The sequence below is a fragment of the Hydra vulgaris genome, chromosome 08 (assembly GCF_038396675.1).
Source record: "Hydra vulgaris chromosome 08, alternate assembly HydraT2T_AEP".
NCBI lineage: Eukaryota > Metazoa > Cnidaria > Hydrozoa > Anthoathecata > Hydridae > Hydra > Hydra vulgaris.
The window spans coordinates 41,588,970-41,661,058 of NC_088927.1; the positions used below are offsets into that span (position 1 = coordinate 41,588,970).

The window sequence follows — 72,089 nt, forward strand, 5'->3', positions numbered from 1 at the left end:
CAACTTTTTATTTTTGCACCAACAACAGTAGACCTACCATAATTATTAGGTATTGATAAAATAATTTATTGCAAAGATAACAATATTAAAACAAATGTAATAAACATAATTTTTGCATTTCTTCACAGATATTCTGTGGGTAATGAATTTCAATGGGCACCAAAATGCAATCATAATGGAAGAAACAAGAAAAATGCTAGTATGTACAAGTGCAAAGAAACTGACTTCAACGATGTTTGGAATTTTCGTCAGAAATTATTCAAGTCTTGTGAAAAATTTACACAAGATAACATTATTCTTCTGCATACACGATCTGAAAAATCAAAACAAACTAACAATGTCAAGACCAAGAACAGAACTTTCTCAGCACAATTCTACTTTCCAAAGGAGCAGTCCAAAATTCGTGTCTGTAAACAACTTTTTTTAAAAGCTGTACATCCGGTGAAAACAAGTCGATTGTCCGGAATAATATCCCGCCACTACACATCAGGCGAGACAGCTAAGGAGAATCGAGGTGCAAACAGAGTAGGAATAAAAAATGTTAAAAAAAAGAAGCGATAAGAAACTTTATTAGAAGTCTGCGAGCAACAGAGAGCCATTATGGGAGAAACAAAAGCGTAAGACTGTATCTGCCAACTCAACTAAAAAGTATTAATAATGTGTACAAGATTTTCAAAAAATCACTAGGTCAGCAGCAGCAGAGGGATCTGTCTATATCTTACAGAATGTTTTACCGAGTCTTTGTTGGAGAATTCAATATATCATTCAAAGCACCAGCTTCAGATACATGCACAACATGTGACAATCTCAAAAATCTCCTTAAAAATGTTAAATGAAACAAGAAAATCAATCTTATTGTTAAGCTAAGAGTACACAAACTAAGAGCAAAAGCTTTTTATAGTATTCTAAAAGAAACCAAAAATAATGTCTACACACTTGCTTAAGATTTGCAACAAGTCCAATCGCTTCCTAGATTTACTGTGCAAGAAGCCTACTACTCCAGGCAATTAAGTTTGTACAATTTCGGTTTATGTGATTTGAATAACAATTCCAATCACTCATACACTTGGTTAGAGTCTCAGTCGGGAAGAGGATCAAATGAAATAGCAAGTACCGTTTTCCACTACTTAACAACTAAGTTATCTAATTCCTTAACTTTTAATGAAGCTGTTGACACTATTCGACTTGTTAGTGATGGCTGTGGAGGTCAAAATAAAAACAATATCATGTTCGGAATGGTACAATCATGGCTGTTTAATTCGCCACAACATGTGACTAAAGTTGAGCTAATATTTCCTGTAAGGGGACACTCATTTCTACCATGCGACAGATTGTTTGGTCGCATAGAAAAGAATATTAAAGTCAACACTGACATTTTAGAACCGAGCGGTTTCCATGACATTTTCTTGAAACATTGCAATACAGTGAACACTGTTAATCGGGAGTGGTTAGTGAAAGACTGGAAAAAATCTTGTTCTTTGACATATAAAACATTGAACGGATTTCAAGAACTTAAACGCATCATTTTGCAAAAACATTTCACAAGCAAAGGAAAAGTTTATGTCACCGTTCAGTCAGAAGTGAACTACAAGAGTGATTTAGGAAAACCTATACAACTTCTTAAACGTGGAAAATCTCACACATTCAATCCATTAGTAATATCAGGAATGCGTCCAATCAGTGCACCGAAGCTCAAACACATTCATCATTTGCTTGCAGCTGTGTATGGTCCTGATTGGAAAAACATTCCGGAAACTGAAGTCTATTCAATCTTGACATCAACCGCTACAATACAAGATGAAAACGCTGCCGTTGATGAGGACTGTGACTGCGATGAAGAAGACATTGGTCTTAGAGTTTGATTTTTGTTAAAATTTCAAACAAGATTATGACAAGTTAAATTTTTAAAAACTGTTTATTCGTTTAAAAAATTTTGTTTATATTTTTTATGCTTTTTATTGTTTTGTTTTGTTTTTTGTTAAAATTTTTTTTATAAATCAATTATAACATTGCCAAATAATGTTTGTAAAAAGTTTCATGATTTTTTATGACAGTAATCTTTGGATGTTTTCTTGAACAACACATTATTTTTAATAATAAAAGTATAGTCTTAAAACTAAGCTAAACCATTTATCCCGAGCAAAACCGAGTAAAAACCGTTTGACATGCAAAACCAGATAAAAAAAAAATTTATATTCGTTTTAAATCTGATTCTGCAGATTAGGATTTACCAATATCTGTTCAAAACATTGTTTTATTAATATACATACAATAGTGTTTCAATTACAACTGCATAACAAACAGATTTTCTGAAAACAGTGTTTGCCAATTATCTCGAAATGACAAAAAAGTGAATTATCAGGATTTGCAAGTCCACTTCTCATATATATATATATATATATATATATATATATATATATATATATATATATATATATATATATATATAATTATAATTATTGTAAAATGTTGTAATTTTAGTTGAATCCCAGGTATTCGGCTGATCCAAGTTTATTACAGATTCATGATAATAAGCTCGGTATTTGCAATCATCTAAATGGTGAACAATTTAGTGCACAAGGTTTGAATATTTCATATTGCTAAGGCTCAGCATTTATTTTCTTTAATAAAAGACACTTTCTTTCATAATAGGTCACTTTCTTATGAATGCGTACATTTTTTGTGAACTAAATTCTATTCAATCTAAGTTGACAAGCCTTGAACAAAGACAGGGCAAGTAGAAGAATGTTTTTGTAATGATCCTGTTGATCAAAATATCAGCAAAATCCAGTTTTTAATTCTGTACTGCAGTATTCTGAAGTTGAAAAGTGCCCAAAGAATATGGCGATTGCATTATCACAGGTGTTAAATACAACATTTGGTCAAATTGAGCTAAGTACACAAAAAATAGTCATATTTTTTCAAACATTATTGTGCCCAAATATAGTAAGTGTACGATAAATTGTTACGAGTCTACTAATCGTTTAAAATGTTACGAGTCTACTAATTTGCTACTAGTCTACTACTTTCAAAATACTCTACTGTAAAATCCCATCTGTGGCACTTAACACTTCTGTTCATAATGCCATCAATGGTATGTTTTTATTAATTACTGAATATGAAAGTAGCCATAAACTGTTGATTTTTGAATGTGATAGTAATTATATAAAACATTTCTAATCTTTTTTAGCTGTCATGGATGATGCTTGAAAGAGGGTTGACTGCCCATGACCATATTTCAAGAGTGCTTAATAAGTTGCTAACACATGACATGCAAAAAAGATCAACAGCCCAGGCAAACTTAAGTTTTTTGATCACCTGGAAAATCTGCTTAAAAGTGAGTGAAATTTAGAGCTACTTCAAATAATTTCGATATAAAAAATATATTGATAGTAAATTTTAAATAGCAGTCTTGTGAGTTATTTGACTTACAATATTTTTTTTGACTTACAATTGTTTTGAACAATAAAACGAAGTAACAAAAGTTGTTAATCTATTATTAATAACAATTTACTAATATTTATATGCATATTTATATTGTCGATGTGATTATATGTAACAGTCTCTTAAATAAATAGTAATTATTAAGTGATTATTTTAATATATTATATTTATAGCTTCAATTTTTTCCTGGCATCACGAAAAAAGAAATTGAGTTATCACCATGATCAGTTGAAATTTGGACGATTTTAAATTGAGTTTTTTCAAAAACCACTTAATCAATTGTTATGATTTTTTTTTATAATGATGCTAATGTAATTAGTTTTCTTGGGTGTAAGTGTTGTTTTGTTTACTCCTCATTAGTTTTTCAATGTTGAGTGAAGAGTCAGAAAATCGAAAAAAAAAATGTTGAAATCTTACATAGAAAATTCATTATTCTCATATTCCATGATTTCAAAAGGCTGTAATGTTCTAAAAATAACTGTTGGATTTATTATAAAATGTTATAAGGAAAAAAAAAACTGTAAAATAAAATTGGGAAGTAGTTTTGGGTAAAGTAAAATAAAATTGGGAAGTAGAAGTAGTAGAAGTAGCAAGATTTATTTCTAAAAGGAAGGCAAAATCAATAGTCGACTCAATTCCTCCAAATTAGACTCAATCACAACAAGATTTAGCTACGAAGTTTCAATGCAATAAAGTTTATGTTCAAAGAGTATTCAAAAAAGAAAATCTGAAAGTGCATTACAAGAGAAAAGTACCAAAATGGTCGCTCGATGGAGAAATCAAGGCAATTGGATAAGCTAAAAATTTGCTTAAGTTGATTATGAAAAAAAATTTATGCATTTTTGAAGATGATGAAACTTACTATAAAAAAGATCACTCAATGTTTCCAGGTAATTAATTATTATTATCAGTCAAAACATTATAAAGCTTCTGACAAATTTAAGTACATATGAGTAAGAAAATCACTTTCTAGTTCCTTGTATGGCAGGCAATTTGCAGTTGAGGTTCTAAAAGGTCTCCTTTCATAACAATTCCATCTTTGACAACAGATCTATATGCGAGGGAATGCTTGAAAAAACAACTTCTCTCTCTAATTAAAAAGCACAAATAATCAACTTTATTTTGGCCAGATCTGGCACCGATCCACTATTCCAAAAAAGTAATTCAGTGGTATAAGAAAAAAATCAATTTTGTTATGAGCAGCGAGTTATCGAATCTTACTGGGCAATTGTGAAGGGAATATTGAGGAAAAAAGGAAAATTATTTAGATTTATGGATTAGCGCTACAAAAAAAGTGACGCAAAGAAAAATAGTGGAGATGATGGAGGGTACTTTACAAAAAATTGAACTACTTGCATGTCGTAAAGTTAAGGCTATATTTATTTTTGCTGATATAAAAATTCATTATGTAAGCATCATTATAAAAAGAAAATTATTACAATTGGTTAAGTTGTCTTTGAGAAAACTCAATCGAAAATCGTCCAAATTTCAATCGATCATAGTGATAAAAGTTGCACATTTTTCGATAACGCCAGATATTACTCTGGTGGTCGGCTGCGGAGATGTAAGAAAACAGCAGTTTCGATTGACGCGAAAGATAGACAGTGACATGAGAAGTGAAGAAGACAACGAAGATGATAACGCTCCTCGATAAAAGAAGCGAGAGACATCTTTAAATAAATATTAATACCTTGTATTTAGAATAGCATTACTATGTAAATAATATGTAATTTATAAGAGTTTATGTAATATGAATCGTAATAAATAAATTTTAAAAATATTTTTTAAATTTTGTAAAAAAAAAAATTTAAAAAAACAACTACGCATTACTACTTATCTATCATCTTTTGAGTGGTAAAGCGCTTTTTTATTTTGGTCTTTTTAGGGCTAGCCCTTAAGGGACCCTGAAATCCGCGCGGACATTTTCGTTAGGGTCCCTTAAGGGGCCCTTAAGTTTTTTTAAGGCGGGTAGATATACCGTGTATTAGGTTGTAATAATCTGATACTAGGTATCAGATTATTATAAACCTTGATGTTTGGGTTGAGGTTATCTTAGTAAAGCCACGATCGAAGTAAAAATTGTGAATTTCAAAATAGGTATCGCAGATGTAATGACTTGCAAAGCTGCTCAGTTTTATGGCTTTTTATTAAAAAATTGTGCTGGCAAATATGAAAAAGAATGTACAAGCAACAAATTTTTTGATTTCATTTTATTTCTGAAAATCCTTTTGCATTTTGATTAAATCTCTATTTGAGATATTATATTTATTCAAATTAATTAATATATTTTTTTAGACTTGAATTTTATTTATATCATTTTAAGATATTTTCATATAACCTTCATAGAAAATATAGCATATTCGAAAATAATTTATTTCTCAGAGCCAATGACACCAGGGGGGCCAGGGGACACGTGTGCTACCACTTTTTTTCTAAAAGATTTTTTTTATTTAAGAAAATTCTAGATATAGAAGACTTTTACGATTATGCCCCCCCTTCTCCCCCTACTTCGAAACCCGTGTCGTTGGCCCTGTTTCTATTTGTTTTGATAAATATTACCCTTTATAAAAATATCATTATGATGACACCTTTCCTAATGTTAGACTTTTTTTTTTTTTGAATAGAATAGTATATAGTAGTTCTATTGGTTTAAGGTTATGTTATTATATAGGTTTAAGATGGAATTATTTTATTGGTTTAAGATTCAATTAAGGCTAGCTATTTAATCCACAACATATCTAAAGCTGGGCTGTTCAACAAGCTATGCAAATTACAGTGTGTGTAGATTTATGGATTAGAATTTACAAGTTAAATGAAATTAAAACATGTACGATAAAGTGATAGGACAGTAGTTATTTTTTATTTTTGTTTTTAAGGTATTGGCTGGCTGTACTTGACAACTTGCCTTCCTGCAACGAAAATAAAAGAACCTTTAACTACAAGCTAATTTAAAATAGTTTTCATAGCACCATTTTCTAAGAATTTTCCTTTTACTTCATTTACCAATAAGAGTATTTATATTTCATAATTCCTATATATTATTTTTGGAGATTGTTTAATGTTGGTGTTTTACAAAATTTTATGTTTAAAAAATCATTTTACATATAGATTTTTAGTTTTAATTTTTGTTCAGGAATGTAATTATAATTGGAGCGAACAATTTTTGTAATATTTTTCTGCAAATATCAATTTGATATTAGGTTATTAATGTGAGAGTATCTAGATATAATTTAAAAATGGTTGGATGAGGTACATTCATACACTCACGTGACTATATCGCGAAACCAAAAGTAACCATATTACACTGGGGGAAAACAAACTCTCTTTCTTATAAGCAAAGCCAAGAAAACATTATTTAATAATAAATTTATGTCCTACAATTACTATAAAAGTTGATCAAAAGAAACAGCGAATAGATGTCTGCAAAATATAAATCTTTTAGGTGATTTTACTTTATTTTTACATAGTTTTAGATCTCTGTTTAAACAAAATGACGCTTTGCATTACTGTCTACATACTACTTTGGTTATTTTAGGATATAAAAAGTACTGATATTTTGATATTTATTTACCAATACTAAATTAACCGGCAAATTAAAAGTAACCCACCAGTAATAAAGTATGCCGAAGAATGATAAACATTACAAGATTTTAGGAAACCATTGCTTGCTACATGCACTAACATCTACAGCACAACTTATTGTATTCTACTACTTTCTTTTAAGTATTTCATTTTTAGGAAGACTTAACTGTTTATTTTTATTTTTTTATTTTGTTAGTACAACCTACTGCACAACAACTTTGAAGGATTTTTTTCAAAATACAACTCAACAAACCGCAATTGCTTTTTTAGTTAGTTTTTCCCCAACTCAATATGGCTAGTTTTAAAACAATACTTTTAATACGGAGTGACATCACGCCGACTGGATGGATAGACCATTCGCTTTGTTTTCTTATAAACAAATTCAAGTTTAGCGCAAAATGTCTATACTAATAGCTACCACTCGCAAAAGCTTATGAATTTGATTGGTCTATTAAAATTTTATTGTTATTTTTACCTTTTCCACTTACTATGACTGAGGTGTGAAAACACGCACAAACTGGTAATCGGGAGATTTTTGAACAAAAATTAACGCCGTTCGAGTATTCTGAAAATTACTCTAGTTCTGTGGTTTAACAAAAAGATTAGATTTAATTTAAATTTTTTGGACACAATAAATACAACTAAACTCAGTGGCAGGTTTAAAGGAGGAGGAGGAGGAGGAGGGGGGGGGGGTTAAGGGTAGTTGCCCCCTCCCCCTTAAGATTTTGTTAAATATTATTTTAAGGCGAGTACGAAAATATACCAATAATCTTTATATGCATAAGTTATATATATCGTGCCCGGTATCAAATATGCATATTTGATACCGATCACTTCTCAATTAATCATTTCGATACCGTGCACTTCTCAATTATATAGAAAAAAAAAAAAAACTTCGCTTGCAATAAAGAAAAAGATACTTTAAAACATTTAACTTTTATTGAAGATAATTGATATTATTTAAACTCAAAGTCTTAAAAATCAGAATATAAGAAATGGATTTGTTAAAAACATGTTTAAAAAGGCAAAGAAGTAAAACGATACTTAAATCAATCTCACTTTACGAAATTTCCTTGGTTAACATATTCATTAATTAAATCAGGGTTAATCTATAAAAACTGTTTGCTTTTCCACGTTAATAATACTAGAGGGTTGAGAAAGACTGAGCTTAAAAAAAATTAGTCACTGTACTATTAAATACATTTGCAAAACCACTGGGAAAAGATGGCGACCTAAAATCCCACCAAATTAATTTATATCATAAAAATGCAATTTTACAAGCAAACGAGTTTTAACCCGCTATGAACAGCCAGAAAAAGAAGTTCCTAATTTCATTAGCAGTGAAAGAAAAAGGCAAACAGTTGAAAATAGAAAAAGAATTACACCTATTATAGAGTCAGTAATTTTTTTAGTAAGACAAAACATTCCTCTTAGAGGTCATAGTAATGATGGAGTCTTATTAACTGATACCAGTTCAAAAACATTCATTATTAATGAAGGGAACTTAAGAGAACTTTTAAGATTTCGAATAAAAGCTCGCGATAAGATATTAGAAAATCATCTTAACAAAAATCATGCTAAAGCTACCTATATAAGTTGTACTATTCAAGAAGAAAAATAGAATGCTGCAAAGAGGAAATTATTTATAAAATATTGATAGATATTAATGTAATAAGTTTTACAGCATTATATTAGACAAAACTGCAGATGTATCATATTCACCTCAAATGACAATAATTTTGAGGTATATTTTTAATAATAAGATAAAGGAAGATTTTGTTTCATTCATAAATTGTCACACATTTTTTTATAATAAACAAAAGTCATAACAGGAGGAACATATCAATCATATTGAAGAATGTATAAAAAATTATGAAAGCACCATTATTAAACCAAAACTAACCGTTGACGATCTTGGATAAATAGTCATTAATATACTTAAGAGTTCAAATTTAAACTTGAAACACTGTGTTGGAATCGCAACTGATGGTTGTTCGGTTATGACAACCACATTCGTGGTGCTGTTAAATATATTCATCAACTAAAGGAACCAAAGTTACCTCGTATTACTAAGCATCAAATACACAGACCAAATATAAATACTTTTTCTGAAGAAGAATACTTTAGAATTTCTGCTTTATAATCCACTGTTTGATCATGTGCTTGATGATTTAAAAGATAGATATTTAAGTAAAGCGTGTACACGAAATAAATGTGAAAGAATAAATGCACCATTTTTTTCAGTGGTTGAATTAATATATTTTTAATTTTATTTTTATTTTGCTTACAACATGTTGTTGTTTCAAAAAAATATTTTATTTTTCCCATTAAACTTAGAGTAAGTTTTATAAATGACAAGAATACATTATAAATGACAAGAATACATTATAAATGACAAGAATATATTATAAATGACAAGAATACATTATAAATGACAAGAATACATCATAAATGACAAGATTATTACAAAGAATAAGAAGACATTAGAGAAAAATAATGCACAAATATTTAGAAAATTGGAAAACAAGTTAAAAAAGTTAACTGGAAAATAATTCAACGTTTTTCACAAAAAAAGTTGATTAAACGCAAATCTGTGGTGGAAGAAAGAATGGTTTTCAAGATATAAAACTAGTTAGAAAACTGGTTAACAGTTTTAAGAGTAACCCAAGACTTTCAATTAGGGTACGCGCAATAAGATGCGAATATTCTCATAGTTTTGTAGCTAAAGTTCAAAATAAACATGGTCTTCATTCTTTCAAATCACAAAAAGTGCTCACTCATTCTTAAACTCAAAAAAAAAGTGTAAGAACCGGCTGCAAAAAGCTGAATAACAATTTTATTTTTAAATACTTCAGTATTATTATTATTGAAGTATTCAGCATTATTATTACTATTGAAGATATAAACTGTACTGTTAAAGATGATCAAACTTATATCAATTAGACTCGTCAGCAAATACCTGGTGCTGTCTAATATATTGCCAAATATAGAGAGTGGCAGATAAGATACTTAAATACATAAAACATGATAAGTTTGCAGAAAAATCCTTGATTTGGCAAGCTTTTTGTATTAGTGAAAAAAATCAGCACTTTATATTTCTGAGTCCACACTATTTCTTGAAAAAGAATGTAGAAACGCCTAAGACTTGTATATTTCATTTAGAAGATTTGAAAATGTCATCAAAAAGCATCAAATAGTTTTGATTGTTATTCTGTGCGTAAGATTATGGGTACCACCAAAGCAAACTATGGAAATTTTATTAGATGCCTACAGAAATAAATGTTTTTTTATTTGAATATTTTATCTTCTTATATCAATGTATTAAAATCATTACTAAGTTCTCAATAAATATTGATAAGAACCTTTTTTTTAGAAGTTTTTTGACTTTCACATTTATTTCGTGAACACGCTTTAAGAAAAATTTAACAGTTTATAAGTTATTCTTCTTCTACAAAGCCTGGTTGTTGATATTTAGTTGCACGATATGAATAATATTGCAGATACTGTTGTCAAAATACTCATTTATTTGCATAGAAGAGCAACAGTTTTCTTCTGAACTTGAATTGTGGATTGCAAAATGGACCAGAGTTAAAAATAAAGGTTAATAACTAAGGAATTATTTTTTTTAGTTTAAATGATCTAAATTATAAGAAATTAATCTCTTAGTTTTTAGGAGATTATCTACCATCTACAGTAATAGATGGTTTGGATTATTGTCCTAATATATTGTTCCCAAGAATTAAAACAATATTTTTAACTATTGGTTGTCTACCCATTAGCATTGCATCAGTTAAAAAAAGTTTTTCTACTTTGCAAAGATATATCTACATTAAAAGTTACAATATCGAATTAATAACCAAAAAATCTTATTTTTCAACTAAAATTATTTAAACCTAGATTAAAAGATTTGCCACGATCTCGAATAAGTCAGATACATTTAATGGTTTAGCTTTAAACTATGTTCATAGGAAAAAAAAATGTGTCAACAGATAGCGTTATTGAACAGCTTTCAAAAGTTAAAAAAAGAAACATTGAATATATATTGTAATGCTGCATATAATTTTTAGATAAGTTGCTTATTTTTGTTATTACTTATTTGTTTCTATTAAAAAGATGGTTTCGGGTAAAATAATTTTTGTTGATAACAAATAATTACTAATCTTATTAAAATTAAATTCGGTAAGTTTTTCCCAAAATTATTTAACGTGTACAAGCAACTTTGACCATTTTTAACCCCCATTGTAACGCTTTTGTAACAAGTTCCATACAAGTCTTACAAAGCCAATATTCCCTTTCACACTTTTTAAATTAGTAACAAGTTTTGCGGACAATTTGATGCGTTTTCGACATAAATGTTTAGACCAATTAAAAGCCTTAAAAAAATGCAAAATTACTAAGTCATGTTATTTTATCTCTTAAAATATGGAAAATACTTTTAAAACAAAAATAACCTCACAATAAATAGTTTTATAACTAGAAACTAATTTTTCATAGTAGATTTAAAAAAATTAAAAAAATTATATTTACAAAAAGTATCCTGCAAAAAATGTTCCATCAGGTACCACCTTAATCATTGTATCAACACTTCACTAATAGTATAGAAAATGAATATGCAAAATTTAGCTGCTCATATTTGCACCTTATCAAGATCAATTACGTTCTATTTTTTAGACATCTACATTTTGCCTTGTGTCTGTTGGGGCTAGTTTATCAAAATTATTTGTTTTCATATATAAATATTTATATTCTTTATCCTATTAAATATAAATCTTGAGCTAAGTATATAAAGTAAATAGAAGTACAGTAAACAAAATTGTTCGTTGTCTATAAATCTATATGAACAGGATGTAACTTCTGTTAGATAAAACTTTGAAGATCTAAATTAATTGTTTACATGAAGTTCCTTTCGTATTGAGGTTTATTCATCTCTAATTAAAGCCAATTGCCACACGGGGACCAAATAGCGAAATCCTCAAAAGACAGGTTCAAATCTATATATAGCATCGGTCGAACCAGAGTAACTGAGTACGAAGAATAGTGAAAGTAGGAAGTAATCAACTTAAAAAGATAGCATAGAGAAATGTAGGCAATTCAGCCATTTAAAAACACAAGAACTAAAAACTCTATCATCCTTTTGGAACCCAGCAGGCATAAAAAGATGTTTTTGAAAATATGCAAAAAAAAGACGTTCAAAACGCTTATTGAACCAAAAACGTTTTTTTGGGACAAAATGCCGGTTTGGGACATTGTCTTTAAATCAACTTATTTTTATCTCAACTGTTTTAATAATAAATTTTTTTACCACGTTATGCAAATTACCACGTAATTACCGAGTAATTTGGTTACGGCGTAATTTTCTATATCTCTTCTGACCATTAAGTAAAAACAATGAAAACAAAGGAAGGTAATAAACTGTTTTTACTATGTTGAAGCACTAATGTGTAAAATAGTTTTTAAATATAAGGTCTACTACGCCTTTCTTATACATTTACGGAAAAAGCTTGTATACACATATTATATAATGCAGTACGCTTTTTTTTTTTCATTTTTAATCTAGAAGAAAAGAGATCTAGTGATAGAAATCAAGAACTTAGGGCTTTCTGCCCCTACATCTTTTCAGTTTTGTTCTTGAAAATGATAAATTGGAAGAAGATGTTGATATAAGCAATTTACAGAATCATTAAAAATCTTTGTCAGTAAGTAAAAAATACTTGAAACATCACCGCATCTTTCCAAGTTTTATTAAAAGAGAAAAAGACTGGTTTGAAAAAAGCATTTCAGTTCATGAAAATAGAGTAGACAAGAAATATCAAGTTTTTGAGTCAAGAAGATCAAGGAAGAATTTTGGGAGGCCTTCCAAAGAGTGAAAAGAGCTTGCAGAAAGGGGTAAAAGTAAAATTAAACGGAAAGTTACAGAACATCCTCAGCATCACTAGAGCACCAGCAGCTCAGCATCCTGCAGAGGCACTTAATAAGGCAGACATTCAGATTCAACTGAAAACTATTGTGTTTTCAGTTGAGACTGTGTTCCAGACAGCCTGGGTTTCACTAAAACTTGTTGTGAACAATGAAACAGTAGGTTTGAACAATAGCTCCTCCAGTACCGATTAATGTAGACCTCTTAACCTTCAGTACAGTACAGACAGAATAAAAAGAACTGTGCACAATAGAGAAAGAAAGGTTAATACTTGAAGCATCAAATCTGGAAATATTTAAAATTCAAAAGTACAATCTTAAAAGATCAACTACGATAAAGGTTATACAATGTTTGACGAAAAGGTTTTCAATGCCTTAACCAACACTACTTTATTAATGATTTGGAAAATGTGCAAAAAAGAAAGTGCAATGAAAAGGCATTGATGCTGTTAATTCTCCACTGCTGGATAAAAAAGTTTGAGTACATATTACATCTAGGCTACAGAATTGATGTAATGATTCATCAAGCTAAGAAAACTTAACACAAGGCTTCTGTGCAGAACTAAAAGAATCATTCAAGCCAGATGCGAGGAAGAACTTAGCCTCATTGTTGATCTTTCTGACCGGTATTTAGAAGCAAAAACAATGAAAATACTGCAAGAAGATCTTTTAAAGATGCTAAGGTATTCTCTGATATAATTGGAGTTAAAGTTGAGGTTATAAAAAGACTAAGGACAGTCCTAAAGGCAGTTTGTTCGGGTTTCAAACAAGACAACGTGAAATTCATATTGTTGTGCAATGAAACTGCAAATTTGAAAGTGGATAAATTTTCCTTGTATATAATACCTTAACTGTACACAAACTCCTGAAATATGGTACTCAGATTACGAAAACATTAAAACTACCCATCTGATTTTAATTAGAAGAATCACAAGAAGCTTTAAACAAGGAAATTGGCAGAGCTAGATTAAATCATAGCGCTAATTTCAAAAGTAAATGTAATGAGAAACCAGTTCAACCACCTTCTCATTAGGTCGGACCCTATAGAATCTACTACGAGCTTCAAGAAGTACAAATGGGAAACAACTATCAGCTTAAGTTCTTGCTTTCCCTAGTAGCAAGATATATTGGTGCAAATTTGATATCAATGGTGCAATATTGGATATCTTGGCTAATATCAAGATATACAATATTGCGCCAATATTGTAAATCCTGATATTGAATAAAGTATCGCCAATATTGGCATATTTTAGTTTTATTTGGTCATGTTTTTGCCTTTTTTGATCTTTATAAAGTCACAAGTAAAAATGTATGTAAAATGTCAACTATGACATTTACATACATTTTTACTATTAAATATATCAGTTACAAAAGCCAACTATGGCTTTTGTAACTGATATATTTAATGCTAAGTATAATTTATATTTGGAGTTATATTGCAGTTTATATATAGCTAAAATTGTAAATCAATATCGGCTATATATATGTCAAAATGTGGACATTTTATATTGGTGCAATATTGTCAACAATATTTAGCCTATATAGAGATCAATATTGCACCATTGTTGCTTGCTACTAGGGTTGCTTGTTACAAATTAATTGATAAATACATATATTTTTTTGCCTTAAAACTGTCTTTTCATTTTGAAAATAAGCTTTTACAAAGCATTTGGTGAAGTAAGATAAGCTTTTTAATATAAATTTTTTCTCAAGACCTCCTTATTTTGGTATTTTAAAAGAATTTTCTAACCTCCATTCCTTTTAATTGTTTTTTGGTGTGGTATTTTTTTTTAACTAAGTTTTATTAAATTTCAGTATACTAAATATTTAAGTTATAGAAAACTTAATCAAATAAATATCATTTTAAATTATAATCCTTTCTCCTCATTAGTCGTACTTTGGTAAATTTTTCTTTATAAAAAACAAGACATTTTTGGATCTTTTTTTTTTCAAAATATTTGAATTCAAAATTGCCATAAAATTTTTGCCAATTGACTCCCTCTATTTATTCTTTCTTTATTTTAAACAAATGTAAAGCCATTAAACACCAACCGTCAAATTCTCTGTCGAAAATAAGAAAAAATTTCCTAATTTTTCTGAAAACAACCTTTGCAAAAACTTAATTTGTGAAGTCATTTAATATTGTTTTCAACTAAATATAAATTTTTTTAACAAATTTTTAATAAACTCATTATTTATTAAAACATAATAAATAGTGAGTTTATTAATAAATTTTACAAAAAACGATCTTTTTTAATTATAATTTTTTCCCTTTAATTAGTCATAGTTTTGTCATTTTTACATTAAAATTAATAAAAAAAGTTTTACACATCCTATCCAAATATGTATCAAACAGTTAGTTGTATGACTGTCAAAGTAGTAAAATTCAATTTTTAACCTCAAAAATGAAATCCCTGACCCAGAAAAATCTTAAAAAAAGGTTTAATATGTAAAATCACACTAATGGGTGACTAGTTAACTGAACCATTTCATGGCATTTAACCAATAATAAGGAGATAATATGTTGCAAGATAAAAAGAAAAACTGAACAAAGTGTCGAAGCCAGTAACCTAAAAAGATTGTTTAACCAACAAAAAACGACATGTTAAATAAATAAAAAAGAAATAAACCTGCAGCCTCAGCTTAGAACATTGATAAAGTTATAGCAACAAAAAAAAAAAAATAAGTTTATTTGATTTAACAATTAAAAGATCCTGACATGTGATGCGGTTAGTTAAATCGTTTCAAATATTTAACAAGATGTTAAAAAGACAATCAATTAACTTTTCTAGTTTAGGCACAATCTGAATTCGATGCAGTCACTTGTGAGTCGATCATTATTCTTCATGACGTCAACCAATGGGTGACAACCACATGCATTGAAGAAAAGTATTGTATTAAGATTACCTAAGAGGCTTCGTTTCAATTTATTTTAACACTCAAATAAGACAAGTCCTTGATGGACTTGTTGGTCCTAAATGCCTTTTTCCAGAAACAGTAGAAGCATGCACACGACAAACTAATGCATCTGGCCATAGTGTTTATGCAGATGCAATTCAGTTAATTATGCATAGAAAAGATGCTATAACGCATATGAAAACAAAATTAAGAGTCCTCTTCTTATTTTTTGTTTGGAAATGTAAATCTCAGAGGCGTAGTTACCGTGGAGTAGTTGGAGCAAATGCTTTCAGCGCACAAGTTATTAGAAATTAATTTTTTTTGCTATTTTTTTTTGATTACCTTGGAGAAATCTTCAAGGGTCTTGCCATTTTTCCAGAGATCGCGGTCAAAAAGTTTGCTAGCAACCCCAATCCAATTTATGGATTATGAACTTAAATTGCCCAAGTTTCGTGCGAGATAAGTAATGGGATTAGAACCCAGTACACAGGAGAGCATAGTAACTTAAAGTTATTCAATCGCACTCCACTTTTTAAAAAAACTATTGATATATAAATAGGTGTCAAGTGGGGCGACGGAAGTCTTACCGGTTGTGGCGATCAAAAAAAATGCCCTTAAATTCTTCAATTTGTCTACTAGAGATAAATAGTCCAAGTCCTATTTTGCCTACTGTATCTAAAAAATATCAAACTTGCCAACTAATTGATTGAATAGCAGTGCCAATTTTTTCTTACAAAAATTGACATTTTTGATTTTCAAAAAGCCTTAAAACCTAAAATAATGAATTAACTTTAAAATCTCTAACTAAATATGGACTTAACATTATTAATTTCATAAAATCGACACGACGTCATCACAATATTCACGATTAACCAAGGTAAACTTAGCTGTTCGGAACTATCCGATATTACACGTGATCAAAATGAAACTATTCAAAGAATTATAAAAAGAATGGAATTATTAGAATCGAAAAAAGAAACTGAAATTACTGTAAACTCAATTACCAAAACTATATTATCTGAACAGGAAGCGACAAAAAAAGTGTGAAAAGAACATTATCGTTTTTGGAATTCCAGACTCAAATTATTTAAATGAACTTGAAAAAAACAACGACAACAAAAAATAATTGACGAGATATTTGAGGAAATTGGTAAAGGCAATGAAAAACCTATTAAAATAATAAGATTAAAAAACAAAAAAAACTCCGCCCATTATTGCAGTGTTTCCTGAAAACAGCGAACGCAAAAAAGTTTTACTTGCCACTAGGGAAATATGCAAAAACATAAAATATACAAATGTCTTCATTAATCCAGATATGACACTCGCCGAAAGGCATATTGATTCTCAACTAAGAAAAGTAAGAAATAAGAAAAACTAAATACTTCTAGAAAATGAACAAAACTCACCCTTTTGATGGTGCATTAGGCGTTACGAAGTCATCAAACTTAATTTTAGTAAACAAAAAATATAAAAAAACTATAAAAAATTGGATTAATTTTCAAACCATTAAAAAAATTACTGAAACTAAATCTGTCAAAGCTATATACACAAATGTAGACTCCTTGTTAAATAAACGCCATGAGCTCAAACAAATTGTAAACAATCTGAAACCAGAAGTTATTTTTTTAACAGAAACTCTGCCTAAAAATAAAAAAATTGAAGTTAATGATCCGAGTTTGCTATTGAAAATTACTTACTACATACAAATCACAACAATAGTTCTTGCCGAAGAGGTTTAGCAATATTTATACATATCAAACTAAAGTCATCCCTAATAAACCTAGATATATTTCCATTAGAATCGCTCAGTTGTGAAATTACAACGAAAACTTCTAAGTTATTGTTAAGTTTATATTACAGATCACCAAACAGCAACGATGAAAACACTAACTGCATAAATCAACACATTGCCAAACTTTCAAAAAAATATCCAAATATACTTATTATTGGAGATTTTAACTACGCAGATATCAGCTGGAAAAATCCAAAACAACCTATTTCAAATTCCTTTAAATCAATTAAGTTTACTGAAAAAATTCGCGATTCTTTTTTAACCCAACTTACTTCAAAAGCAATACACATCAGAAAAAATCAAAGTCCTTCTACAATTGACCTCTTGTTTACTTCTGATGAAAACATGATTTTAACTCATTTAGCACCCATTGGCAAAAGTCATCATCAACTACTCTACTTTACTGTGTCGATTGAATCTATTATAAACATACCACAATACCATACAAAACATTTATACACAAAAGGGAACTATGACAAAATTAATGAAGACCTTGCAAGTATTAAACTCTGTCCAACATCCAACTCAGACCAACTATGGAGTATCTTTTTCAATAATCTTAAAACTAGTATCAACAATAATATACCAAAATCTAACTTTAAAATTATAAAAAGCTAAAAATGGATTGACTTTCAAATAATCAATTAACTTAAACTTAAATGAGACAAATATCGTCAATATATATTAAACAAAAATGAAGAAACATATAATGAGTACCACATTTCACGAAACAAAACAAAAGCAGCGTGCAGAAAAGAAATTATTGAATTTGAAAAAAAAACTGGCTGGAGACATAGACCAAAATCCAAAAGCATTTTACTCGTATGTCAAATCAAAAAGAAAAAACAAAGAAGCGTTCTCTGACATCCAATACAATAATATTGTTGCAACTACTGATCTAGATAAAGCTCATCTACTCAATAGTTTTTTTGCAAATACTTTTTTAAACAAAAAAATAACACCAACACCACCATTTGACCTAACATATAAAAAATGTAAATCTACTAACTAACAATATTGATCTAAGTCCAGAAAATATTGAAACATACCTCCAAAGTCTAAACTCATCTAAATCAAAAGCCCTGATATCTTACACCCAATAATATTTAAGAAAACTTGCTTTTTTTTGCTTTGTTAAAAATAGTAGATAAATGTCTAAACATTTATTTACTATTTTTAACAAAGTGTTTGAGATTGGATTAATACCCCAAATATGGAAAGACGCAACAATTGCACCCATATTCAAAAAAGGAGACAGATCAAAAGCACTTAATTATAGACCTATCAGTATAACATGTACTTTAATAAAAATCTTTGAAAAAAATTATAAAAATCATATTATGACACACCTCATTAACAATAACTTATTAAGTCCACACCAATATGGATTTCGTTCAAATCATTCCTGCTTAACTAACCTTTTAACTGTAGTTAATTATTGGACATCATCACTTGATAATAATATTTCCATCGACAACATTTATCTCGATTTTGAAAAATCCTTTGACAAAGTTCTAAACTTATAGCTTATGGTATAAATGGATCAATACTATAATTGGATTAAAAACTTTTTGAAAAACCGTAGACAAAGAGTTGTTGTTAATGGTAATTATTCAAACTGGGTACCCGGTAAAAGTGGAGTTCCCCATGGCTCCGTCCTTTCAGCATTACTTTTTATTACATATGTCACCGATATCCCTGAAGTAATCAAATCAAAAGCTGCTCTTTTTGCTGACAATACCAAAATATTCCGTTCTATTGAAAACACTCAATCTGCGCAAGAATTACAAAATGACATCGACGCTCTTGTTACATGGTCTCAAAAATAGAAAATGAAATTTAACATTGGTAAATGTTCTGTAATGCACTTAGGAAACAACAACAAATCCCATACTTGTAATATGCATGATTCAAAAAAAATATGAGTAAATATTAAACCCACAAATTGCGAACGAGATTTAGGTAACCATACAGATTCGAACTTAATATTTTCCAAACACACAACTTTCAAGTCAACAAAACCACACAAATAATAGAAATAATAAAAAGAACATTTACATCATATCCAGACTTATTATCCTTTAAAAAACTATTTACAGTTCTAGTCCGCCCTTACTTAGAAAACTGTGGATCAATCTGTAACCCTGGACTTCTCAAAGACAAAGGGCAAATAGAAAGTGTGTTAAGAAGAGCTTCGAAACGAATCAATGGATTATTTGATCTACCGCATGAACAAAGATTTTTGGCGTTAAATATGACAACTGTAAAATACAGGCTACTTCGTGCAGACCTAATCAACGTCTTTAAATGGTGCACAAATAACAATAGTGATAGAAGTCTTTTTGAAATAGATAGCCAATTTATTACTCGTGTTCATGTATATAAACTAAAAATACAATCTTCACGATTAAACTTTTTTTCTCTAAGAATAATAAATAAATGGAACTTTCTTCCTAATAACATTGTATTAGCGTTATCTCTAAAAACATTTATTCTGCTTCAAGACAGTCATCTAAAAAATGAATGGCTTCTCCAAGGCTAATCCAGATTTTATTTTCTATTAGTTATACAAACTCTGTAATTGTCAAGTATTATTTAACTAGGTTGACAGGCAGTTTATGCCTACACAATTTGTTGTAAAACCCTTATGTTAAATAGTAGAGTAGAATATAAAACCTTCAATAAGTTATATGAGGAAGTTAAATGAAAAGCAAATGATATGGACTTTTAGGAAAAATTAAAGAAAAAATCTTAACTTTCAAATGGAACCAGAAAATTTAAATACTAATGCCAATACCTTGGTCTAACAAATTTATAGAAAAAAAATTTAGTGTTACTAATTATATGGTGCAGATATCACGCAAACTGCTGCTGAAAAATGGTGTTTTATCTTTCCCTGAAACAAAAACCGGAAAGGAAATGTCTCATTTGTACTTAAGTGCATTTACTGTATGCTAAGTTTAAAATCAGTTATCCTGATATAAAAACTTGTTTTTCTCACTGTTGCTCAAATCGTTCAAAATGGTGCATTACAGTGTGAGCATCTGGTTAATGATTAGTGCAGTTGAATTATCCAAGATTTATCATGAACTTATTGATATATTTCTAGTAGGGCTAACAAGAATTGCATGTTACATTGTTGCCCTTTGTGTCCAGAAGATTCTATATTAAGAAATTATCTTGAAAATGAGGTCTACTTTCAAGAAGATATTGATGAAGATTATGGTTATTGTATAGATTACAAACAATGGAAGACAACTGACCGATCTGCGCCAGTAATTCTAACAGAAATCACGTAGCTTAAATTAATACTTTAATAAATAAGTTACAAAAACTTACTGTTCATTCTTACAAAAATTTTTGCAAAACATTCATACATTGCTAATTTTTTATAGAAATTAAAAAATGAGTTAAGAAGTACTGAGGTCATTTTCCTTTGTGATTTTTTAGAAAATTATGAGTTTGTTGTACAAGACGAAGTTCAAATTTTTCACTGGAGCAAAATTCAAGCAACAATGCATCCTACAGTAGTATACTATAATGTGAATAATGCCTTTAAATGTGATTCAATATGTTTTATCTTAGATAATTTACTGCATGATAATTTCATGATAATTTGCTTTAATAATCTCATCAGTTTTTCAAACTGATGAGTTTATTAAAGATTGCTTGCCTAATATAAGCATTGAAATGTTTGCATGTTTGATTTATAATAACAACCCATAGGTTGGAATAGTGGAGGATATTGATGTTGAAATTAAAGACTTTCAAGTTAGATTCATGCATCTATTTTACTCTTCAAGGTCATATTGCCAACCTTATAGAGATGGTGTGTGCTGGGTTCCATTAACAAACTTATTTTTAACGGTTAATATTCCAACAATTGTCACAGGAAGACAATACAAAATCAGTGAAATTGATTATCAAAGCATTAAAGAAAGCTGAGTAAACTTTAAGCCAGAGAACTAATTTTTTATGAAACTGTTAAAGATTGTTAATTCTTATTTTAATTCTTTTTATTACAATTTCATTATTTCCATGGTTTATTTTTTTAGGGTTTTGACTTTTAGTATTTCAATATTTTTAGGGTTTAGAAATATAAAACTTTAAATGCAAATAAATCTGATTTAAAAAGGATTACCCTTGCAGTTCTTTTGTTTTATGGCATTTGTTATATATAAAACATTAGAAAAAAAATTTATAATCATGTCTTTCAGGCATCTCAAGATAAACAACTTTTGTACGGGCTTCAAAAAACTTACAAAAAACTTTACATTATTTTGAAACTGAATTTTCATATAGAAGCTTTAATTTCTTAGTGTTTTAGCTATTATTTTCGAGTTCCTCTCCCTAAAATAATGTCCTAAATAGAAAATCCTTCATTAAGCATAAAGGTTGTATAAAGTAAAGGTCTTTAATGTAAAATGCAAACAAGTTTATATATTAGAACTGCATTTGAGATTCTAAAATCTTTTTAAAACAATGCAAAAATTAGTGTATATAATTTTTTTTCATTATTAAATAACAATTTTTTAAAATTTTTTTTATAAAACTTTCAATGCAAATAAATCAGATTCAAAAAAGAAAATCCCTGCAATTTTTTGCAATATGGAGTTTTGTTATATATAAAACCATAGGAAAAAATTTCAGAGTCATATCTTTTAGGCATCTGAAAATATACTTTTTTTTGTATGGGGCATCAAAAATCTTATAAAAAGTGTTTTTTAGTGTTTTAGGTATCATTTTGAGTTCTTCTCTCTAAAAAAAAGTTAGATACAAATTTTCAACACTATTGAGCAAGTACTTCATAAGTTAAAGCTAATTGTGTTATGTAATTAGCTTAAAATGAAAACGGCGCTGCAAAATATAATCAAAAAAGAGATTGGGGCTGAGTATCGATATCTTTGAAACCGTAAGAAGTCAGACACTAAAATTTGGAGTGAAGTTTTCTTTCATTAATATGAGTTTGTATTCCAAAAATTATCAAAATCTGAAATGATATGGTGCCGAAAATGTTTTTTTCAGGTTGATTTGACATGGAATGACCCTGGTACTACTGTGAATAAAATGAATAAACAGCTAGACAAAAGTATTTTAGGAATTATAATTAGTATATTTAAACGACTATTTGAATATGTTACATTATATAAGTAATAAACTGAAGTGTGCACAAATTTTTTATTTTTACAGATTTAAATGTTTTATATTAATAGTTTTTCATACAAATGTTGGTGTATATCTTAAAAAACTGTGTTTCTCTCATTTATATTCATTAATATTCATTTATATGTTGCATGTTCAAAAATAAAAACAATTTGTAGTTTGTTTTTCAAAGTTGATAAACATCTGATACAAGGTGTCAGATATACTTTGTGTGTTATAGCAATCTGATACAAGGTGTCAGATTATTAAAAACCTCAATGTTTGTGTTAAGGTTATCTAAGTAAAGCCATGATTCAAGCAGGGATGCGGAGTCCCAAAAGGACTCCGGATTTATATGTCACAAAAAGATTACTTTAAGCATTGTGAATTTCAAAATAGGTATCACAGATGTAATGATTGCTCAGTTTTATGGGTTTTTATTAAAATATTTGTGCTGGCAAACATAAAAACAAATGTACATTGTTTCATTTTATTTCTGAAAATCCTTATGCATTTTGATTATATCTTGATTTCAGAAATTATATTTGTTCAAATTAATTAAATATATTTTTTAGACTTTGATTTTATTTATATCATTTTAAGATATTTTCATATAACCTTCATAAAAAAGATAAGACATTCAATATATGGAAATAATTTATTTCTATTAGTTTTTATAAATATTATCTGTTATACAAATATAAATAGGGTGACACTTTTCCTAATGTTATGCTTTTTATTTTCTTTAATAAATTAAGATGAAGATGCATATAGTTTCTCTATTGGTTTAAGGTTAAGTTATTATATTGGTTTAAGAATTAATTGTTCTATTGGTTTAAGATTAAGTTAAGGTTAGCTATTTAATCCACAACATATCTAAAGCTAGGCTGTTCAACAAGCTAATCAAATTACAGTGTGTGTAGATTTATGAAATAGAATTTAAAAATTGAATGAAAATAGAACGTATATGATAAATTGATAGGACAGTAGTAACTTTTTATTTTTGTTCTTTAGGTGTTGGCAGGCTGTACTTGACAACTTACTTTCCTGCAACGAAATCAAAAGAACCTTCAACTACAAACCAATTAAAATAATTTTTAAAGCAGCATTTTATTAAAAGAATTTTCCCTTTATTTTATTTACTAATTAGATTACTTATATTTCATTATTTCCTTAAATTATTTATGGAGATTTTTGGATTTTAATTTTGGTGTTTTACAAAACTTTAGGTTTAAAAAATTATTTTACATACAGATTTTGAAGTACAATTATAATTGGAATGTCCAATTCTTATAATATTTTTTCTGTAAATATCAATTTGATATTATGTTCTCAATGGGAAAGTATAATTTTAACATATAATTAAAAAAATGGTAGGATGAGGTACATAAACATACGCTTTGTTTTCCTATAAATAAAATTCAAGTTTAGCGCAAAATGTCTGTACCGATAGAAACCACTCGCAAAAACTTTAGATATTGATTGGTTTATTCTACTTACTATTACTGTAAGTGTAAAAACACGCGCAAACTGACAATCGAAGATTTTTGAACAAAAATTAACGCCCTGATAGCTGCAACATATATATAACAACAATATAACAAATATAGCTGAAACGTATAGATAACAACAAGCATATAATCAGTTTGTTAATATGCAAAAGTACTGAAGCAACTAACATCATCCTGGAAAGTTCCTGGTCAAAATAACGTTTTTAAGAAAGGTAATAAATCTATAACTAAATAGGATGGAGGCAGGGGGGAAGGGGTAGATAGAGGAAAAATAAAATTCAAATAGGTGGTGGAGATCTAAAACTTCGATATTTTTACCAAATATTGAGGTATGAAAAAATCGATTATTTAAATCGATTACTTCTTGGGTGCTGAAACAGTTGTTTTCCTCCTATTTTTAAATCGCAAAGACGCATTTTTTACTTGCCGTTGGAATAATTATACTAGAAACACTGTAACACTATTTAAAAGTACTTTCAGCTTCGTAAAATAAAATACACCTCTTTGAATTAATATAAGTCACGGACACTTTTTGACTATTTTGTTCTAGTGGGCACGTAATTAAAAAGACATTTTTTAAACGTTTAAAAGATGTTAAAAAACGTCTTTATTGCGTCACGTGCCCATTGGGTTAAAATGGTTAAAAACGTCAATTTCTAAAGTTAGCTTAAAATAGAATTTGCAGAAAATACTCTATTTCTAAAAGTATTAGACAAGAAATTAATTATCAAGAATTAATAGAATATATGTTTTTATTGTAGGTTAGCTTAGAGAAAAAAAATAAGCTTGGTTTTAAAAAGAAAAATGGAAAATCAACAGGCAAAAAATGATGTTTTAAAAACATTTGGTAAAATATCAGCATTTTTTAAAACAGAAAAAAAATTATTATTTCAAGACAATCATTCTCAAGACAATAATGAGAGACGAATATTACTGATGCTTCTACACTGAAAATCGCTTTTTTAGTGCCTTTCACATACCTTTCTTGTGGCGTCATCTGGTAAAGATATTTTGGACGAATCAGAAGCGTTACAATTGACATTTTGATTAATTGAGATTTGATTCTATAAGCCAAATTACTAAAGTACTTTTAATTCACACCGCAGCGTCACCTAGCTTTTCCGACATTATTGAAGCACGCTTCACTTTTTTAATTTTACCGATGGCGACAGCTACAGCAAAACGAGGTTTTTCAAACGGAAGTTAATAAAAACACATAAGAAAGAGCATATCACAACATTGTCTTAACTCTTTGACCACTATATTGATTGAGAAAACAAAAACTTGCCAACTTAATCTGGGTAAATTGATTGATCGATTTTCAAAAGAAAAAGCAAAAAAAAAAATTCAATCTATGTGCCAGAAATTAGAAATGCCTATAAGTTGTGAATAAACTTAGTTTTAAATAAATTTTTTATTAAGTAGATTAAAATCATAAAGGTTATAAACATATGGAGAAGTGAAACAAAAGTTACTTTGTTCATAATAAAAGAATGTAAACATAAACGGAAACACCAAATCAGATTGGAAATCATAGTGAACTCATGGTTTTTTTCCAAAGAAAGACGTTAAATGATAATTTGAATAAGAATTACTAACCTTATACTTTACTTTTATTTTCCTATTACATTATTAACACTTTGGTATCTTCAAATTGGACATTAGAAACATATGAGACTTTTCTATTCCATATCGTGTATAACCTCTTTGATTTAAGCACAAAATTTTTTTACTTTTTTTCAACTAACTTCAAGAAAAGAGGGGGCGCAGCACTTTTACATGCCCCAAGCACTAGATACGTAGCCACACAACTTTTTTTTCATATATTTTGCTTTTCATACAATAATATAAAAAAAATTATTCCATAAAAAAAAGAAAATATATATTTATAAAAACAGACAGGGGCTTAAAGAAGATATCGATAACCAGAGTCACTACAATCATTTCATTGAGCCCCTATGTGAGCTTTAACAAGTGCAAAGAAAATAAAGTTATTATATTAAAATAAAAAAAATAAAAAAACTCCGTTAAAATCTTTAAAAAAATAACAAAGCTCCTTAAAGAAAAAAAAAAAAAAAGTAAAGAAAAAAAGACAATAATAGGAATAAATCCCTTTGAATATCAAAAAATTAGGTTAAAAAACGATAGTGTATATTAAAAAAGCAATAGTGTATAAGTTAAGTTTCAAAGCTGTCATTTGATTTCAAAATTTCTTTTTTTATATAAAACTTAAATGAACTTACTGTTTTCACCATATTGATGTGGTTATTTTAAAACCTGTTCCATATCTTAGGCCCTCGATATGTTATACTATATTCTTTGTATTTAGTTAGTTTACGAGGTAGTCTGTATGTGAGTCTCTCGTTCGATCTCAGAGAATAAGCTATTGTTTTGATTTATTTTAAATTTTGTTTCAAATTTTTTCAGTGTGAGATTTTTTAAAAGGTAATACATAAAGATCATGTATTAAAATCTATTTATCTCGTATACATTCATCATCTTCATTTCCCTCATAAATGGCTTTGCATGCTCAAATTTGTTTTTCCCGTATGTAATTCTGCAAGCATTTTTTTGTACACTAAATATCCTTTTAAGTTTAGAGGGTTGTGTGCTTACCCACACAGTCTAAAATATACTTTGAGTATTAATTAAAGGACTAACTCTATACATTATACTAATAGCTTTTTTAATTTTTGATTCAATGTATTTTATGTGGGAAAGCCAAGATAACTTTTTATCTAAATAGACTCTTTGGTCTTTAAACATTCTTGTTTTTAAATTTGTTTACTATTTATAGAAAGAAATGGTAATTTAAGTGGCAGGTTTTCTTCCTGCGTTTTTTTATAAAATAATGTGTATTGAGTTTTGACTGACAAACTATCACACTTTGTTTTGAAAACCATTTGACCTAAACATGAACGCAAGATGGCAAAGCAAACTATCAATATTTAGATCAAATTTATTTAGATCATTTAGATTTATTTATATTTTATATTTTTTTAGCTTTACTTAAACTTCTAACTACTCATTTTGTTCTGTTTACTTTTTAAAATAAGATAACATATGATATGAGCCAAGAACAGCCATGCCAATCAGTACTCCTGGGTGTAGGTAAAATAAACTTCTATTAAGAGAATATTTATTACGGGTGGTAAAGAAGTTCAGTTGTAAAAAACTGTGACTTACTAGTTAGATTGCTTGCCTTAGAAACAATACCATTAAACTTGGGCCCGAACTTGGCCCAAGGCATTGAACTTGGATTATATTTTGGGTTCATCGATGATTTTAGAAGGTTGTGGTGTTCCTATTTATAAGTATGATAGAATAAGGATTTTTTTTTTGTTGGCTAGTTACTTCTAAATAAAACTAATAAAATGTCTTTATTCAACCAGACTTTCTTAGTAACATAGTTCATACATCCCACGCCACCCCACATCCACTATTCGTAACAGCTATTTTTATTGTTATTCATTACTATTTAAACTAAAATAAAAAAACAAGGTGCAACTTTTTTAGTTGTTGTTTATATATATATATAGTTGTGGCCAAAAGTCTGTTGTATGCTCAAATATAACTGTATTTTGCGTCATTTTGCTGTTTTAAGCTTGTTGAAAGCCTAGAAATGAACCAAAAAGCTGTTTGTTTTATTGATTGAATTTATTGAGATTACCTTTTATTTTAAAAAATGAAATAGTTTCATTTCTTATTTGTTTACGTTGTGTTCTTTGTTTACTTTAGATCAAAACTTTTATACCAAAAATGGGATTTTCACATAAAAATTGTGGTCAGATTGTTACATTAGCTAACTCGGGTTCAACACAAGCAGCTGTGGCACAACATCTTATTGTTTCCCAGCAAGTTGTTTTATTGACGATGAAAAGTTGGCGAGAGACAGGTGATGTGAAATCAAAATGTCAAACCGGACACTCTAAGGTTACATTTCCTGCTTCAGCCGAGCGATAAAACAACACGTGTTAAAGAATCCAATGATATCATCCTTTGCCATAGCAACTCAACTGCCACACAGAGTTAGTGCAAGAACCATTCGATGACATTTAAGTTACACTTTTAATCTAAAAGCGTACCAAACTGCACGAAAATCGCTGTTATCGAAGAAGAACGTTCGTGATAGATTAATTTTTTGCAGGAAATTCAAACATTACACTAGTGAAATGTGAAATGAAGTAATGTTTAGTGATGAAAGTAACAGAAGTTGTTTTCTGCAGCACCAAGATATATTCGCCGTCCTGCCAATAAAAGATTTGATTCAAAGTTTTGCATACGAACTGTTAAACATTCACCATACTTTATGGTATGGGGCAGCTTCTCAGCGTCTGGCCGAGGCTCCCTCTACTTTCTTCCACAAAATACCACATGAGTGCACAGAAATATATTACCATACTGGATGAAAAGCTTTTAACAGTTATGCAAATTCACAACTGCAAACTGTTTATGCATGACGGTGCTCCCTTTCATCAAGCTTAGTAAAAAACATCAAGCTTAGTAAAAAATCATCAGCTTTAGTAAAAAACTGGCTTCGGGATCATGGGGTTAGGGTTCTAGGTCCATGGCCGGGGCAGAGCTCAGACCTTAAACCCCATCGAAAACTTATGGCATATAATGAAACTAAAGATTGACAAAGAGAAACTATCAAATTTAGATGATCTTCGTGCCATCATTACATGTGTGTGGTGCACAGACATAACTGTTGATGTTTGTAAAAATCTCGTAAATTCTATGCCTGCGAGAGTCGCCGAAGTAATTAAGAATAAGGGACAGTGCAACAGATATTAGTGAGATGTAAAATTGAACTATATTACTGTTATGTAATTTTAAATAACGTCTTCATAAACTGTGAGATGTGTTAGAGACACTGTGTCCGTTTAAACTTTGAATTTGTTGAAAAAACATGAATACAACAGACTTTTGGTCACAACTGTATATATATAATTTTAATAAAAAAAGAAAAAATGACATATAAAAATCAACCAAGTTATATAACAAAGTGCTACTAGCTTTTTTGTTTATGTTTTTTTACAATTAATATAAACGAAAACAAATATTGATACTTTTGCAGTTTTATCTGATATTTGAGATGAAAAACATTTAGTAAAATATATAGCAGTTTGATAACTTATTACATGTAGCTCCTGATAAAGAATCCAATGAATGAACAGCAACCAACCTTGTATTTTGAAGGTATTAAGAAACGTATTTTTCTTTTAGTGATGTTCTAGTCTTTTAATGGATTAGAAGTTGTTGAAAAGAGTTAAAAGTTCAGTTCACTGATTCTTATTACAAAATTGAATTTTCTGTACTTATTAAATTACATAGGAGTTTTCTACATAGTTTAAATTATTTTATGATAAAGTACAGCTGTTACAATTTTTTTTTTTAATTTGTTTATTAAACTAATCGTTGCTGCTGTGGCAATTACTTTTTCGATTAATTTGAATTTACTTAACAATTTTTTTTTTAAATCTATGGAAAAACAGTTTTCTTATATGGATCTTATCAGAATAATGTTAAAACTTATAGCAATTAGTAGATTACTACATAATGATTGGTAGATAAACTAACTTGTTAATCTACCAATGATTAAGAAAATATACTTAATGATTGGTAGATTAACTAACCCAACCTATTATTAAGATTGAATATTATCTGTCTTATAAAACGGTTTATTTTTTTACGGTTTTATGTTAGGTCTGCTTTTTTTTTAAGTAGTTTTTCCATAAAACCATAGAAATTTTTGACAATAAATGTATTAGTATTTATTAGTTTAAGCAGCTATTGCGTAGAATCAAGGGACCGTAATTTCAATGCCTTCTCGGGTCATATTATTTGCCACACTGGTAAGGAAGGAGGAAGAGCATTTTACAAACTTCCTTGTAAAATGCTCTTCCACCGCGTTTACTGACAAAACAGTTAGGGCTTTTACGAGCATCTTACTAAGTTGACATAGTACATCTAAGGACGTTAAAGGCTCACTGACCAGGGTATATTATTAGTTTACATTGTTTAATAAGCATTCGACGTCTTGAAGCCTCAAATTTCAAAAGTCTTTTTGGGACGCTTTCCGTACGTCTTTAAAAATTGTTGTATTAAATTTATCTGGGTTCATTAAAAAAACGGTCTGAACGTTCCAAGTGGGTGTTTTTTAAACGTAAAAAATCCTCGTTAAAAATTTTGAAAAACAAATGAAAGTTAAAAAAAGTTATTTAAAAGCAATAAACATAATTCTTTTATTGTTTATTTATACTTATTTAAAACTAATCATACAATTTTAAATAATTCAACTTTTTTTAACACAAAAAGTTTAAACTTTCGAATATACATTTGTTAATAGTGAAATTTACTTTATAAAATTATTTAATATTAATTATGCCAATTAAAATTATGTTATAATATACAGCTATTTACATATACAATTATGTCAAATAATTCTTTAATTCATTAACTATGTGACTATTTGGTCGGTTTACTGGTTGTCTCTATTTTTCGGTCTTGTCTTTTTCCTGGCAGCCTTGACTGAAACAATTTGCCTAACTTATCAACAAACTCTGTGATTTTTGTATCTAAATTATAAAGGTAAATACAACTGTAAAAAAATATAAAACAATATAAATAATATAAAATTATAATAATAAAAGTTTATAGTAATCATTTCAAATTTAGAGAAATATTTACAGTAAAATTCAAAACAGGAATTATAGTAAAAAAACTTTCAAAATAATATCACTTTAAACTAAAAGCCTAACTTGCACTAACTTTTTAATATTAAATCTACCTTTGCTAACATATGGATCAAAGCAACCACTCCATCTGAAATATTCACAGTTTGTTGTTGCAAAAGAAAGCATTACAAAGTTGAATAAGATTAAAGTTAGAAATATGGCACCTGTCATTTTAGAAAACTAAATTTAGACCTCTTAACTGTTTGTAACAATGAGGTATTAAAATTGTTTTTATATATGGTATCCAAATTATAATAATTAATTGGTATACTGGTACTGGGTACAACAAAAGTTTGTAAAATAACATTAAAATAAAACAACCAATGGCAGTGTGTTTACTTTGTATATTTTATACTGCATAACTTAACCTCGTGAAAGCTCCACGTGCTGTATATCATGTATATATTATAAACTTAAAAAAATTTATTAATAAGGGATTCAATATGTTTACTTTTATAAGTTGAAAATTTTTATATTCGTCATTTGGTATTATATACTCTGTTATGTGCATTAAAACTAATTTTCTTGAAATTAATTAAGCAATTTATTAAAGACATGTACTTGTAGTAACAGAAAAGTTTAAATTCTATTTCCAAAGTGATCAGTAGTCATGGATTGGTAACATGATTTTTTAGTGTGTTTTATTATCTTAATGATTTATTACTCGCATGTGTTTTTTAGCTTACAAGTAAAAAAGTCTAAAACAAAAATAAAAAAATTTAAAGTATATGCATTCTTAATAATGTCATGTGATTGGCAAGTCACCGAATTTTGATTTAAATATTTATTTAACATTATATATATATATATATATATATATATATATATATATATATATATATATATATATATATATATATATATATATACACAAAATATTTACCAACACAACGTTGATAATCAAATACTTAAATAACAAAATCTATATTTTTCTTTTTCATTTTTGGAAAATTTGTCGATTATATCATCAATAGATATAATAATACGCCTGTGAACATGCAGCGAGCCAAACCCATTAATCATTTGAGTATTAGGTTTTAGAAAGTATTTAACATTGACAAACTAAAAAGAAAACGTCTAACAATATGGTCTCTAGGGCTTTACTTTCTAAAACCTGCCATTTTTAAAAGCAGCAAAAACGCTTAATACCCAGAAGTAAAATTCGTCAGAAAATTTTTTTCATAAAAATTGATGAGCCATTCATTTATTAATTTATGCTTCATAAATTTAAATTGTAAGGTTTTTTGTTAGTTAAAGGTTAATCTGGTGTGTTTTATAAATGTTAGGAATACGTCAGTCTTAAAAGACTTATAACAAACATGTAAAACAAAAATTTGAAACAGTTCTAGCCAAATCTAGAAAAAGAAAACAAGAATAATTATTTATAGAAAACAAATACATTATGAAATGTACCGAACCATGAAATATCAATCTTGTAACTATTTTAAAACCAATAATTTGACATTGTTTATGCGCGATTGAAATATATGAAGGAAATAAGTTTTTTAAACTCAATTTTAGTTTAGTTCAAATATATGAAATACAAAAGATTCTTTTAATTTTTTAGATTTTACAATGCAAAATGTTCATTGAATTATCAAAGACAATTATAAGAAAGTTGTTTTCACTATTAAACAACACTAAGCTAAATTTTCATTCTCGATATTCGAATTTATAAGAAATTACAAGTAATTATTAATCACTTCTTTAAATATTTAAAAATGCATTTATTTAATTGATTTTTAGTATATTAAATAATTTATATGGATATAAAAAAAATTTCACAAGAAACAATTTTTCAAAAAAAATAACAATTGTTTAAAGTATTTTCAATAGTTTATTCGATAAAAAAATTATTACTTGACAAAAAAAAATTATTGAAAATTATTACTTGAAGGAAAAAAACAATTAAAAAATACTTTCATAAAATATTAGGGAGCAAACAAGGAATTTTTTATATGGGGATTGTTACGGAAAGATTTTTTTTGCTTTTTTTTTTTGAAATTTTTTCGTGGAAATTGTTGCCCTGGTGTTGTTGCCCAACAGGGCAATAGTGGAAATTGGGCTACTGTTGGGACAAGGAGGAGGAGGAAAGGGGGAAGAGAGCTCTGAAGCTGAGAGGGAGGAGGATGAGCAGGAAGGTGGAGGTTAAATGGTTTGGTACGTTGAATGAGGGCTCTAGGACCGGTAAAGGAAGATAGCTATCTGATGCGATGGAGAGGAGGAAGTTAGACATACTGTGTGTGCAGGAGACCAGGTGGAATGGCAGCAAGACCAGTAGCATTAGTGGTGGCTTCAAACTCTTTTATCATGGTGTCGACAGGAAGAGAAATGGAGTAGGGGTAATTCTGAAAGAGGAGTTTAGTAAGAGTGTAGTGGAGGTAAAGAGAGTAAGTGACAGAGTGATCAGTGTAAAGTTAGAAACTGATGGGGTGATGATGAATGTCATCAGTGCTTATGCTCCTCAGGTAGGGTGCGATACGGAGGAGAAAGAAGAATTCTGGAAGGAGTTAGATAAAGTTGTTCTGCAGGTTCCTATAGAAGAGAGAACGATTCTTGGAGCAGATTTTAATGGACATGTTGGTGAAGGGAACAGTGGTGATGAGGAGGTGATAGGTAGGTATGGGGTTAAAGAAAGGAATACAGAAAGACAAATGGTGGTAGATTTTGCTAAAAGGATAAAGATGGCTGTAGTTAACACTTATTTTAAGAAAAAGGAAGAGCACAGTGTGACGTATAAGAGTGGGGGAAGAGGTACACAGGTTGACTATATCCTCTGTAGGAGAAGAAACCTGAAAGAGGTTAGTGATTGCAAGTTGGTACCAGGAGAAAGTGTAGCTAAACAGCATAGGATGGTGATATATAGGATGGTTTTGGAGGTAAAGAAGAAGAAAAAAAGTGAGAGCAGAACCTAAGATCAGTTGGTGGAAGTTAAAGGATGATGACTGTTGTGTAAAGTTCAGGGATGAGGTGAGACAGGCACTGGGTGGTGGTGTTCTGGATACCTGGGATGAGACGTCAAATACAGTGAGGGATGTGGCTAGGAAGATACTTGGTGTGACATCAGGACAGACGAAGATAGACAAGGAGATGTGGTGGTAGAATGAGGAAGTTCAGGAAAGTTTAAGAGGAAAGCGGTTGGGTAAAAAGAATTGGCGTTTTCAGCAAGATGAAGAAAGTAGACAGAAGTACAAGGAGATGTGTGGCAAGACAAAGAGAGCAGTGGCAAAAGCTAAAGAAAAGGCATATAGTAATCTGTATGAGAAGTTGAACACTAAGAAAGGGGAAAAAGGTCTGTACAGATTGGCCAGACAGAGAAACCGTGATGGGTAGGATGTGCAGCAGGTTAGGATGGTTAAGGATAAAAATGGAAATGTGTTGTCTAGTGAGGAGAGTGTCTTGGAAGGTGGAAGGAGTATTTTGAGGAACTGATGAATCAAGAGAATAATAGGGAAGGAAGGTTAGAAAAGACAGAGGTTTTAAATTAGGAGGTTCCCCAGGTGAGCAAGGAGGAAGTAGGGGCTGCAGTTCTGAGAATGAAGTTTGGTAAGGCAATTGGACCGGATGATATTCCAGTGGAGGCATGGAAATGTTCGGAAGAGATAGCAGTGGAGTTTTTGACAGGGTTATTTAACAGAATCTTGGAAGGTCAGAAAATGCCTAAGGAGTGGAGACACAGCATAATGGTGTCAATTTTTAAGAATAAGGGCGACGTTCAGAGCTGTAGTAATTACAGGGGAATAAAGTTGATCAGCCTGAAATCTGGGAAAGAGTAGTGGAAGCTCGGCTTAGAGAAAAAGTAGAGATCTGTGAGCAGCAGTATGGTTTCATGCCAGCTAAGTGCACCACAGATGCTATGTTTGCTCTGAGAGTGTTAATGAAGAAGTATAGAGAAAGAACAGAAGGAGTTACATGGTGTGGCTTGAAGAAAGCTTATGATAGAGTTTCCAAGACAGGAGCTGAGGTATTGTATGAGGAGGTCAGGAGTAGCGGAAAGGTATGTGAGGGTGGTGCAGGATATGTATGAGAACAGTGTGACAGCAGTGAGATGTGCAGTAGGAATAACAGACAGGTTTAAAGTGAAGGTAGGACTACATCAGAGATCAGCCCTGAGTCCCTTCCTGTTCGCAATTGTAATGGAAAAACTGATGGACGAAGTTAGACAGAAGTTCCCTCGGACTATGATGTTTGCTGATGACATTGTGATCTGTAGTGAGAGTAGGGAGCAAGTGGAGGTAAACTTGGAAAGATAGAGGTATGCTTTGGAAAGCAGGGGAATGAAAGTGAGTAGAAGTAAAACAGAGTGCATGTGAGTGAATGAGAGGGCAGACGGTGGACAGGTCCAGTTACAAGGAGTTGATTTGGTGAAGGTCGACGAGTTTACCTACTTAGGGTCGAGGGTACAGAGTAATGGAGGAAGTGAAATAGAGGTAAAGAGAGTGCAGGTAGGGTGGTGTGGATGGCACAAAGTGTCTGGTGTGATCTGTGATAAAAGGATGTCGGCTAGAATGAAGGGTAAGATCTATAGGACGGTGTTGAGACCTGCTATGTTGTATGGACTGGAGATAGTGGCACTGACAAAGAGACAAGTGAAGAAGATGGAGGTGTCTGAGATTTGGAGTGACGATGAAGAATAGGAACAGAAATGAATTTATTAGAGGATCAGCGTGTTTTGGAGATAAAGTTAGAGAATCGACCTTGAGATGGTTTGGACATGTACAGAGGAGACAGGAGAGCTATATTGGCAGGAAGGTTTTGGGGATGGAACTTCCAGGTAAGAGGAGGAGAGGTAGACCTAAGAGGAGGTTTATGGATGCAGTGGTGGAGGTTATGAGAGTAGCTGGTGTGTCAGTGGAGGACACTCATGAAAGGGCTAGATGGAGGAGTTTGATCCGCTATGGCGATCCCTAAACGGGAAATGCCGAAAGAAAAGAAGATTATTTATTATTGCGTTTTTTTGATTTGTCATAAAAATAAATAAATAAATTATTCACTTAATGAATCATATTGTGAAAAACAATCCCAATGGTACATTTGCAATTAAGCATACAATAATATATGGCTATCTAATAGTTATAATTGAACACAGCAAAGACAGAACAGAAAGCAATTGCTTGGATCGCGGCAGCTTTTTCGAGTTTAATACCGTTTGTCTTTTATAAAAATAGGCTTTGACCCATCAATAAATTTCAAATTCCTTAAACAAAATTTCAGTATAACAAGTACTTTGACCATGTAAAATCTCCAAACCTCTGAAAGTGAGGGGCTAATATGAGTATTTATTATACCTTAATTCAATTACAACAACTTCATTTAACATATAAACACACCCGGGTTTGAAGTTTGCACTATGTCTGAAAGTTATTTATCTTAAACATCAAAAATTCTTGTAATATAGCAACGATATAACAACAACAGGTTACAACAACAATGTTAGCATATAAAAAATCGACAAGTGATGACAGTTTATTCAATTTCTTTATATAAAAAATTTCTTTCCATTAAAGATTATGATTCTCTAATGCATTTGTAACAATCTTCTAAATCAGTTTGTTGTAAAAACAACGTTTTAAAGGTAGAAAAGTCTCCATTGTCTGGTAAAATCATTGCAAGTTTAACATCATCAACCGGCTTTGTTGCAAGCTGAAAAAAAAAGCAACAACAAAAAAAAAAAACGAATAATAAAAGATGGCCACTTTTAAATGTAGTAAAAACCTGCTTTCATTCCTTTTTTTTTTTTATTGGTTCCCATTCTTTGTTAGTTTTTATTGCTTCTTTTCTTGAATTCTCCTTCAGTATTACTGTAACATATTTTGCATGCATTGAACCGTAACACGTGTAAATACTTTGTAAGATTTAATTTAATTTTCTTAACAGTTAACAGTAATATTTTTCCAATTTTTGGCTTATGTTTTTTTTTTTTCCGATTATGTCATAAACCAATGATTTAGCAAAAAAAAACTTTCATTCCAGAAGCTTGCTAATCATTTGTTTCACAAGGTCGAGACAAAAGTCAAATTTAGATGCTTTAAAAACTTTTTCCATTAATTCTGCTGATTATCATTTCTTTTTAATGTTGTTGCAACTGTTTGATCAAATTTATCTTGTTGCATAAAGTTAAAATTTTTAGTAAAGGAGTTTACTAGATTTTGTTGAAAAGTTATAAAATATTTTCGATTAATTAAATACAGTTCAATTAAAAAGAGTTCAATGAAGAGTATTCGAAATTTCTGCACTAGTGCTGAAGATTTTTTATTAACTGAGTTACGTCGGTAATGTGCAGAAGAGAAATAAACAACTATGTTGGTTGCGTAATTCTTTTTTACTTTTTAAGTTCTGTTGACCAGTCCCAACAAACACCAAGCTTATTAAGTCGCATCAACATTATAATTTATAAAATGTAGTGTCTTAAGCATCGATTGTCCCTTACTCGATGTAAGGGACAATTCTAAGAATAAAATGATGAACTTAGAATAATTTTTTCTTAAGAAAATTATTCTAATTTTTTCATATTTTTTTCTGTTTTTATCAAATAATTTTTTAAAAGTAAGGGGAGTTCATTATTGTCAGGAACTTTATAGTAACTCTGAATATGAGAAAAAAACTTAAAAAAGACAAGAAGAAACGCTAAGTTTTGAACAGTAGAATGACTCAAGTATGAATATTTTTACCATTCCCAATTTGAGCAATAAACAGAGCGCAAGTGTAAACAAAGAAAGTTAGAAATATTTTTATATTAGACTATTTTTATTCTTTGATTATTGCTATGGATACTGAAAGAGTAGTTACTAAGGGAATGCTATGGGAATTGATCAATTCAATCTGACACAATTTTAAAGTGCTTTAAAACTTTTAGATGCTTCCAAGAAAAAATTTACTTCTTGGAAAAAGATGTTGAAGACCATAAACGTGGCCTAAATTTTAACGGTGAGACAAAAATAAGCAAAGTTAACAAAAAAAAATGGACGAAATTTAAACTTCGTTAGTCGGAATAAAATCTTTACAAAGAATATTAGTCAGTAAATCGACCGAGAATAAAAGAAAAACAGTCGACTTGGAAGATCGCAATCGCCGAAACAATTTGCGAATTGTGGGTGTTGAAGAGACATGCGATGATGTTTTAAAAAAATGAGATGAGACATACAATGATGTTTTAAAAAAATTAGATGAGACATTCAATGACGTTTAAAAAAACTCAATGAAACAAACGATTTTTAAAAAAAACTAAAAGCGCTTATTAAAGAGGACCTTCAAATAAATGAGCCAATAATAATAGAAAGAGCCCATCGCGTTGGAAAATTTGAAAACAAGCCGAGGACAATTATTTGCAAATTATTAAAATGGCAGGAATAAGAAAACGTTTTGGCTAAGGCAAAAAATCTTAAGGGGAGAAATATTTTTATGATTCAAAACTTTAGTAAAGAAACTATGAAAATCCGCAAAGAATTATTTGCACAAGCAAAAATGCATCAAAGTCAAGGAAAACATGCGAACGTAGTATACAAACGCGTGGTCGTAAGAGAAATGCCGAGCAATGCGACGACAAACAAAGATAACTAAAAACAAATTTATTTTTATTGTTTTTTTTTTTTTTTTTTTTTATTATAGGGGAAAGGCGCCTATGATGGCATAGCGCCTATGATGGCATACCGGTCATATTTCCATTAAAATTGGTTTTGTTAAAAAAATGATTAGACCTACATGACTACACTGACTTTACATTAGTTTTAGTGAAAAAACGTCCCTTGTGCACAAGTATTGTTTTTATAATCAACAAAAATCGATTTTGAGATGTGCTGTTGTAGTTTTATTTCCTTCATATATTTAAGATTGTAATTTTACTATTAACTGTGTAGAAATGAAATTTTAATGCATTTTATATTCAAGTTTTGTGCATTTAGTGGAATAGTTACTTTAATTTTATCGTTTGAACAAAGCAGACACAGCTTGTTTTAATGAAAATGATGACTTTTTCCCATGATGGCATACTGACGAGTTGGGGGTGTTGAAATATTGACGAGTTGGGAAAACCTTTTTTTTTTATAAGAAAAACTTATTTTTAAGTAAAGTTAAAATAAAGCGATGCTCCAAAATTTTTTTTTGGTCCAAAAAATACGTAAAACGCAATAAATCCTATGCGCATGCGCAAAATTTTACAATGCTCGTGTGTAGCATGAAATGGTAAATTAGGATGGTTTGGAGTAATTTCTGGCTTTTCTGAGGGAAGACTCCCCTATGCCATCATAGGAGCAGTGGTTGCCTATGATGGCATACTTGTGCTTTTTTTTACAATAAGAATAACTTATAAAAAAAATAAAACTGATAAAAACTCCCAGGGTTATTATTGTTCTAGATGTAACAAAGAATGTATCCATATCAAAACTTTTATTATTGGTCTTTAGGATACTGAATAATGAAGCTTCAAAGTTAAGTATGCCATCATAGGCCTATATACATATATTTGCTGTTTATATAATAAGAAAATATAATTACAAAGAAACATTTACATACAAAAAAAGTTGATTTATAAAAAACAGGCAGGGGCTCAAAGAAGATATGGATGACTAAATTCACCACAATCTTTTCACAGAGCCCCTATGTGGGCTTTACAAGTTTAAAATAGAATAAGATTGTTAAAAATACTGTGTACAATTCCAATATAATAAAAAGATAAAAAACTTTCATAAATATTTACATTTAAAGAAATAAAGTAAATAGTATCAATATAATTTTTAAACATAGTCATTGTTAAAAATTATATCGATTTTAATATATAAAAAAAAAAATGACATTGTTTTAAATATAAAAAAAAAAAAAGAAAAAAAAGAAAAAAAAAGAGACAATCAAACAAATAAAAAAAACAACTAAGAATAATGGAATTCGATATTCATTTAGAAAAATTTCAAAATTATTTATAAATTTATAAATTTTAAAAATTTCATTTTTTATTAGAAACTTAAAGGAGTTTAATGATTTTATCGTATTTAAATGTTTAATTTTTTGAAATGTGTTCCATAGTTTCGGTCCACGGTATGCTATTCCATATTCAGAATACTTGCTCCTAATTCTAGGCAATTTATAAGTATTCCATTGATTTATTCTAAGAGAGTAATTATTGTTAACATTTTTCGTAAATTTATTATTAAAGGTTTTTGGAATCAGGCTGTTATTATATTTATACATAAAGATTAAGTGTTGGTAAATATTAACTTCATATATACTCATCATTTGCATGTCTTTCATTAGTGGTTTTGCATGGTAATGTTTTTTTTTTCTTATATATATGTCTGCATGCATGTTTTTGTAAAGAAAATATTTTTTTAAGTTTTGTTGATTGAGTACTAACCCATGTAATATTGGAATAGTAAATAAAATGTATTAGGCCAAAATATACTAGTTTCAGACTTTCTGATGTTACCTATGGGCGAATACGGTACATCAAACCGATTGCTTTACTAATTTTTGATTGGATATAATTTATGTTAGGAAGCCATGATAAATTTTCATCAATAAAAATTCCTAAGAATTTTTTTGACTCATTTTTTCCGATTAGTTTATCATCTAAAATTAAATCTAGTAATTTTAAGGGAAGGTTTTCCTGTTGTGATTTTTTATCGAATAGAGTAGGGGAAAGGCGCCTATGATGGCATACTTAACTTCGAAGCATCATTATTCAGTATCCTGAAGACCAATAATAAAAGTTTTGAAATGGATACATTACTTGTTACATCTAGAACAATAATTACCCTGGGAGTTTTTATCAGTTTTATTTTTTTTATAGGTTATTCTTATTGTAAAAAAAAGCACCAGTATGCCATCATAGGTAACCACTGCTCCTATAATGGCATAGGGGAGGATGGGGCTAGTTAGGATCGAGGGTAACTTAATGATTTCATTTAACCTTAGAGTCTTCCCTCAGAAAAGCCAGAAATGACTCCAAACCATCCTAATTTACCAATTCATGCTACACACGAGCATTGTAAAATTTTGCGCATGCGCATAGGATTTATTGCGTTTTACGTATTTTTTGGACCAAAAAAAAATTTTGGAGCATCGCTTTATTTTAACTTTACTTAAAAATAAGTTTTTCTTATAAAAAAAAAAGGTTTTCCCAACTCGTCAATATTTCAACACTCCCAACTCGTCAGTATGCCATCAATGGTAAAAGTCATCATTTTCATTAAAACAAGCTGTATCTGCTTTGTTCAAAAGATAAAATTAAAGTAACTATTCCACTAAATGCACAAAACTTGAATATAAAATGCATGAAAATTTCATTTCTACACAGTTAATAGTAAAATCACAATCTTAAATATATGAAGGAAATAAAACTACAACAGCACATCCCAAAATCAATTTTTGTTGATTATAAAAACAATACTTGTGCACAAGGGACGTTATTTCACTAAAACTAATGTAAAGTCAGTATAGTCATGTAGGTCTAATCATTTTTTTACCAAAATCAATTTTAATGGAAATATGACCGGTATGCCATCATAGGCGCTATGCCATCATAGACGCCTTTCCCCTATACTTTGTTTTATCTACATTGAGTGACAGTTTATTAGCCTTAAACCATTCATTGACATTCCTTAATTCATAATTCATGTCAGAGTAAAGTTGCCTAATGTCACTATTTGATAAGAAAAGATTTGTGTCGTCAGCAAACATTATCGCGTTAAGTTTTGCTGAAGCATTATGCAAGTCGTTTAAATAGATCAAGAACAGCAAGGGACCAAGAATTGACCCTTGTTGAACTCCACACATAATTTTTAGTTCACCTGATCAAATGCTTTTGATAGGTCAATAAATAATCCTACAGTAAAGTTATTGTTTTCAAATCCTTTAGTAATTTGGTCTACTATTTTCAATTATTGCGTGTTCAGTTGAATGGTTTTTTCGAAAACCAAACTGTTTTGTGTAAAATAAATTATTTTCATTAAAATGGTTATAAATTCTATTATAGATTACACGTTCGAATATTTTGGAAAATACAGAAAGTACTGATACAGGTCTATAATTAGAGATTTCTGATTGATCGTTGTTTTTGTAAATTGGGCATACTTTTGCCAACTTTAGTGCTTCAGGGAAAATACCTTCATTAATTGAAAGTTTTATAATATGGATCAAAGGTCTGGAAATGTAATTTTTGTTTAAAATAACTATATTACTAGAAGCGTCATCAAAGCCAGGTGATTTATTTTTTTTAAGAAAAGAAAAGGCTGTTTCATATTCTTTAAGAGAAAAGTCGCTATCGTTAAGTATTACGTCATTTAACGATTTAAGATATAATTGAAATGAGTTGGGTATGGCTATAATTTTTTTAGCAAGGTTCGGGCCAATGTTTGTGAAGTACTTATTTAACTCATTCGAGATTTTTAAAGGACAATAAATATCAGCTTCATTGATATTTATTCTTTGAGGCAGTAAAGCCGTAGTTATTTTGTTTCTCCCCATTATATTATTAATTACATATCATGTTTTTTTACATCGAATTTGTTTTTTGTTAGTTCTTTACTATAATAGTTTTTTTAGCTTTCATGAGAAGATTTTCGTAAAACCGTTTATATTTTTTGTATATTTTTTCATTATCTTCACTTCAGTTTTTCAAAAATTTATTGTATTGTTTTTTTTTTTTTTTTGAACATTTTATTAGAGTTTTATTCATCCAAGGATTTAGTATTGTTTTTTTTAGTTATTTTTTATTTCATATGGGCACGTTTCGTTATATATATCAAGAAATGTTTGTAGAAAAATATTAAAAGCTTTATCTGTATTAACACATTTAAAAACCTGATTCCACGTCTCTTGCTTTAATTTATTAGAAAGATTATTCTCAATAATTGTTGATAAGTTGCGTTTTTTTAGAGTTATAGTTTTAGAATCCCCTTTGGATGTGATATTTAAAAGATTTATTTTAATGTATATTGGGAAGTGATCACTAATGTCAGTTTTAAAAATACCTGTCTCAAATGACGTTTCTATATAATTATTAATAAAAATATTGTTTTTGGAAATTTTTTATAAGTCAGAGCGTTCAAATTTATGTCACCAGCAATAAACAAACTTTTTTTTTCTTTATTTGTTTTTAGGACCGTATTTTTAATAAATTCTTCAAAACATTCAATTTTACCACTCGGCGGTCGGTATACACACCCAATTACAATGTTTTTGTTTTTGTCACTAATTATTTCAATGAATAGACTTTCATAATTAAGACTTGTAATTAGAATTAGAATCGAGTTTATTTTCATGCCAAGTCTCTGTTAGGGATATGGCATCAAACTTGTAATTTATAATATTTAAAAATTCTTTAAACTTGTCAAAGTTTTGACAAGTTTAAAGCTTAAACTAAATACTATTCTAACCAGCTGGATAAAAATAAGTTTGATATCAAGAAAATTTGGACTTTGTAAATGAAGTAACTGGAAGAGAGAAAAAGAAACTCTCTTGTTTACCAAAAAAAAGTAACTATTAACAACAAAACTACAACAAGTGAAAAAAATGTATAAAAAATATTTGAAAGGGTAATTTTTTTTTAATAGAACTTATGATTACATGACATTAAATACGCTTTTATACAAAAATTAAATTGGATTTCAGAGATACTGCTCTACTAAACATGCTATTATTGAACTTTCCAATAAAATATCTATGTCCTTTAATAAAGGGGAACAAGTTCTAGGAGTATTTATTGATCTCTCTGAGGCATTCTATACTGTTGATCGCGGAATTTTACTTTCAAAGTTAAAGCACTATAGCATTAAAGGCCTACGTATAAGTGGGCTAAAAGTTATCTTTTTAATAGAAAACAGTTTGTTGTCCCGGAGGAGTCAGGAGCTCTCGATATTGTTTGCGGAGTCCCACAGGGATCAATCTTGAGACTTTTATTATTTTTAATATATGTTAATGATATGAAAATGTTCAATAAACTCAATATAAACTATGTTGAACTTTATAACATTTTCATATTTGGTAAAAAAATCATAAAAATATCCACATATAGGGTGTTTTTGTGAAAGTTGTTTTTAGAAAGATTCGTCGATTTTTTCATAATTTAGTGAATGTTACCGTAGGGTAAACTGTCTTTTCTGAAACAAATTATTAGTCAAACGGTTTTTTATAACAAACAATATATTATATAAAATATTTTATAGTGTATACTATACAATACTGATATCTTTATTATAATTTTCATGTAATTATAAAATAATTGTATAAAAATTTAATCTATAATTTGTTCAATTAAGTTATATTTAGCATTGATTTTGTTCATAAAACCTCTACTGACTACTTTTGCTATAATATATTCTTCTAGATTCTCATGGGAATATGTTTTTGCAAAAGTCTCTGTAATGTATATGAAACATTAAAAACAATCTCGGTATTGAGAAGTTTTAAACAAATTATTATATTCTTATAGTTGTGTAAAAAAACCCTGCTTTATACAACGTTCAATCTATTTGGAATGGCATGGACAATCTGGAACAATCATAGGCTTGTGGAAATATTTTCTGATTTCATGGGTTGTGAGGCTTATGGTAAAAAGTGGTCCGTATACTGAATCTTTCCACTCAACTATATTGGTAAATTTACCAGCATTAGTATTTACGCATGGGGTTTTGCAACTTCTTAGTGAAATATCTCCACACTGGGTATTATTATTTCCTTCACCTCTAATCCCTAGCACTTTTTCATTCTGAACTTTTGCTCCTCTTAATCTTTGGAACACAAAAGAGTCTGATTAATGCATTCACCAAAAACAAATCATGCAGATCTCTTTACAGTTTTCATTAATTTTGTAACAACCTCAATTTTTTTAAATAATTTAGTTCTTTCAATTGGAATAAAGTATCCTGAGGTCCATCAAACCAGGAATATTTAACCTTTATTTGAAGCCAGTAAGAAAAATACTAATCAATTATAAATTCAATAACTAAATGTAGATTTCTTAAGTTTTTTTATAATATATTGTTTGTTATAACAAATTTGTTTGACGTATAATTAGTTTTAGAGAAGACAACGCACCATACGGTAATATTCACTGGCTAAAATATGAAAATATTGACTGATTTTTCTAAAAAGATTTTTTACAAAAACACCATCATCAACACCAGGCCATCCAAGATGGAAAAAAGGAGGGGGACTGCTTTTTGATTTAGTAAATCCATACTCTAGCAAGATCGGGGGAGGGGGAGAGGTAAAGGCGATGTTTCGGTATAAAACTATAAAATCTTTTAGTTTTTTAGAATATTAGTCTTACACTGTGTTAATCTATGCAACTATAATATTACGTCATATAATATAATAACAGTCTGATATTTTTTTTGCACTAAAATTTTAGTTTATTATTCCATAAATAGTATTCTATTGATTTATTCTTAGAAAACACCTTTTGTTTTGATAATGTAATTTATTTTGTTTCCCCAAAATATATCATAATTTACGATATAATGATAAACAGGGCCGCCGTGAGCCGTCACGCTATCTGGGACAGCAACCCTGGTTGGCGCCCTTATTTATCGAAATTTCCCTATATTTTAGATAAAGGACTTTTTTTTTTAGGTACCAGTTTTTCCTATGGCGTACCTTGCATGTCTGCCGCCCGGGACAAACTGTCCCTTCCACCCCCGTGGGCACTGATGATAAACACAATTTATTTATATTTTGCATGAACATTTTTCTAAAATATAAGTTTGTTATTAAAGTATTTCGAAATTAAAAATGGTTACACGCACTCATATATATATATATATATATATATATATATATATATATATATATATATATATATATATATATATATATATATATATATATATATATATATATATATATTCCACAAATGTGTAAAAATTTACAGTATTTAAGACATTTGCTACTTCCTGTTATTTAATTTTTGGTATAAATTGAAGTTTTAATAATTTGATCATTCATTTCTGATGAGTCTTTATTGATGAAACATAGTGTTAAATGAAAATAACTTTTGTTAAGTGATTTTCTACTACTTTATAGTAGCTCTGTTTCTTTAGGAACATTGAGCACTCCGTTTTGTAGAATACATTTTAAAATTGTTTAAATACATATACACAAATATATATATATATGATTACAAAGAGTTTATATGTTGTTTAGACCAACCTTTTAATAATATTTATTTAAATCTTTCCAGCTTAATAGGGGACAATTAATACCAGTTTTATTTATTCTTAGAGGTTGTAGTAACTTTTGTTTCTTCAAAGTATAACATAATTCATTACATATTGATAAGTACAAATTATTTATATTTTACATGAATATGTTTCAAAAACTTAAGCACAAAGGTGACGTAAATAAGGTAGAAAATTGACAGGATAAGTAATCGCAGTTACTTATCATATTCTACTACATTTAATTAGTTTTTGTCCATTGGAAGTGCCTCATATAACTTTTCAAGTATAAATAAATGGCTGAACTTCGTGTTTTTTTCACAGCTGAACTTATGTTTATTATTAAAGTCTTGTTTAATCTTAATAAAAAAAACATTGGTTGGTAGTATTTTACTTTTAACTCTTATCTTACATTAATTATTTAACTTTAGGTTTCAGCTTTGCAAGTTCAGATAGAAACATTTTATATTTGCTTTCTATGTTCTCCATGCACAAAAAGAATGTTTTGTCTTTGATCCTCGTTGTGGGAACTGTAAACAATGTTTTCAATCAAGCTAATGTTTCTTTCTGGTCAGACATTGATCAGACGAAGCTTGCTAACTAGCTAAATGAAATGCTTGTATGAATTAAACGCCAAGAAATAACTTGAATAAAACCATTCTTAAACAAAATTGGATTATTTTTAGAATAACCTTCTTCAGAAATCTCTAATGACTTATAAGTTTGAAATATTAGGAATATTCTCAATGATTAAAAAGTTTACTTCTGCTTTCAGAAGTAAACTTTTTAATCATTGAGAATATTCCTAATATTTCAAACTTATAAGTCATAAGAGATTTTCATCTTTTTTTTTTTATATTTTTGTTCTTCACTTCATGATTTAAAATATAAACGTTTAAGATACCAAAATAAAAGAAAAAAATTACACTTAAAAAGTAAAGGATAAATATAAAGAACGCGGACACTCTAAGAAGACCTTAAGGTCTTGTCACAGAGAACCGCTGTTGAAACTTAGACATTTCTTTTGTTATAGCTTTAAGTTGCTTGCTTAAAGGCGCTTGCAACGAAGTTACATAGCCTTCCAAGCGACTGTCTCATGCAACTTTTAATTTCTTTCAATAATGCATATTACATATAAATAAAACTATTTGTTATTACAGGATACTTGTAAAAAGTTTCATGTTCTAAGGCATTAGTTACAAATTACTGTCTACAAAAGATTTTTGCTCAGGAAACCGTTTGAACTATTGTACAGCACCATCTTTTAGAACTTAAATGCATGTGCTTCATATTTTTACTTCAAAATTGTTTTAAAAGCCCAAGTACTATTTATCTCTGCAATATTGTAGTAATATTATAACATAATCTTATATATGTAACCAGTAATTTTAAAACAACTTTAGAAGGTTAATAATACTTATAGCCATATTGCTTCCTTAACCACTGTGGACTAGAGTGACCTCCAGGTAGAGTTGTTCCCCAGGTCTGATTTTTTTTTCAATAGCTAGATATAAATTAATAGACACCATTTATTACATTTAGAACTTCTGGGGTGTTGGAATTTTTAAAACAAAATTAAGACAAAAAAATCAAAAAATAGCTATTACTTATCACTGTGGACTTGAGTGACCACCAGATTAAAATATTCCCTAGGTCTGATTTTTTTTTCAATATTTGTTATACATTAGAAGACACTATTTATAACATTTAAAACTTCTGGGGTGTTCAAAAAAAGTAAAAAAATAGGTGTAACTATACAAACAAAAGCACAAAGTAAAAAACCTTTATGTTAACTAGTTATACTATAAGTTTAAATACTATAAATAATATACTTTACAATATATACTTGAATTTATAAACATTAAATTAAATTATATAATTATTCAGTTTATTTAATGTTTTTTGATGCAAACTCGACAACACTGGATTTTAGCCGTTTTGCATAATCTATATGGTTAACTCTTCGTTTGTATCTATTCCGTGTTTTTTTGTCTGAAGATAAGGAAGTATATAACATACTGCTATGTAAACTTTCCATCAGCAGTGTTGATTTTATCCACTGTTACCATACCAAATGCTTCTGTTTGAAGGCATTTAAACTTTCTAAGACAGTTTACTATTGGTAATAAGTCATATTTTCTATTGTTTATAATATCTCTTTCAAGTATATCCCCCAACTTCAGGAACTTGCTTACATTGTTTCCGCCAAGCCCTATGCTTTGGTATCCTCGAAACATGACGTAGTTTGATTGTAACCACTTCTCAAACAAAGGCCATACACTAACTAGAAGTACTGCAAGTTTACTTACTATTTAAGTTTACTCAGGAACAAGAACCAACTCCTTAAGAAGAGTTTCAGGACCTTCCTCTTTGTACAAAAGTCTTGGATTTATAACATTTTTAAAGTGTGACATTTTTAACTTCTTCTTTCCGTCAAGGATAAAGTTGTTGTAATGATCATCCAATGACCTAAGTTTTCGTTTGATACCAGGCTCAAAAGTGCAGGATCCTTCACAATATAAACAACTGTATTTCCCAGCATGACTACAAATTATAAACACTGAATTTGCACATTTAAGATCAAATGCAACGTAAAACTTTACAACGTTTAAATTCAGGGGCTCAATAAGCTTCCAAAGATTATCAAATAAGCTTCCAAATAAGCTTCAAATAGGCTTCCAAAGATTATCTTTAGCTTTAGAAACCCCCTCAACATTTGCTATAAGAAAGGATCTTTTTACTCTAGCAACATCTAGCTCTGAATCTGAAGAAGTTTTTTCCAGGGGATTTAAAACATTTACATTATTTTTAAGGAATCCCTGACCTGAATCCATAGCTATTCTCAATATGGAGTCATGTGGATCTATTCCTTTTTATTGTAATGACGTGCTGTATAAATGTAGATGTATCTTTTACATGAACCAATGTTCTCGTAATGGCTTCTTCTCCATCCATAAAATCTACTTCTTTAGAAGTGTAAAATTCATCTATATGGTTATGGAGAGTTTCAATCTTTTCAAAGATGTTTACTTCAATGCAGGTTTGAGTTCCCATACTAGATCTATATTTGGAACAAAAATTCTTTGTTTGATTTTTTGAAAGCTCAAGAGATTTAACCAACTCCATAACAGTACTAAAGGACACCTGTTTCAACTCAATTGGGTTAGTTTTTTTGTCAGGAGTCCCAACCACAATGTTCAAAGGAGACCCTTAAGTAGCCAACTGAACTTCTGTCCTCTACAAATATTTTCAGCTTCCATCTTGTGCTTAAGTATACCTGGCAACATAGATTAATAAAATATGATTATTATTTGGAATTTTAAAATATGTATTTATATTAAAAGAACAGCCTAATATACTTGCCTGAGGCTATCCGTTCTAAATATATATGTCCAAGCTGTTCTGCTGCTTCAATGAGATTGCTCACAGCTCTGCTCTCTGTACAGATATGAGCTACTCCTTGCACTAAATATTTTTGTTTGAAAACAAATGAACAAAATTTTTAACTAATTAAATATTTTATTAAGTACAATAAATTTTGTTATGTGAAGCATTATATATATGAAAAAATAAAACAACAATAATAATAAAATTCTAATCTATAAAACCAAAGCATGTTGAACATAGTCTGGAAGACTTTGCATTTCAGAATCATTAGAAGCATTGATTTCATCAACAATGTCTTTGACATTTGATGATCTTCTATAGATGCAATCTATTAATCTAAAACAATGGAAAAAATATTGATCAGTAAGTGATATTGTTTTAGCATACTAAATGGTATTTTACTATACACTATGTAAGTTTAACTATATATACTATATAATTAAATTTTAAGCTTACACTATAAATAGTAAATAATTAGTTAATAAATAAATAGTAATTAGTTGTTTATCTTATACAACCTTATATACGTGTTTTGTATAACTAATATTTATATACTACAATGTAGTATATATGTTGTATATATGTAGTATGTATGTAGTATGTATGTAGTCTATGCATACACATTATACTCAAATACTTCCATGCATGTCATACTTCAACTAAGTATATGTATATACATATACTTATAGTGCTGTATATATAATATATAAAGTTATATACATCTTAAGTCTACGCATACAATAGAAAAACTGAAAGTTTTTTTATTAACACATGTATTATTTTTTAACACATGTATATGTAATAATAACATGTACTAAGTAAATGTAGTAATAACATGTATTAAAAAAAATCTGTTCTATATTATATATTAAGAAACTGTGTGATTGTAAATATAACAAAGTATTAACTAGAAAGTAATAATAATTATTATACATAAAAAAACAGATTAACATGAATTTTCCTTGGATATCTTCACTATCCAGTTCCCTAGGTACTCCACCTTGTTCTTGTCGAGATCATAGAGGTTTCTGTGGCAATTGTTACAAATAACCTTGGGACGGTTGGTTACATCTAAACTATACTGACTTCAGACGAAAGTTTTTATCTTTATTTCAATTGCTGGAGTGATCTTTTGAATTTTAGATGACTTTTTAACGAACTGTGTAAGACAAACATCACACGTTTTATGTAAACAGTCCGCCATTGTATACACAATTTAATAATTTCGCGGACTTTCAACCAAGGTTTCACCTAATTTATTAAGATTTTTATGGCGAAAAATAAAAATGTTTGAGCAAATTTTTTTTGACTTTGTCCAATCACTTAGAAGTTTTTAATGTCATAAATGGTGTCTACTAATGTTTACCCAACTATTGAAAAAGAAAAATCAGACCTGGGGAACAACTTAACCTGGCAGTCACTCTGGTCCACAGAGTACCATTCTCAGTTGGTACAACACCAAGAAGTTCATCTTTAATCTCAAACTCTTTACTAGATACATATATTAGTAGTCTCTCTTCATTAGCTGTCTGTCTATTATCTTCCTCAATATGCATTATAATTTTATAATCAAGATGTATAACACCAACGTTTCTTTCTGACAAATTCTATGCTTACTATTCTTAGCTTAACTTATTCTATTCTTAGCTGAATAACATTTACTCCAAGATAATTTACTACACTAACAATAAAAAAATTCGATATTAAAAAAATTCATCAAAGAAATGGATATCTATTTCATCCTTAAAGCATACATTAGGATTCAGTTGCCTTATTTTACTAATTTTCACATTATTCCCTCTTTAATATTATATACAGTTCAATATAATTAACTTTAATACCATGAATTATTGATTTGTTGCTCTTCTGTACTCGATTTTTGTATTCTTTCTTTTTGTTGCATTAAACAACTTTCCTTGAAAAGCTTGCTCTGTATTATTTTTGCAAATGGTCATATTTCTGTTAGTTTTAACATAAGTTTAAGTAAAAAGTTAAAACTCTGCAAACAGTTATTCTTTGTAAAAATAAGTAAATATGTTAATTCAATTTAATAAATCTTTGAAAACTATATTTGGCAATTAATATCTTTAATATCGCCTAAGAATGACTAACCTTTTTTTTTGTACAGCAAAAGTATTGCGTGCCATTGATTTATGGTGGATCAACTTGTTCTTATAACCGTTTGCAACAGTGTTAAACAAATGCTCTACTATAATGTAAATGACATTTTTTTGGCTTTCAGAAATACTTTTCTATCTGAAGGTCCTTACTGTTGCAAAAACTTTTGTATTTTTCGTTAAGAGATTTAAACATTTCCATAATGCTTCTCTCAGAAATCAAATAGTTACTGAAACCTGAAAACTTCCAAATATTTACAATTTGTTGGAGTAAGAAGAAGTTTCCTGTGTTTGGATTAAAAATCTCCTCCTTTCTTTTGCAGACAACATTGTCTTATGCTTATGACCATAAAATTTTTAGTTAATTAGGTTTGAATTTTTTTATTTCTAGCTGTAATCAGATCCAATATAATACCAAAAAAAACAACATGATTAGATGGTAATTGGTTTAAAGGCAGAATTTTCATGTCTTTCAATCAGGTATGGCATCATTACCAATCTATATCCAAAAAGATCTTAAAATTTTTCTCAAAAATGGAGAGAATTTGTTAAATCTGAAACACATTGTTCAACACACCCAGAGAGAGTATAGTGAAAACTTGGCTAAACTTAGAATAACTGCCAAATATGCTGGATTTACATTTAATGAGAAGAAGTGGTATTTTCAACTGAAAAATATTACCTTTAAAATTTTAAAAAAAGATCTTTACAATCTTTTATGCAAATCATTGATGAGAATTTCTCTTTTACTATAGTGACTGATACTTCGTATTTTGCCATATTGGCCACGCTTAACCATGATGGAAGGCCTGTTGCTTCCCATTCAAAAGTGGAGAAAGAAGCTCAAGCAATATTTGAAGCCATAAATCATTGACGACTCTTTGGGTTGACATTTCATTCTTATCACAATGCTCTGTAGCATTTATGTATGATCATAAATCAAACCGTAAAATAAAGAATGATAAGATCATCCGTTGGAGAATAGCTTCGCCTCCAAATTCCTAAGATTATCATTGTCGTCCAGGGAAATGAAACAGTAATTCAGATACATTTACTCTCATGCTGCAATTTGCCATTCTGGAATTACTAGATTCCAATATTTTATTTAATTAAGAAATCTACCTAATCAGTGGAAGATCTAAGACAAACATGCAGAGATTGTAACATATGTAATAAAATAAAACCAAAGTACTATCATCCAAATGCTATGCACCTAATTAAAGCAACTAATAATTTAAAGGTATATCCAAAGATTTTAAAAGTTCATTACTTTTTATAACCCCTGAACAATATATGTTTATCGTGTTAGATACTCTGAATCCGTTGAATACTTTTGAATACTCGTGTTTTCCTTTTTCCTATCTTGTATAAGATTTGACTACTCGGACAATAATTAACTGTTTAGCTAATCTATTTTCTATGCTTGATATGCCTTGCTATGTTCATTTGGATTGTGAATCACCTTTATTTTTTTCTGAATTAAAACAGTGCTTATTTATAAAAGGTATTGAAACTAGCTTGACAACCCATTATAACGAAGCTGGAAATAGACAACTATAAAGTTATAATAGTATTGTATGGAAGTCAATATTAGTCAATCTTAAATCTTAAAATCTACTGTTATCATCCGGGGAAAGAGTTTTACCTGATGCACTTTATGCTTCAAGATCTTTATTGTGTACCTTTACTAATTTTTGTCTAGTCGATCGTTGTCAGGTTCTTTTATTCCTTCATGGGTAATTAGCCCTATATTAAATGAATATATATATATGCAAATATATATATATATATATATATATATATATATATATATATATATATATATATATATATATATATATATATACAAATATATATATATATATATATATATATATATATATATATATATATATATATATATATATATATTTATATATATATATATATATATATATATATATATATATTTATATATATATATTTTTGAGGTCAGGTCAGATTAATATGCAACTGGTAACATGTAACCCAGTATAAACTGTCTCGTATCCTTCCGCTTTGTAGGACACGTTTTTTTAGGCGCAATTCTAGAATAAAACTATATAATTGAATATATAGAATTTGAGGCATTCAGGCATAATAAAAAACTATGGCTATACAAATGAGTTACGTTATATTTTGTATCCATATAAAAAATTCTTTTAATATAAATATGATTTTCCTTAATCGCTTATTTGTCTCTCGTTAAAAGTACTTAACCGGGTCCCTCTTCTGGAAAATCGTACCTGCTGCTCAGGTGCCACAGCGTCCCTGATATATATATATATATATATATATATATATATATATATATATATATATATATATATATATATACATATATATATATATATATATATATATATATATATATATATATATATATACGTATATATATATATATACATATATATATATATATATATATATATATATATATATATATATATATATATATATATATATATATATATATATATATATACATATACATTTATCTACCCAATAAAAATGCTATAGCGGAATTTCAGTGGACCTATATTGGCATTTTGGACGGACCACTTTAGTTTTGCCCATCGGTTACTTAGTGGACTAACAGTGGCAGCCGCCAAACGTGGCTTTCCGATAATTAACCACCATTAAAATGTCGGAAAGTTATCAGCTTGCTTTTAGGGCTGTAAATCCTGGCTTGTGTTCGTGAACGGCTCGACAAGAGCTCGTTTATGTTCGGCTCGAATGGTAAACGAGCCGGGCTTGAACAAAAAATTAGGCTCGTTTATTAAACGAGCCGAGCTTGAACATCATAGGCTCGTTCATATAGGCTCGATTAAAGCTCGAATATATATGTGGGATCTTATTTCATTATGTTGTTTATTTGCATGTTTAATAGACTGTAGGATTGTTTATGTTGTTTGTTGATTTGGACTTGCATTATTTACAGACGAGCCTTTAACGAACAACTTTTTTTTTACTAAACGAGCTTTAAACTAACAGGTTACAATAATTATTTCGAGTTTTAAACTAGTCGAGCTCGAGCAACATGTAAAACGAGCCGAGCCCAAACAATACTAATCCTTAACGAGCCGAGCTCGAACAAAGAATCTCATGTTCGAAACAAGCTCGAGCCGAGCCTGATCACTCTTTAAACGAGCATGCCAAATATATGCCAAGCCGAGCCCTGGCAAGCTTGGCTCGTTCGGCTCGATTTACAGGCCTACTTGCTATTAATAGTGGCTGCCACTTATGGTCCGCTAGGTAAACGATAAACGAAACTCCAATAAACCGCTAAAAAATGGTCCATTGCAAATCTAGTAAAACAATGTTTGCTGGGTATGCTTAAACTTTTTTCAGGTATAAACTCTTGATTTTGATCTTACGGCGTTTAGTTACTTTTTTAAGTATAAACTTTAATTCTGATCTTACAACATTTGTTGTAATATTTAACTATTTTTAATATAGATATTATCTAATATAGTTATTATTTAATATAGTATTTTTTTAATATAGTTTCTAATAAAATGTTTGAAAAAAAAGATCTTGCAGAGTTTTGGGGAGTTTATTTCATTCCCGAAACTTATTATAGCTAATTATAATATTCAATTATATAGTTTTATTCTAGAAATAAAATTTAGAAACCTTTTTTTTTTATGTTCAAGACAATTTGGCAGTCTTCCCTGCCAATCAAGACATCCTAAGTGCAAAAAACTTTATCAAAAATAACAACAACAAAAAAAACTTTATCAAAATAACAATGATATTAATAAGAATAACAAGGAAATTAATTTAGTTATATATTTGAAATTTAATTTAAGTAAACTTTTAATCATTTAATTTATTTCAATCAAAAAGTTTAACATTTTAAAAGTAGATTTTAATTGTCTAAGTATTTGAGTTGATCGGCTTACTGGTATTCTTTATGTTTCCGACTTTTCTATTTCCTTGTAACTTTGATTGAAACCGCTTCCCTAGCTTATTAACAAACTCTGTAATTTTTTTGTCTAAATTATAAAATTAAAACAACAATATGAAGAACCAAGTTAAAAAAATCTGTTTAAGAAATTATTAAAATGTAACTACAAAATAGGAATTAACAGTTAAAAAATTGTAAATACTATTTGCCAAATTCGCGCGAGCATGTTTAACATTGAATATACCTGTGCCAACATCTGGTTCCAAGCAACCACTCCATCTAAAATATTCACAGTTTGTTGCTGCAAATGAAAACATTACAAAGTTGAGTAAAAAAGCAGTTAAAAGTATGGTTCTTGTCATATTAGGTCACTAAATTTAAAGCTCTTATTTATTCGTAAAAGTTAGATATTTAAAACATTTTTTATATATGCTATCTAAACTATTAGCAATTGATTAATAAAGTGCACTGAATAAATAAATGTTAAAACAAATTAAAAGAAAATATATATATATATATATATATATATATATATATATATATATATATATATATATATATATATATATATATATATATATATATATATATATATATAACAGCCAATGGCTGTTATTTGCTTTTATATATATTATGCATCATATTTTAATCTTATCAAATCCACACATTTAGCATGTATTGATTTGATGAGGTTAAATTATGTCATGTATTATAAATTGCAACATATTTATTTATTAGGATTTCAATGAGTTTAAGTTTGTATGTTGTATTTGGAGGTATTCTATACTCGGTTATTTGTAATAAAATTTATTCTCATGCAGCTTAGTAAATAGTGTTTTAAAGACAGGCACTTTATAGAAAAGGGGAAGGAGGGGCGAGGTAAAAAGTTGTTTAAAAAACCTTTGAACTTCTAATAAATCATTTTCTTATTGTTTGATGAGTTTAGAAGTAAAAAAATTATAAATTTAGTATTTGTTTATTGGTTATTCGTCATTAAGTTTGTTTAGTTTTGAAATAAATTAGCTATTACAAATAGGTGTACAAAATCACGTTGGTAATGTTTTAAAAACCAAAAGATACTTGAAATTAAAAAACATATATATAGAGATTTGTGTTCATCTATATTTTTAATTCATTATTGATTTGCTATAAAAAAGTTTTTTAAAAAAGTTTTTGATAGCATTCAAAATTCGCTTCTTTTTTCGTTTTTCCCCAAGTTCTTTAGCCTAAACATTTAAATTGTTTTTATAAATCTAGTCATAGTAAGGCAGTGCCGTGGCTACTGGGCTGAAGACCCCACCTCAAAAACCTGTCATTAGGGGCCCAAATTTTTAAATGAACCCCCTAAAGCTTGCTGGGCCGCCGATGGGTGCGTGTGGGGTAGCCTAGCCACGGCTCTGTAGTCAAAAATGAATATTAACTTCTAGCAAAAGTAAAATGACGGTAAGCAAAGGAAAAAAATGTATTCGCAATGCAATATGGTATCTTTGCTCCTTATAACCCCAAAATACAGACTTATCACATTTAAAACGGCAAAGACTGTAACTACCCAGTTATAAAAGCCGTCAGAAGCGTCTTTTTTTACATAAACATTGATAAACCTTAGTAAGCAGTTGATTATTCTACATAATTTGAAATAAGTAACAAGATTTTTTGTAAGTCAAAGGTTAGTCTGGTGTATTTTATAAAAAATAGCGAAATGTCAAAATAACAAAAGTTGGAGACTTTAAGTAACATTATTATTTAAAAAAATCAAACATGTTACAAAAAGTAAAAAACCGTCAACCAAAACCAAAATTTTGAATCCAATATCTTTTAGCGCGTTACGTCACGTTTGGGCATTCTACAATTTATAATATTAGTAAAAGTTTGTTATTATTTGTGCTGTTGTTGCTTATGATTTTTATTGTTGTTATTAATTGTTATAATTGTTGTTTTCATATTTTTTTTATTTTTTTTAATTTATTAAAGATAATCATTATTTTTTTATAATTAATTTAATTTACACTTGCTTTCACTTATAAATATTAATGTTGAATTTTTTTGTTTGTTTGTTTATTTTGTTTAGGTGTCACTCCTTATTAATGTCACAGTCAGATCACTCACTTATTAATATTACTGTTGAATTTTTTTGTTTGTTTGTTTATTTTGTTTAGGTGTCACTCCAATGACTAGTTTTTAACTATATGAGTGACACCTAACCTAATTTTTTAAAATCATAAAAATTTGTAATTTTCAATTTTTGGTTAAATAAATGGATAAATAAAAAAAGTTCAGGGCAAAAAGAGCTTGATGTATTTAACACTTTTTAAGTTTTAATATTTGTTTTGTATATTACTTTGTTTAAATTTTGATTTTGAAATATAATATAGGTATATAAAGATCATGGTTGTATCTTGTTCTGCATATAATTGCACTCGAAAATGTACTGAAGGGGTTTCTTTTCATGTGTAAGTAGCTACAAATCATTCTTTGCTAAGATCCTACGTTATATTTTGAATATAAACAGCATATTACTTTATTATACCTATTTTTGCTGGTAGTATTCCGAAAGATCTGGAATTGAGGAGAAAATGGATACAAGTTATGCGGAGGGACGGTTTTACTTCAAGTAAACAGTCTAAACTTTGTGGTAAACATTTCACTGGTATGTCATGGAGTGACACTCCATACACTTCCTTCCTATCACTCTATAGACTTCCTTCAATTTACTCCATAGATTTCCTACATATCAGGAAGTCTATGGATTTCACAAAAGAAACTACAAAAAGATGCAATTTCTTCAATATTTGATTTCCTAACACTTTAAAAAAAATATATTTATCCTAGTAAACCACCAAAAAACAGACAAAGTATTATTTCAAATAATACCACCAATGATTCAATACAGTAAGTCTAATGTAACTAATTATTTTGCAATGGCATAAATTCATTAAAATTTTTAAGTTTACTTTTTGTAACATATATATTATTTACCTATATATGTTTTTAGGAACATTAATGTTGATAATTTTATCATTAATATTAGCAATAATATCACCAATTATTCAATACAGTAAGTCTAATGTAAATACTTTACAATGGCATACTTTACAATTACTTTTACAATTTCATATATTGATTTAAATGTTTGAGTTTACTTTTTGTGACATAACACCTTTTTTTTTTTTAAGAACATTGTTGAAAAGTGTTAAATCAATCCTAACACCAATGGTAAACGGTATATTAGTGTATTTGGTGAAAACGATATGGTAACACTAGAAGTTAGTAAAAAGTTTTTAAATATAACTATAAGTAATTGCTTGTTGCTAAACACAAGACAATTAAAATGCTTCAGCAATCCAAGTGTCGTCTAATAAAAAGGATTAAAGACTTACATTTATTTCTTCGTCATCTTAAATCAAAAAGTATGAACCATATGATGAATCAAAATCACGAATCATAATTTCTGAAGAAATATCAACTACACTAATGGTATGATATATATTTTTAATAGGAATAGTTTATATGTTTGACATCTATATGAATTTTTAAATTTATTTTTCTATTTAATTATTTAAATATTTGTTACTTTTTTAAGTTATACCTTTGGGATTATTTTGTTTTAGTCAACCTAATGTTGAAATATGGTTTTAATTTAATAAGTTTTTATGATTAAAAATTTACTTCATAAATCATTAGATAAAAGTGAGGGGAAAATTTAGTTCATCACAATTACGGTAGGCCATGAGGGCCACTACAGCCGAGGAGGCTACTTTTTGTGGTTACAGCCCTCTCTCAACTATATAACTCTGAAACACGAACCTCGCCGAACAAGGCCGCTGCACGGAGAAACACGTTGAGCGTGGTACTCTCAGTGACGTGGTGGGAATGGAACTCGGAACTTCTCGCTTATGAGGCGAATGCTCTACCACTACACTACTACCGAGTTAATTATTGTATTTGTCGTAACAGTGATAATTTTTGTTATGATTGTAATGCTATTGTGATAATTTGTTGTATGATTCTTCTTTTAGTTGTGACTATTTTTTCAAGAGTGTGTGTTTGCGCTGTTGTGTATCATTTACATAAAATCATTTTAGCTTTATACTATACTATCATCTATTTCTTGATACCCCAAATCAAAAATGCTCTATTTTACTTAATTGGGTTATCAAGTGTAAATATGATGTTGTAACAAATAATATATGAGTTTATTTAACCTATTTAATTACAGGTAACTATGTCTAAGTCTACAAAACAGTTATTTTATTAGATTTTACAAGAAAAGTTAAAAAGCATTACCCACCAGAATTACGAAGCTTTGCTTTAACATTCAACTTTTATTCTGCTGAAGCATTTAGTTATGTAAGGAAAACATTTAATAATGCACTTCCTCATCAACGAACTGTACAAAAATGTTATGAAAGTGTTGATTGTTCCTCTGGATTTTGTAAAGAAGCTTTTGTTACTTTTCATAGCAAATAAAAGAGGTTCAAAAAATTGGTCAACATGTTGTGTGTTCATTGATGTTAGATGAAATGGCTATTAGAAAAAAAATTGAATGGACAGGCCACAAATTTTCTGGTCATATTGATTTTGGTTAAAAATTATTATTGCTAAATATTTAAAGATACAATTGCACCACAAAGCTGACTTGCTCAACGATTTACGACATAATGAACGTATACAAAGTGAATTAACAAAGCAAATTTTTTCTTCGAATCTATAAAAAGTTATTTTGTATATTAATGTAATGCATAATAAAGCACATAAAATTGTATCAACTGTTACAGTTTCTATTCTAAGAAATATAAGAATTAAAATTATTAATTAAAAATAAGAATTAAAAAAAATAAAAAAAAGAATTAAAATATGATACAAATAATAAATTTAATAATATTAAAAAAATAATAATAATAATGATAATAAGGTTTACTGAGAATTTTTACATTTAACCTAAAGTTTTTTATTCTTAAAGTTTTATTTCGTTTGTATCACGTTTCATTTTGCCCAAAAGTGACGTCACGCGCTAAAAGATGTTGGTTTTAAAATACTTAACTTACGGCGTGTCTATCAGTTTATATGGTCGAAGGTATAGATATATAAAAAATAAATATTGTAAGCATAAAGTCTAAAACATAGAAAGTATCCAAAAAACATTCGTATATAATTTCGATATAAAATGATATAAATATAATAAGATTATTATTAAGATTATTGCTATTGTTGTATTCAACAATAGCATAATATGAAACTCCAAAAAATATATGGTTATATAAACTCCAAAAAATATATGGTTATACTATTCCAAACAAAATATTTTACTATATCTTGTATATTTTTGCAACTTGTTATATGTATCAGTATGTATTGATTTATCGAACTGTTTCAGATGTTATACTTTTTTTAAAAGAAAAGAAAAAGGTTGAAATTATTTATACGTATAGGGAGATCTTTAAAAAGGGGAGATCTTAAAAAAGTAGGAGAGGGGGGGGAGGGAAATGACGTATCTGTTTTTTGCCGAGTAAGGCTTTGAAGTTTAAAATCTTTTTAAAATAGAAAAAAAAAGGAGAGATCCTCGTTGCCGACTGCTTTTTACAAATCCAATTTTGCCAACTCAAGGGTCCAAATTTGCTACTCTGTAACACATATTATATAACAAAAATATATTAACAGTATAGATTTTTGACTTAAAATGGTTAAAATAAAATTATATATGAATCAATGTCTATTTTGTGAAAAAAAAAAAGGTAAACAGCTGTTTTTTTCAAGGTTATGTACAAGATTATATACTGTCTTAATTTATAAGTGTATTTACTTGTTTTCAGCGATTCTGCGCATAAAGAACTATGACGTACTATTAAATATTTATCAGCAGAATTTAACCAGCAAAAGCTATGTATGCGGAAAATGTCATTCTTAATTAAAACAATAAGCAGCATTAATTCACGAGCTTTAAGAAGTAGACAACTTAAGAAATTTCTCTATAAAAATGACTCTAAAAATGGTGGTCTGCTTTATTATACTGAGGCAAGATGGCTTACTAAAGGTAATATTCTGAAAAAAACTTTTGAGTTGAGACGAATGATAAGATTATTCACTAGATCTTGAAGAAAGAAATTTCAATTTCATCCAAACTTTACAATATACTTAACAAAGAACTCCTAGTAGAAGGTTAATTCAAATGAAAAAATATAAACCTTATTTTAGCTTTTTGTTATATTTTTTTGATTGGTGGATTCTGACCGTCTAGTTAGGGGGAGATTTTTAAATTATAAGATTTGTAAGCAGGCAAGAGCACTTTAAAAATAATTTCATTTTATTTTTAAAGTCTGCTTATTAAACCTAATTTACTTCCTTCTTTTTCTAACAAGACGGTGAATTAAATATATAGAAATAAGAAAAACTATTTTCAAAATCTATAAGGGGATTGACCGCTCCAACGTCCTCTTCCCTAAGGATCTGCCCTTGTGCTGACAAAATTAAACTGTTTACAGTGCCATTTTTTGTTGAATTTAAAAATGTACCCGAAAATTTCCAAATGGAGCTAATTGATGTTCAATGCAGTGATATTTTGAGAGAAGTGTATAATCAACAAAATTTGAATGTACAAAAGTCTTGACCAAGTAGAGCAAGTATAGCAACTTAGTTGACAACGCAAAAATGATGGGTGTCTTGTTTAGTTGCACATACTTGTGAATGAAATTTGCGAAATCTAGAACTAAATCTGTGCCGAAACTTGCAGAATACGTGATTACTAAAAAAACCGTTATTTGGTATGTACCTAGTAGCTATCTAGTACAACTGTGCGTGGTATTTTTTTGCGAGACTAGATTTAACAAACTAAAAAAAATCAAGATTTTTAAATGAAATATTTAAAAACCTCCGGTTTCCAGTTTATAGCTAAAAAGCCAACTTTGGCCCTCATCATTCACCACCCTCACCATTGGTTTACAAATTATTATAATAACGATTTTAATAACTATTTTTTGCGTATCAATTAATAACTAATTATGTAATTTTGGGAATTACCACTTCCGTATGTAAACTTGAAGTTAACAAATGCTGAACATTAGTTTTATTAGTAGAAATACCTTCGACCTAAAAAAAAATAGTTACTTTTTGACCAAAAAAACAAAACCTAAAATAAATTATAAATTTTTACAGCATAATTGAAACTTTATTTAGTCTACTCTTGCATTTCAGGGACTATTTCATAGCTTTAAGCTCTGGTTAATTGATTCAAGAAAATTAAAAAAAAAAAGGTCGGAGTTCATAGTTCAAGGAGTCCCTATTTTTTGATAAGACCTTGATATCTTTATATTTATATATTTTTTGATAAGACTTGATATAAATATATTTTCTGATAAGACTTCAAATCAATAGGACTTCGCATCCATGATCGAATGATTCAAACAATTATATATAAATACCGATAAACAAAATTTTTTTTATATAATTTGCGTTAGGGAGGTTTGACAACTCCTACGCCTACCCCTCCCCACCTGTCTCGGGATGGTTCTGTTTAAGTCTGTTCCAAACTACAATAAATAGAATTTTACGACAAATACGCAAGAACTAACTATGCCTACTATTTGTAAGACATCATTATTTTTTTAAGAAGTGAATAGAGAAAATAGGAAAGTGCAATACGAAATATTTTTATGTATTAAAAAAAAATAGAAACAAAATACTATACCACTTTAAAAAATTGATAAAATACAGTAAACATTTAATTTGATATACAAAAGCAAAAATTAAACCATAAATGCAAATAAACAAACCAAAAAACATAAAAGTACACTATGTATTTTTTATACACTAATGTATTTTAAAATATTAACTAACTCAAAACAATAAAAAATCATTTTAGTTTAACCATAAAGTTAAGCACAACATTACAAGGTCTTCGATAAACCCTAACATTGCCATAGATACCGAATTCGATTTATATTAACCAATTAAAATGTAACCAAATAAAATGTTAATCAATTAAAATCTATTATTCAATTTCTATTATCTTAAAAATTAAATATCAGATTATATTGAAAAAAAGACGTTCAGAAACAATTACACACACTGATGTGAATAAAAAAATCTTCATACTAAAATATATCCTTGAAATAAAAACTTTTTTGGAAAAAATGTACAAAACAAGACATTAAATAATAAATAGTTAAGTAATAATCAATTTCATATAAAAAGTATCTACAACCAGTGACGGATCGAGGATTTTTTGTGTTTGAGATAACTTTCTGACATTGAGCAAACTCCAAACATTTGTATGTTTATACTTCGAACATAAGCTTACAGTATGACATAAGCATACAGTTTTGCAAAGCATTAAATAATGATGCTTTGTAAAAAAGGAGGCTGGGAACGAAAAAGCTCTTGAATTTCATCAAAAACTTGAAGGGCAACAAGTTGATAAAATATTTTTTGTACTATTTTCAACAAGACTTATATTCATCGATAAATTTTAAGTTTAATGGTATCATCTCTCAACGTTTAAAAGTTATGATTATATAAAGTTTGTAAATCTCTGCGCTACCGTTGCTCAAGTCAAACCAAAGGTTTAAACTTTATATGGCCATAATTTTTGAACGCCGAGAGATAATACTATGAAAGTTAAAATTTGTCGATGAATATAAGTCTGGTTGAGAATAGTACAAAAATATTTTACCAACTTGTTGCCCCTCACGTTTTTTGTTGTGGTGGGGGAGGGGGCGTTAGGGATAATGTTATAGAAATTTTTTGTTCCCAGCCTCCAATCACCTCAATTTTTAGCAAAGCATCATTATTTGACATAAGTATGCAAAATGCAAATCTCAAACACCAAAGTATCCTGGATCCATCACTGTCTCCAACCTAATAAAAGGTCCTAAAACAGCAAATTAAAAGGATTAACAGTTTTGTATCTTGAAATTTTTGTACGAGGTACAAAAATTGTGTACGTAATTATTTTTAAATGTTAATGCATTTAAAATAATTATGTAAATATGCAAATAAAAATTTAAATGTTAATGCATTTAAAAACTCATTTTCATACACAAAACATAATAGTAAGAATAAAAAAAATACTAGATAAAAATAATTTTTGCAACACTATGATCGCGTTGAGGTAACCAACAGAACCGTCCGTTTAGGGAATGATAAATCTATAAATAAATAGTAAATGTGGAATAATTTAAAAAGAATAAAAAATAGGATTTCCAGAAAAGTTGCGAGATTTTTTCTGGAGTGTTTAAACACGACTTTCTCCACGTAGTTTTTTCTCGATTACTTTTGATTCCGTTTTTTCCTCGATTTTGAATCTTTTGTACACAAAATTTATTAATTTTTTTTTTTTTTACCAAAAGAAATCGAGAAAAAATTCCATCTGAGTCGAAAAAAATCGGAGTTTCGATAATGTTTTGTTTTAAAACAAAAAGTTAAAATCAAGTTAATTCTCAAACATTGTTCTAGTATTTATTTTTTTAAAATTATCTACTTAATTATTATATACTTAATTATATTTTATTTTCTTGCTACTTAAACATTCATTTTTTCACAATTCTTTCACGAACAGCTTTTATCTGATAAATGGTTTGAATTCTGTCGATGGCTAGTTCAAACTTCAAAATTTCTTCAGATTTCACACAAGTTGCTTTATATTCTTTTAACTGATAGGTGAAGGTCTTGATTTTTTTTGGCTATACGGCTATTGATTGATTTTGATTTAGTGCTTCATGAGTTTTGGTGAAAAAGGATATTGATTATGACGGTTTCCCTTGTTTGCTTTTAGCGCAATCATCTAATTTTGGGCAGAGATTATTTTCTTCTGTTGCAAATATTTGGTCAAAAATTTTTGCAGCAGAAACTTAAATATTATTTTTCGAAGCGAGAAAAAATGTGTGGTTTTTATTTATAAAAAAAATCGAATACCAATATAATGATTATAAAATATTCGTATCTGGAGATTAATGCCTCTGCAAATTTAGAACTGATGTCAGCTTCTAAAAACTTCAATTTGCTAACTAACGTTTCCATAACAATGTCACACTCCAAAATTGTTGTATTTTATTGATTTCCTATAAATCTGACCGGGATTTTAACAAACCCAAGTCAATGTCATTTAACATGTTTAGGTAGTTTAGCTCCTCGAGAGTATTTTAAACACCTTCTAAGCTAAAAAAAAAAAACGCATCCAAAAATATTTTTATCATCTCAAAAACACTGTCCCGTCTGGTGCGGTTGTTGAGCAGCAGTCCTTAATCATGCGGAGATGCGTAAATTTTGTGAACTTTATATCGAAACGATGAATATTTCAAGAACTTAATTAGTATTCAAAGTTTCTATAGACTTTTTTAAATATTTTTTTCATATTCAATCTTTTTCCTCCGAATAATTGATAAGTAATTCTCGTTCAGCCTCTCAAGTTATAATATCTTCTACTTCTATTGCAACACGATTCGTCAACTGTAAATCCTCAGATATTTATTTTTAGTTCATTTAAATTATATAATTCAGCTTTTAATTAACTAATGTTTAATTACATTTGCCTTTTAGATAAATTAATTAGATATTTTAATTTTTTGTATTTGTTTGTTTTTAAAATTAAATTACGCTATAAAATTCTCTGCCAACGGTGACGTTACATTATGTCGTCATTAAATTTTTTTTTAAGAACACTTTCATTCTCAAAACAACAACTTAGAGTTATTGTAAAAGCAACATAGGAAAAAAAGAGAAGAACCTTATTATTTTACGAGTAAAAAAATGGTTTTTTCCATAAACTTTGTCGGAGTTCCATAGAAGTTTCTCAATTTTTCTTGATCTTCTAAACTCCGACGGAGTCGGAGTTCCGAATGGATCCATTGATTGTATATTTTTTGGTTTAATTTTTTCGGTTTTTTGTTTAACATCAAAAAAAAAGGGAAGATAAAATAAATGTAAAATTTCATAAATTTAAAATTTGTTAGTCAAGGTTCGTGTTTCAGAGTTTTAGTGTTGAAAGTGGGTTGCAAACTCAATCAAAAGCAACCTCTTCGAATGTAGTGACCTTCTCGGCTTTGGGAAGGTTAATTTACATTAAATTAAATAAAATAAACAGATTCTTTAAAATTAATATTAAAAATACTAATACTTAATTAAAATATTTTCTTGCTTTTTTACAATCAAAAATTGATATTAATATAAAGTCTTCTTACAATAGAGATGTACCCAATTCATTTTCGACATGTGTGTACTAAAGACGCTATTGCTCTAAAGTGTGTTTTATAGTATTCCCAGTTTCAGTTACTTCATTAGCTTCAGTTACTTCATTAACTTCAGTTACTAGTATTGTGTTGAAAATTCGAATTAGTATGCATATAGAATTGAAAATAGGCTATAGAAGTAAATAAATTTACTTAGTGAAACTTAAATTTGCTTTATTTAAGTTTTAAATAGTTGATCTCATTTCTTGCTTTAATATGGGGACTAACTAAAAAAAAAATTTGTCTTGTTTTTTATATTCGCGGCATTAAAGTTGATATAAATCTAATTTGAACAACACATTTTGGAGTTAAAAATTTCAGAACAAAAATTTATTTCATAAATACTTTTATGATTATTCTGAAATAAAGTTTAGTCAAACCTATATACAAGCTGGTGTCACTCACCACTATATCATGCAAGGTGACGGAGAGAATTATCATACATAGGATATGGATACTGTGCACAATCTAATATTTAATCTCAACTTTTTTTACTTATCTTATTGAATACTAAAACATTTTAAGGGAAGCAGTTTGTCGTGGACAGTTTATTGACACATAACGACATCTTCATAAGATTTATGCCTATTACATTTGAGACAAGCAATTAAACTGGATCAGCGGTTAGCTAGCTGATAGACAACATTGAAAAGTATTTAGAGATTAAACGTCCAAGTGTAAAAGGGTAGCAAGAAACCCCCCTCAAGGACCCGTTCGTGCTTCAGGGGTATTTGTATTCTTCTGGCTAACTAGACTGCATTTATAGCCATACCAGACTGCATATTTTAAATATAAGCCGATAATAAAGAGAGCATAGGAGTTATCGATGTCGATCAAGTTTTTTCTGATTATGAAAAACTCAATTTGGACATCAGCAGCGCTTTAAACTGGTCACACAACGAGCATGTAATTTTCAACTCCAAGAATCGCAAAAATATGCAAGTTTGATGTTGCAAAAACTTAATATCACTTTAATGGCTAAAATGACGGTAACGGAAACAAATTAGCGTTTAGTATAATTGATACGCCTACAATAGACAATGTTTATGATGCTACTTTGGCTGCAGAATATCAATCGTCAGCATAAGAAAGCCTGGCGTTGTTTTCCTTCTTATTTTCCTTCTTATATATATATATGTATATATATATATATATATATATATATATATATATATATATATATATATATATACATATATATATATATATATATATATATATATATATATATATATATATATATATATATATATATATATATATATATATGTGATACATTAGGGTAATATGAGCATACTAAAAGGTTTCTAAGATGCAAGCTGTGAAGTAAAGTTGTTTTGTTTATATTAGCTAGAAATCCGTTCCATTTTTGTTTGAAAGAAAATTCATAAGAAAATTTAGTTTTGACTTTATTTAAAGATATCATTTTTGTGTAATATGAGCATCCTTAAATTACGCAGAAAGGAAACAAGTCACAGACGTGTTTCCTTTTTACAGTAAACGTTATTATTTTAGCTTACTAATGTTTACCGCAGAAAGGAAACAAGTCTCAGACGTGTTTCCTTTTTGCGGTAAACGCAAAATTCAAACTGATGCCATGCCTATAAAAATTATGGCAGTTTTATCCTTTTTAGCTGTAAATGGTGTACCTACCCATTTAGATCTGATTTATGTTATAAATTGAATTTTTGTGGACTTGTTCCCTTTCCACAGTTAGCAGTTTATATATATATATATATATATATATATATATATATATATATATATATATATATATATATATATATATATAATTTTTTTATTTAGGTGACCCAAAAAGTTGGATGATTAAGTATTCATTTTGTTTTATTAACATTGTAAGAACTTATTTATTTCAAACCACTCACAAATTTTTTATTAACTCAATAATCAATTTTTTTTTTTCAATAAAAAGATGATACAATCGAGGTCATTTACAAATAGTTAAATCTAATCTTAAGTAAATACCATGAAATAGCATTAATATTACAAATAATAATGATAACAATAATGATGATAAATTATAAGTATAATAAGAAAATTATATGATAATAAACCAATATCAATTTTAAAACAACAATTGAATATAATGGATAGACAGGAAAGTTATAAACAGTTAGGTATATCATAATCATATTTTGAAACAACATCGTTGTGTATTTATGAGATAAAAAGAGATTAGTTTCATAGGCAAACATAACGACCGTTAAATTTAAGGCTTTCGGAAGATCTTTAATGTAAATAAAAATGAGGAAAGATTCTAGAAGAGAGTCCTAAGGACCTCACAAGTTACATCCAATAAATTAAATAAAGATACAATTGAATTACTATCAACGAACTGTTTACGGTTGCTTAAATAATTTTTAAGTAGGGTGAAACCTTACTTTTGATTCCATAATACTCTATTTTTTCAATTAGAATTATTTAATCAATTCTATCGAAAGTTTTTGATAAGATTATGAAAACTCCCATCGTATATTAGGATTTTTCAAAAGGTTCAGTATTACTGCGGGTAACATGGAGTATTGCGTATTCTATAAAAACTTCTCCTGACATTAGTAATTCGTGTTCTGTTGGATTATCTATTGATTATTTCATTATTATATGTTAGATATGTTACTAAATGTTATATATGTTAAAAAATGCAATATAATTATATTGCGTGTTTTCTTGAGTTATATATTAACAAATATATTTACGGAAAATTTATCACTATATATTTACTTATATCTGTAATCAAATTACTAATATTAGTAAGTTATATACGTATAAATTTATTATATTAAGGTATATTCATATAATTATATAAAATATCAATTTTATTGAAATTTCAATTAAATTTTTAAAATTTGTAATAAATTATTTCAAATATTAAAAATTTAAAAACTTGCAATTATTAATTGCATTATTAATTGCTAATTATGTCAGCAATCGAAGTAATAGCCACCAACGCTTTTAAAGCGGCAGCAGATCTAAAGTATTTAAATGCTACTCTCATGAAAAGTTACCAGAACGATATTGCTCTTATGATCAAGGCAGCTCTACTTGTTGCACTAGCAGAATAGAAACGATCTAGTGAATTAAGAGAAAAAGCCCTGAAAGACAAAATTGATTTACTGGTAAAACAAATTAATGAGTTGAAAGAAATAAAATCAACAGCTACACCATCATTTGCATCTTTGCTTAAGGACAAATCGGATGAGAGCAAGCAGCAACGGCAGCAGTTAAGTACTTTTATCGCTGCTCAAAATAAAAATATTCGAAGTCGCGAGTTAAATTTCATTGTAGTCGGTCTTAATAAGTCTAGTACTGTAGACGATAAAAAGCTTGTTGAGGATTTTTTTTGTAGCAACAGGATTGGAGGATGCTACTGCTATCGCACGTGTTAACCGCCTCAAATCGAGCAAAAGCAAAACAAAATTGTCAAACTTGAACATTATCCAGGTTTTGTTATCAAATCTTTCATCTCGAGCGGAAATACTAAAAAATGCGCACACCACAAACAAGAGATATACAAGGGTGTCTACGTACGCGAAGACAGAACGCCAGAGCAACAAACCGAGTTTAACACCATACGCATCCAACTCAAAAAGCTTAACGACAAACTTGCCGCTGCTAACATTCTCGGTAATCCGTTTCGGAATGTTATACATCAAAGAACAGGTCGCATCTGTTGCATCGATGTCATCAAATCAACGTCCAATCAGTGCTACGTATTTTTATCCCCAGCCAGAGCTCTGTCAGACTACGCTAACCACACAGCCGTTCCTAACTCAGAAATCTCCACTGCCAACTAGACGTCCTAGACCAATAACTAAAGCAAATATAAAACCGACACAACCCGACGCTTCTACAGTCTCACCTAGCCATCTAAGTTACTGAGCAAACAACCCATGTTCACTCAACAATGAAAAACGCCAATAGCTCTTTGCTAGACTATCAGCTCTACATATATTCAGCCGGCCACACGTCTATTTTTTGCGGAAACTTGCGAAACCAGAGGGGCGGTCGAGTTGCAATTTACACAAAAGACGATATCATAGTCAGCAAAGTTAGTTCTACTCAACTTAACTCAACATCAATTGAGCAAATCTGGCGAAAAATAAAATTTGGTCAAGAATCATTGCTCCTCGGCTGCTTATATCGTCCACACGACGAAAATGATCAAGTTCTTACTCAGTGTATCACATCAATTACTACTGCTCAACAGATACTGCCTAATATAAACTGCTCTGCAATGATACTGTATAACGACTTCAATTTTAGCCATACGTCTTATGAGTCTATCGAAGTTAACGGCGGAATTGCAACTGTTGCTCACGTGAGAAGTAAGCGTCAAGGCGACATCAGGTTCCAGAAGTGTCTTGATGAATGTCACTTAACTCAGCTTATCACATTCCCAACCTACCGTTGTAGTCAACACGTCGAGCCTACTAGCACACTCGATCTTATTATAACAAATGAGCCAGACCGTGTAATCTTCATTAAACAAGGCGATTCTCTTGGTGACACTCCAATGGACCAAGCACACTGCTTCATCGAAGGTCAATTTGCTGTTGCATGCCTCAACAACTCGCCTACTTTGCCGCTAAAACCTCGACTCATTTGGAGTAGAGCAAACTACGTAGCAATATCAGCACATATTGCAGCTGTTGAATGGGAAACAGTATTCACCGGACTAAATGCAAACGATGGGTACCAACTTCTAGCAAACGTGTATAATGAAGCCACTAACCTACACATTCCATCAACTACCACTCTCTTTACAGAAAAACAGGAGCAATGGGTAACACCAGAACTTATTGAGGCAGTCAAAGCTAAACGCACCTCTTGGCCCAAATACATTAATGAAGGTCGAGATACGCACAAATTTTTCGAAATATCGCATCGCACTGCCTGCAAAAAAGTTAAAAAATGGTCAAAGCTGGTAGGCAAAAGTACGAAGAGCTACTCGTCAGAGATTCCGAAAGCAACCCTAAACGCTTACATGCATATGTAAGAAGCGAGCAGAGCGTCAGTAACAACATTACATTGCTTGAAAAAGTCAATAGCAATATCACAACCGATACCGGCGATATAAGCGCATCGTTAAATAACTATTTTCAATCAGTCTTTGTTTTAGAGCCCAAAGGTTCAATGCCAGGCTTTGAAAGTCATACTGAAGCAGTTTGTGTCATCGATCCAGCAAGTTTCTCTATCGATATAGTACAAAAATGCCTAAACAACCTTGATGAAAGAAAATCAACCGG

At 29.1% G+C, this 72,089-nt stretch overlaps 1 long non-coding RNA gene across 8 annotated transcripts; it reads left to right on the forward strand.

Moving 5' to 3' along the window:
- Window positions 1–29,379: 29,379 nt before the first annotated feature.
- LOC136083854 (uncharacterized) lies at window positions 29,380–60,373 on the forward strand. Of its 8 annotated transcripts, none has more exons than XR_010640149.1 (6): window positions 29,380–29,484; window positions 57,976–58,053; window positions 58,147–58,492; window positions 58,596–58,658; window positions 58,777–59,077; window positions 59,285–60,372. It is a non-coding gene; the product is annotated as an uncharacterized LOC136083854 (long non-coding RNA). The 8 variants fall into 8 exon arrangements; XR_010640151.1 differs by having other exon boundaries at window positions 29,394–29,484; window positions 58,596–58,669; XR_010640147.1 differs by having other exon boundaries at window positions 29,394–29,484; window positions 58,147–58,658.
- Window positions 60,374–72,089: the final 11,716 nt, after the last annotated feature.